General features: G+C 35.9%; 5 protein-coding genes and 1 pseudogene across 8 annotated transcripts; 3 read left to right on the forward strand and 3 right to left on the reverse strand.

Moving 5' to 3' along the window:
* The first annotated feature begins 12,236 nt into the window (after nt 1-12,236).
* Nucleotides 12,237-16,717, forward strand: LOC113720574 (replication protein A 70 kDa DNA-binding subunit B-like). The gene is made up of 10 exons (XM_072055542.1): nt 12,237-12,576; nt 14,336-14,503; nt 14,575-14,848; nt 14,946-15,042; nt 15,138-15,262; nt 15,377-15,455; nt 15,566-15,698; nt 15,815-15,975; nt 16,096-16,216; nt 16,317-16,717. Exons 1-10 carry the CDS (start codon nt 12,379-12,381, stop codon nt 16,473-16,475), a joined length of 1,515 nt encoding a protein of 504 aa, XP_071911643.1. The 5' UTR covers nt 12,237-12,378; the 3' UTR covers nt 16,476-16,717.
* Nucleotides 16,718-18,765: 2,048 nt separating this feature from the next.
* On the forward strand, nt 18,766-24,225 carry LOC113728751 (uncharacterized). The gene is made up of 5 exons (XM_027253115.2): nt 18,766-19,267; nt 19,384-19,500; nt 19,614-20,528; nt 20,781-23,406; nt 23,514-24,225. Exons 1-5 carry the CDS (start codon nt 18,766-18,768, stop codon nt 24,223-24,225), a joined length of 4,872 nt encoding a protein of 1,623 aa, XP_027108916.2.
* Nucleotides 24,226-24,585: 360 nt separating this feature from the next.
* LOC113720572 (replication protein A 70 kDa DNA-binding subunit B-like) lies at nt 24,586-27,020 on the forward strand. The gene is made up of 11 exons (XM_027245332.2): nt 24,586-24,729; nt 24,826-25,099; nt 25,196-25,292; nt 25,394-25,518; nt 25,606-25,684; nt 25,775-25,904; nt 26,065-26,126; nt 26,236-26,356; nt 26,486-26,675; nt 26,786-26,848; nt 26,926-27,020. Exons 1-11 carry the CDS (start codon nt 24,586-24,588, stop codon nt 27,018-27,020), a joined length of 1,380 nt encoding a protein of 459 aa, XP_027101133.2.
* A 7,632-nt stretch (nt 27,021-34,652) lies between these two features.
* Nucleotides 34,653-36,491, reverse strand: LOC113696521 (uncharacterized). The gene has a single exon (XM_027215923.2). It carries the CDS (start codon nt 36,294-36,296, stop codon nt 34,653-34,655), a length of 1,644 nt encoding a protein of 547 aa, XP_027071724.2. The 5' UTR covers nt 36,297-36,491.
* Nucleotides 36,492-38,312: 1,821 nt separating this feature from the next.
* Nucleotides 38,313-45,556, reverse strand: LOC113695940 (uncharacterized). 4 transcript variants are annotated; one of them, XM_027215171.2, is made up of 2 exons: nt 43,241-45,556; nt 38,313-39,985 (listed from the first exon to the last, which is right to left on the reverse strand). In XM_027215171.2, exon 1 carries the CDS (start codon nt 45,446-45,448, stop codon nt 43,526-43,528), a length of 1,923 nt encoding a protein of 640 aa, XP_027070972.1. In that variant the 5' UTR covers nt 45,449-45,556; the 3' UTR covers nt 38,313-39,985; nt 43,241-43,525. The 4 variants fall into 4 exon arrangements, with proteins under 4 accessions (XP_027070972.1, XP_071911645.1, XP_071911644.1 ...); XM_072055544.1 differs by having other exon boundaries at nt 38,313-38,784; nt 39,832-45,556; XM_072055543.1 differs by having other exon boundaries at nt 38,313-39,696; nt 39,832-45,556.
* Nucleotides 45,557-52,563: 7,007 nt separating this feature from the next.
* Nucleotides 52,564-55,503, reverse strand: LOC113696522 (uncharacterized; annotated as a pseudogene).
* Between the last annotated feature and the right edge of the window lie 16,586 nt (nt 55,504-72,089).

Raw genomic sequence — 72,089 nt, forward strand, 5'->3', positions numbered from 1 at the left:
CATGGACAAGCTATCATGTATAAAGTAAGCATACATAAGACTGACTCAAACAGACAATGTGAGCCATCAAGACAATTAGGAATAAAAATTTGAGAAACTAAGGAGAGAGGAATGATTAAAGTGTACAAACCATGAATAGCATTGAAAACAGCCAGGTAGCCACTCTTTTCATCTGATAGTGATAAAAAAGCTTCAACACATCGTCGCTTATCACCCTGCAAGTATTAAATCATCAAATCTCTAGAATATGCTCAAAGATTGGTCCTCCAAGGACTGTTGATAAACTTTTTGAAAACTAAAAGGACAGATAATGACAATATGATCAGCTGCGAATCTACATCATGTACCTTTGGATGATTACACATAGAAGCCAAAAAAGCAGCGGAATATGCAGAGGCCCCACATGGAGCCAATTATGGATAAGATGGCCCTTCTCCATCATTTAGACTTCTATTACCCATTTTTGGAGCAAACTTCTCAATTATCTTAAAAATAGAGGGATCGTTTTCACTATCTCTGTATGAATCCAGTAAAATGGAAAAAGTAGACAAATGCAGTGAGAATCCTCTCCTATCCATTTCATCAAAACATATCACTGCATCATTAAATTCACCAGCCCTCAGAAGTCCACCAACAATAATATTAAATGTAATTAGATCTGGTGTGCAACCATTTTCTTAATAAACACTTTGGCTTCCTGTAGTAATCCTTCTGAAAAGAGGCTATTTATCATCGTGTTATATGTGGTAACATTAGGATCCAATCCTTTAGAAGAGAGACTATAGAAAAGATGCCGGGCGCTGTCAAGCTTCCCACATTTGCACAATCCATCAAGGACGATGTTGTACATTGTTATCTGACAATCTACTCCATCAACTTCCTTTTTGTGCAAAAATTGAAGCGCTTCCTCAGCATGTGAATTCTTGCATAAACCATCCAACAATACAGTGTAAGTGTGAAAATTAGGTTTTAAGCCAGCAACTCGCATCTCGTCGAAAGCTTCGATTGCTGTAAGATACCTCCTGACACTAAATAAACCCTGCAGGACAATGGTATAGGTAACAACATTCGGTCTTAACCCTTTATGTCGGATCTCTTGGAAGAGATTCATGGCCGGTTCCACTTTCATTTTCTTCATATAGCCATTTATCAATATATTATGGCTTTGAACATCAGGACTAAGGCCGCTAGCAGCCATTTTATCAAAAATTCTCCTTACCTCACCCATTTGACCCTGTAAACAATACCCATCCATCAATGCATTACAAGTGACTGTAGTAGGATTCTGATTTTGCTGAATCATGGCAGTTAAAACCTGCTCTGCATCTGCTAACTGTCCTTCCTTACATAGTGCATCAATTAGAATATTAAAAGTAACAACATCAGGAACAATATTATAAGCCTTCATCTCAGTAAAGAGATTTTCAACGTCCTTCCATTTACTTAAATTGCACAGACCCTGGATCAAACAATTGTAAGTGATGACATCGGGGGCAATTCCTTTCTCAATCAGCTCGTGTAACAGGGAGAGAGCTTGATCCATCATTTTATCCTTGCACAACCCGTCGATAATAGTGTTGTAAGCAGCTGTATCAGGCCTGCACCTTCCTCCTTTTTCCATGAATCTAAGGACTTGAATGGCCATACTAGTGTTCCCAGCCTTAGAAAGCCCATCTATCACAGTCCCATACGTAATTTCATTAGGTATGCATAGCTTTTCATATATTATTTTCTTGAACAATCCTTGTGCCTCATGAATTTTGTGTTCCCGAAAGAGTCCTTTGAGCAGAGTGGTAAAGGTGGCCGTATTGGGCAAAATACCTCGCTTGAAGAAGCCACCAAATATAGAAAACCCAAAATCCATTCTACCCAAGAAGCAGTAACAATTAATCACAATACTTAGCGTGTAATCATCAAGCGGAATGCATCCCAACTCAGCCATATCCCTGGAAAGAGAAAGAACCACCAAATATTGCTTCATCTTAACAATACGACCCAGCAGTCTATTGAAATGAACAACACTAGGCACAGGTTTCATCCGTACCATCTGCTTGTAAAAGCCTAGAGCTTCATCGAGATTGCTGATACCGTCAATATCACTCCTCAATCTCCGAGACCCATAATGAACAATGTTGTTAGGCTTAGCCTGATGATGATTACTACTTTCAATACCAATAGTGAGGGCTGCAGAGTGAAAAGCTGATTGGATGGGGGTTGAATTTATTGGAGAAAGAAATGAAAGAGTAGTAAAAGCGGCAGTAGTAGCAGTACCTTTCGCCCCTGCTTTGTGACAAAGATAAGCAACAGAGAAGGCCCTTTTCTCATCTTCTTGATGGTTTTGCCTTCGGAGTTCAGCTACAAAATCAGAAAGTCGCTGCTGAGGAGACAGAGTGAGGAGCGAAAGACGATGGTCCTCTTTTGTCTTTTGCTGAAGCTTGTCTTCTCCTCTCCTCTCAGGTTTTGTGATTAATTCATTCTTTTCTGGTTTTTCATTTTGTATTTTTGGTCTCTTTTTAGCATTTTTGGTTTATTACTCTGAGTTTGATAATATTTTTGGTTTTTTTATGAAAATAAACTCAATAATTTAATAAAACTATATAGAGACACATGAACATAAACTTATGAGAGAGTGACAATAGCATTTCCCTTTTGCTCATTCCATTTTAGACCAAAATCAAACAAAACCCCTCCCACATCAAAAGGTTATCCTCTTATGTTATTTTTAATTCTACATTAATTACAAAATTCTTACAACATAAGCACTTTTCTTGAAGTAAATCATATGGAAGGCATGTACCCATACTATGCTCATTAGTGAAGCTTCAAGCATTCATCCTTCTGAGTTCAACTCCGATCTTTGCATTAGCAATACTTCCTCCCTTGGTGCCTGTAATTAAGAGACAAGTTTGAGCAACCATAAGCAGAATACAAAACTGGAAAAGGTATTCATAGAACCAAAGCAGAATAAAAGAAGGAAAAGAATCCTTATAACTAGTACTACTAACAATAGAAGCTTTGGCTTGGGCCTGTGATTAATAAACAGATTTTATTTGTCCTCTACTTGGAATAAATATCTCAGCTCAGTCATCCTACATAAATAAATGAATCGCTATGATGAGTGCAATCCAGAACTTTAAGCAGCTGGATACCTAAAAGACCTCTTAAACAAGACACAGAGAATGTCAAAGAGCAAAATAAAATATTATTTCTCTGCATGCTACTATCAAATTTGCTCATCAGCATCAAACTTAAGCAGTCACTAAAAGCAACAGTAGGCAAAGAGCAGATATTGGGTCAATACAGACAATGGTACTACAGCACGTTCTAACACTGCGGTAAACCTTGCATTTAGATCATCGTCAATATCTGATCAGTGAATGTTTCGTTGTCAAAATTGCCCAACAGCCAGTTCCAGTATGTTTGCTTCCATAATATCTCTATGTTCTGAAAACAACAACGAGTATTCGAAAGTAAAAGGACAACTGTCAACGAAAGGACACATGTCAAGTCATTAGCACAACATAGCAATTTTATGAAGCTTAGATAAGTTAAAATACAAGTACGCTTATGCTAAATACAAGTCCAGCTTATGTGTCACTTAATTTGATTACTTTCCAACTGCCAAGTGAACAATGTCTGTATATGAAGATAAATTAAGCTGCAATTCAACAACCCCACATGCCAATTACATGGACAAGCTATCATGTATCAAGTAAGCATCTATAAAGTGATTCAAATGGCCAAAGTAAACCTTCGAGAAAGTTGAAAATTAGGAATAAAATTTTGAGAAACTGAGGAGAGAGGAATGATCACAGAGTACAAACCATGAAATGCATTGAAAACGGGCAGGTAGCCACTCTTTTCATCTGATAGTGATGAGAAAGCTTCAACACATCGTCGCTTATCATATTAAACCTGCAAGTATTTAATCTTCAAATCTCTAGAATATGCTCAAAGATTGCTCCTCCAAGGACTGTTGATAAACTTTTTGAGACCAAAAGGACAGATACTGACAACAATATCAACTGCGAATCTACAGCATGTACCTTTGGATGACTAAATGCTAGGAGCCAAAAAAAGCAGCAGAATATCCAAAGGTCCCAAATGAAGCCAATTAAGAATAAGATTCCCCTTCTCCATTATTTAGACTTCCATTACCCATTTTTTGAGCAAACTTCTCAATTATCTTAAAAATAGAGGGATCATTTCCACTATCTCTGTATGAATCTAGTAAAAGTGAAAAAGTAGACAAATGCAGCGAGAATCCTCTCCTATCCATTTCATCAAAATAAACCACTGCATCATTAAATTCGCCAGCCTTAAGAAGTCCTTGAACAATAATATTAAATGTAATTAGATTTGGAGTGCAGCCATTTTCTTCCATTTTCTTAATAAACTCTTTGGCTTCCTGTAGGAAACCTTCTGAAAAGAGGCCATTTATCATCGTGTTATATGTTGAAACATTAGGATCCAATCCTTTAGAAGAGAGACTATAGAAAAGATGCCGGGCACTGTCAAGCTTCCCACATTTGCATAATCCATCAAGGACGATGTTGTACATTGTTATATGACAATCTACTCCATCAACTTCCATCTTGTGCAAAAATTGAAGTGCTTCCTCAACATGTGAATTCTTGCATAAACCATTCAACAAAACACAGTAAGTGTGAAAATTAGGTTTTAAGCCAGCAGCTCGCATCTCATCAAAAGCTTCGATTGTTGTAAGATACCTCCCGACACTAAATAAACCCTGCAGGAAAGTGGTATAGGTAACAACATTCGGTGTTAACCCTTTATGTCGGATCTCTTGGAAGAGACTCATGGCTGCTTCCACTTTCATTTTCTTCATATAACCATTGATCAATATACTATGGCTTTGAACATCAGGATTAAGGCCGCTAGCAGCCATTTTATCAAAAACTATCTTTGCTTCATCCATTCGGCCTTGTAAACAGTACCCATCCATCAATGCCCTATATGTAGCATTATCAGGCTTCTGATTTTGCTCAATCATGATTTTCAGTACCTCCTCTGCACCTTCTAACTGTCCTTCCTTACATAGTGCATCAATAAGAATATTAAAAGTAATAACATTTGGAACAATATTATAAGCCTTCATCTCAGTCAAGAGCTTTTCAACGTCCTTCCATTTACTTAAATTGCACAGACCCCGGACCAAACAACTGTAAGTGATGACATCAGGGGCAATTCCTTTCTCAATCATCTTGTGTAACAGGGAGAGAGCTTGATCCATCATTTTATCCTTGCACAACCCGTCGATAATAGTGCTTTAAGCAGCTGTATCAGGCCTGCACCTTCCTCCTTTTTCCATGAATCTAAGGACTTGAATGGCCATGCTAGTGTTTCCAGCCTTAGAAAGCCCATCTATCACAGTCCCATTCGTAATTTTATCGGGTACGCATAGCTTTTCATATATTATTTTCTTGAAAAATCCTTGTGCCTCATGAATTTTGTGTTCCCGAAAGAGTCCTTTGAGCAGAGTGGTAAAGGTGGCCGTATTGGGCAAAATACCTCGCTTGAAGAAGCCACCAAATATAGAAAACCCAAAATCCACTCTACCCAAGAAGCAGTAACAATTAATCACAATACTTAGCGTGTAATCATCAAGCGGAATGCATCCCAACTCAGCCATATCCCTGGAAAGAGAAAGAACCACCAAATATTGCTTCATCTTAACAATACGACCCAGCAGTCTATTGAAATGAACAACACTAGGCACAGGTTGCATCCGTACCATCTGCTTGTAAAAGCCTAGAGCTTCATCGAGATTGCTGATAACGTCAATATCACTCCTCAATCTCCGAGACCCATAATGAACAATGTTGTTAGGCTTAGCCTGATGATGATTACTACTTTCAATACCAATAGTGAGGGCTGCAGAGTGAAAAGCTGATTGGATGGGGGTTGAATTTATTGGAGAAAGAAATGAAAGAGTAGTAAAAGCGGCAGTAGTAGCAGTACCTTTCGCCCCTGCTTTGTGACAAAGATAAGCAACAGAGAAGGCCCTTTTTCTCATCTTCTTGATGGTTTTGCCTTCGGAGTTCAGCTACAAAATCAGAAAGTCGCTGCTGAGGAGACAGAGTGAGGAGCGAAAGACGATGGTCCTCTTTTGTCTTTTGCTGAAGCTTGTCTTCTCCCCTCCTCTCAGGTTTTGTGATTAATTCATTCTTTTCTGGTTTTTCATTTTGTATTTTTGGTCTCTTTTTAGCATTTTTGGTTTATTACTCTGAGTTTGATAATATTTTTGGTTTTTTTTTTATGAAAATAAACTCAATAATTTAATAAAACTATATAGAGACACATGAACATAAACTTATGAGAGAGTGACAATAGCATTTCCCTTTTGCTCATTCCATTTTAGACCAAAATCAAACAAAACCCCTCCCACATCAAAAGGTTATCCTCTTATGTTATTTTTAATTCTACATTAATTACAAAATTCTTACAACATAAGCACTTTTTTTGAAAAACACTTGTTAACATATACGGAGCAAAAGAAAAAAAAAAACTTGTTAACAGATACGATGAATGATCAATTAGAAAAAAAATCCAACTATCTATTAGTTATGATATTTAATAATTTAAATGATACCAAAATTAGTTTATAACATGCACACATGTAGAGCTGTTAAATGAAACGAGCAGTCCGAAAGTTCGATTGAGGTCGATTCGATAAAGCTTGAGCTCAACTCGTTAATTGTGGTAAACAAGTCGAGTTCGACCTTGACATATGCTCGTTTAATTAACAAGCCGAGTAAGCTTGATTCGTTTGTTATCCGAGTAGCTCAATTATATTCAATAAGGAAGTACATATATGTCATTTCACAATTCAAAAATATAAAAATTATAAATTATAAATTTTTATTGGGATTAATTTGCTCGAGCTCGTGCAAACTTGACTCATTTGTGATAAACGAGTCGACCTCGGGCAAGCTCACAAACGGGTAGAGCTCGATCTCGAGCCACATGTCCATTTGGCGAGTCAAATCCGAACACATTTCAAAACTCGTCCAGCTGTTGGAGCGAGCTCGAGCTCAGCTCGAGTTAAACTTGAGTCGAGTTCAGCAGTCAAATATTCGATTCGACTCGATTAACAGCTCTATACACATGTATCCTATTAATCAATTCACTAAATTTAATTAGCATGTTTGGACAAAAGATTATTTGAGATATTTATTTAAAATAATTACTGTAACATTTTTCGTGATTTGATGTATGTGAAATAAAAAAAATAGATTGAAATGATGCAAGCAAATTATTTTTTTTTTCAAATCATTCGCATCCAAATTGTTTAGGGTGTATTATTTGTGATGATACTTGATTTTATTATTCTCATCATTCAACTATTCGTGCTAGTTTGCTTTTTCCTTTAAATACCATAACATGATAACATATGATAAAAGTCACTTATAATACTCATTTATTTGCCAAGTGCTAGCACTTTCTTTAGAGTATCAGCCAAAAAATTTTTAAGAAGAAAAAGAAAGAAAGAGCTACATCTCCACGAGCAGACAGCCCAGGCAATCAATCAGCTTCACAACCATAGGGAAAACCACAGAAAAAGGCCCGAGCATATCAGAAAATGTTCTCGGGTCCAGTTGAAAACTAGTACCAGCACAACAAACTCCTTCCTGCCCTATAATTTGTCTATGCAAAATGAGATGCAAGATGACCAAACCAATTCAACAAGAAAACTTTTTGGATAAAGCAAATCTCAGCAGACAAACTTTGATATAGTAAGAAGAAAAAAATGACATCCAGCCACCAAATATGTAATTTTCATTTCATGGCCAGTCCAGATCTGTTGTGGTAGCTCACATTCTCCAGCATCAAAGTTAATCAATCATCCAACCCTCTCTAAAGTAAATCATATCGAAGGCATGTACCCATACTATGCTCATTAGTAAAGCTTCAAGCATTCATCCTTCTGAGTTCAACTCCGATCTCTGCATTAGCAATACTTCCTCCCTTGGTGCCTGTAATTAAGACAAGTTTGAGCATCCATAAGCAGAATACAAAACTGGAAAAGGTATTCATAGAACCAAAGCAGAATAAAAGAAGGAAAAGAATCCTTATAACTAGTACTACTAACAATAGAAGCTTTGGCTTGGGCCTGCGATTAATAAACAGATTTTATTTGTCCTCTACTTGCAGTTAAACGATCTTCCCTGTTAAATATCTCAGCTCAGTCATCCTACATAAATAAATGAATCGTCATGATGGGTGCAATCCAGAACTTTAAGCAGCTGGATACCTAAAAGGCCTCTTAAACAAGACACAGAGAATGTCAAAGAGCAAAATAAAATATTATTCTCTACATGCTACTATCAAATTTGCTGATCAGCATCAAACTTAAGCAGTCACTAAAAGCAACAGTAGGCAAAGAGCAGATATTGGGTCAATACAGACAATGGTACTACAGCACGTTCTAACACTGCGGTAAACTTTGCATTTAGATCATCGTCAATATCTGATCAGTGAATGTTTCGTTGTCAAAATTGCCCAACTGCCAGTTCCAGTATGTTTGCTTCCATAATATCTCTATGTTCTGAAAACAACAACGAGTATTCGAAAGTAAAAGGACAACTGTCAACGAAAGGACACATGTCAAGTCATTAGCACAACATAGCAATTTTATGAAGCTTAGATAAGTTAAAATACGAGTACGCTTATGCTAAATACAAGTCATTAGCCCTCAGGCAAAGAATACTCAAATAAGTGGCTCTCCAGTTTAGTGAAAGAAAGTGAATTCCACAGTATGATGACTCTCATCCGCAACTCCAGCTTATGTGTCACTTAATTTGATTACTTTCCAACTGCCAAGTGAACAATGTCTGTATATGAAGATAAATTAAGCTGCAATTCAACAACCCCACATGCCAATTACATGGACAAGCAATCATATATAAAGTAAGCATCTATAAAGTGATTCAAACGGCCAATGTAAACCTTCGAGAAAGTTGAAAATTAGGAATAAAAATTTGAGAAACTGAGGAGAGAGGAATGATTAAAGTGTACAAACCATGAATAGCATTGAAAACAGGCAGGTAGCCACTCTTTTCATCTGATAGTGATGAGAGAGCTTCAACACATCGTCGCTCATCACCCTGCAAGTATTTAATCTTCAAATCTCTGGAATATGCTCAAAGATTGCTCCTCCAAGGACTGTTGATAAACTTTTTGAGACCAAAAGGACAGATACTGACAACAATGTCAACTGCGAATCTACATCATGTACCTTTGGATGACTAAATGCTTGGAGCCAAAAAAAGCAGCAGAATATCCAGAGGTCCCAAATGAAGCCAATTAAGGATAAGATCCCCCTTCTCCATTATTTAGACTTCCATTACCCATTTTTGGAGCAAACTTCTCAATTATCTTAAAAATAGAGGGATCATTTCCACTATCTCTGTATGAATCTAGTAAAAACGAAAAAGTAGACAAATGCAGTGAGAATCCTCTCCTATCCATTTCATCAAAACATACCACTGCATCATTAAATTCGCCAGCCTTAAGAAGTCCATGAACAATAATATTAAATGTAATTAGATCTGGAGTGCAACCATTTTCTTCCATTTTCTTAATAAACTCTTTGGCTACCTCTAGTAAACCTTCTGAAAAGAGGCCATTTATCATCGTGTTATATGTTCTAACATCAGGGTCTAATCCTTTAGAAGAGAGACTATAGAAAAGATGCTGGGCGCTGTCAAGCTTCCCACATTTGCATAATCCATCAAGGACGATGTTGTACATTGATATCTGACAATCTACTCCATCAACTTCCATCTTGCGCAAAAATTGAAGTGCTTCCTCAGCATGTGAATTCTTGCATAAACCATTTAACAACACGCAGTAAGTGTGAAAATTAGGTTTTAAGCCAGCAGCTCGCATCTCGCCGAAAGCTTCGACTGCTGTAAGATACCTCCGCAAACTAAATAAGCCCTGCAGGACAGTGTTATAAGTTGCAACATCAGGTGTTAACCCTTTATGTTGGATCTCTTGGAAGAGATTCATGGCTGCTTCCACTTTCATTTTCTTCATATAGCCATGGATCAATATATTATGGCTTTGAACATCAGGACTACGGCCGTTAGCAGCCATTTTATCAAAAACTATCTTTGCTTCGTCCATTTGGCCTTGTAAACAGTACCCATCCATCAATGCGTTATATGTAGCATTATCAGGCTTCTCATTTTGCTCAATCATGATTTTCAGTACCTCCTCTGCATCTTCTAACTGTCCATCCTTACATAGTGCATCAATAAGAATACTAAAAGTAACGACACTTGGAACAATATTATAAGCCTTCATCTCAGTCAAAAGCTTTTCAACGTCCTTCCATTTACTTAAATTGCACAGACCCCGGACCAAACAATTGTAAGTGATGACATCAGGGGCAATTCCTTTCTCAATCATCTCGTGTAACAGGGAGAGAGCTTGATCCATCATTTTATCCTTGCACAACCCGTCGATAATAGTGTTGTAAGCAGCTGTATGAGGCCTGCACCTTCCTCCTTTTTCCATGAATCTAAGGACTTGAATGGCCATGCTAGTGTTCCCAGCCTTAGAAAGCCCATCTATCACAGTCCCATACGTAATTTCATTAGGTATGCATAGCTTTTCATATATTATTTTCTTGAACAATGCTTGTGCCTCATGAATTTTGTGTTCCCAAAAGAGTCCTTTAAGCAGAGTATTAAAGGTGGCCGTATCGGGCAAAATACCTCGCTTGAAGAAGCCACCAAATATAGAAAACCCAAAATTCACTTTACCCAAGAAGCAATAACAGTTAATCACAATATTAAGTGTGTATTCATTAAGCGGAATGCATCCTAACTCAGCCATATCTCTGTAAAGAGAAAGAACCACCAAATATTGCTTCATCTTAACAATACGACCCAGCAATTGAGTGAAATGAACAACACTAGGCACAGGTCTCATCCGAGCCATCTGCTTGTAAAAGCCCAGAGCTTCATCAAGATTGCTGATACTATCGATATTACTCCTCAATCCCCAAGACCCGGAACGAACACTACTGTCAGATTTAGGGTGATGATTACTAATTGTACTACCAGTACTATAGGCATGAGAAGCAGCAGAACTAGAAGCTGATTGTGTGTTTTGAATAAGGGTGGCGTTTCTTGGAGAAAGAAATGAAAGAGTAGCAGTACCTCCTGCCCCTGATTTGTGGCGGAGATGAGCATCACAGACGACTGAGAAAGGCCTTTTCTTCATCTTCTTGCTGGTCTTCCCGTCCGAGTTCAGCTACAAAGATTCAGCATATTGACAATATTACCTTTTTAAAAATCCAATAGCAATTAACAAAACTATATGACTTTTTTTTTAATCCTGTAGCAATAAAATGTAGGGAACTTTTGACCTTGCAATTACCGAGCAAATTAGGAGCACATCAAATGGGCATTAGAAGCAAATGTGGCTTATTTGGATTTTTTTTCGCTTTTGAAATCCTGATGATTGTTGCCTTCTTGCTGTAATCAATAATATAAGCAAATGATTTTTTTTCGCTATTCTTTATATTAAATGAGTTGGTGAATTATAAGAGTGCCTTTTAATATTAGAACTTGTTATGATTTGCTATAATATCTTTTATTAATTTCCTCTTTAAGTTGCTTCTTTTGCCGTTAAACTTGTGTTTCTTATTTTGTCTTAATAATTTTAGATATGGAGTATTAATCATTGCAAAATTGTTAAATTACATATCTGCTGCAACTTCTCTTTGTTGCACTTACATCTCTTCCAATTTGCCTTTTGTCTATTAGGTTTATTTTAGTCTTAATTGCTGCTCTGGTATTTATATAAAGAATAACGAAAGGGTACAAATCAAAGTAAATTATTATCCCTCCTCGTCTATTATTTTTTTTTAAAATGTGACAATATTACAAAAGATGTCAATCAAAGGGAGGTAAGAGAGATTTTTGAAATTATTAAGGCAAACCTCAAAATAGGTTTGTGAAATTACCCCAGTAATCAATAAGTGAAGCAAAAGAAGCATATGCATAGTGCCTCGTTATGGTTTTCAACATATATAGAATAACAGCCGAAGGCCTCTTTGGTCGGCTTCGTTTTGGTCGTCCTCTCACGTGCGTTGTGCGTGGTTTGTGGTAGATGCAACGACGTCGTAGAATTTGATATCTTTTTTGCCCACTTTGACCGGTACAGTTTAGTTTCGTCGTCTTGTTGCATGACACTCGCCGCTGCTGTGCATCAGAAAAAAATAGGCTGTCTCCCTTGGCCGCTTCTCCAGCTAGCCTTCGTGTACCTAACGGCCATAAATAATATCGGTTGTACTTTTACTTTTACTCTTCGGCCTTTTTCAGCCTTTCAGCTCGAGCATTAATGGGTTTGAGCCCTGCTTCTTGCCCTCCAAACATTATTCGCTTTGGTGCTACTTTTCCAGCTACTTTTTTCCCCCTCAGTTCAACATTAGCTCCGTTCGTAGTTAGTTCTGCTTACCTGTGTTGGATCTCAGAGATTCATCCCCCGGCACTGCATTTTTTCCGGCTATCTGCTCTGTTTTCCTCCATTTCTTCCCCGGTATTCTCTTTTCCCCCTAGAATGCTTGTTTATGATTTTTTTTTAAAATATCTTTTTCCACCGGGATTTAGTCAAGCAAATGTGTAGTCTTGTTTTTCTAATTACCTGAATACAGTTGGTTCTGCTTCTGAGAGATTCATCCCTTGGTGCTGAAGCTTTTCATCTTGCTGCTCTGTTTTTCTCCATTTTTTGCCTGTTCTTCTTTTTCTTCCCTCGGAGGCTTTGCTAGGCTCGGAACTAGCTTCTTCATTGACTCTGTGTTTTCTACATTTTGGGCCAGATGCTTTTTTCTTTTGCACTGCCTTTTACGCTTGTTTTGTGTTTTGCTTGGGTATTTTTCCCCTTGTTCTTGGTTCTGTCTTCGTTGTTCTTTTAAATTTTTTCCCCGGTGACTTGTTCTTTTGTTACATTTATCTTCTTCCGGGCTTGTTTTTTTGTTTGTTTCTATCAGATGTTCCTCCTATTTCATTTGTTATATACCTTTTTTGTTTGCTTTTAGCCCTATTGATTGATTAATAGAGTGCTTTTTCTTAATATCTTTTTCCACCGGGGTTTAGTCAAGCAAAGCTTTTCATCTAGCTGCTCTGTTTTTTTCCATTTTTTCCCTGTTCTTCTTTTTCTTCCCCCAGAGGTTTTGCTAGGCTCGGAACTAGCTTTTTCATTGACTCTGTGTTTTCTACATTTTGGGCCAGATCCTTTTTTCTTTTGCATTGCCTTTTACGCTTTTTTTGTGTTTTGCTGGGGTATTTTCCCCCTTGTTCTTGATTCTTAGATTTTCCCCTTTTCCCGTTCTTTTTCCCCTTTGCTATTTGTTGTAGTGCCTGGCTGTTGTGCTTTTTCCTTCTTTCCCTCCAGTTCTCTCTTCGTTGGTCTTTTAAATTTTTCCCCAGGTTAATTGTTCTTTTGTTGCATTTATCTTCTTCCGGGCTTGTGTTTTTGTTTGTTTCTATCAGATTTCCTTCCTGTTTCAGGTGTTATGTAACTTTTTGTTTGCTTTTAGCCCTATTGATTGAGTAATAGAGTGCTTTTCCTTATTCTTTGGTCTCTTTTTTTTTTTTAAAAAAAGTGTGAGTTAGAGTAAAAAAAAAAAAATCAATGGTCTTGCTACAAATAAACAAGCGAAAAAAATGACTGATTGAAAGGTTGGAGCTCTTGTTGCCTATTTGTGTTTTTTTCCCCATAAAGCTCCTCCTGATTGAGGTTGTCGAATCTTGGAAATTAATTAGCATTCAAAATCTGCCTGGATATGCCTGTTACTGTTAATATGTGTCAGTTATATAAACAGTTATACAAGGCCTGGATAAATGAATCATTAATGCACTGTATATATGTATGTATGTATCTGTGTGGTGGGAGAAAATTATCTAAAAATGTTGAGGTGAAAAGCAATTCAGTTCATCATCACCTAGGCTAGGCAAGGCCACCCTGTTATATTTCTTTGAACTGCAGGTTTTAACCTGCCATTATATTTGGTGACCTGCTCTTCTGTTTGTCTTTTAGTTCTATTTTTATTAGCTCGTATTTTGCTTGAATATCTGCATTCATGTAATCGTTAGTTCTACTTTTTTGTGGCTCCTTGTTTGGCTGATTTTTTGTATTTATGCTATCGTTTTGCTTTCCCCTTTTTTCTGTGTTTTTTTTTCATTGGGCCTGATTAACGTCTTTCTTTGCCTGATTTTTTGTATTTATGCTATCGTTTTGATTTCCTCTTTTTCCCGTGTTTTTTTTTCATTTGGGCCTGATTAGCGTTTTTCTTTAGACTATGTGGTCTGAACATGCTGATGGAATGTTGCGTTTGCCTGAGGTTAATGCTTGTCTGGTTCGTTGGACATCTCAAGTTCAGCTTATTGAGGCATCGCACGTGAAGACAACTTGTGGCAGTGAGCTAACAAAGAAGTTCCGATACTTTGTTTTTTCTGATTTCCAGGTGCAGTTTTGCGCTGTTTCTCGTTTAATTTTTTTTGGTTCTTTTGCTGATTGTGGATTTGTTTATTTTAGGGTGTTAAGGTGACTGCACTTACGATTGATGAGAATATTGATCGTGTTAGTGATGTACTTGTGCCATTTAAGAAGTATCGCGTTTCAAAAGCCCGTGTTTATGAGATACCTGACTCTTCTTTGAGTGTTGGTTCTTATCGCTTTTATTGGGTTTTAACTAATGACACTGTAATTGATGAATTAATCGAAATTGACCCTCCAAAACTCCCATGCTATTTTCGCCTACGCTCTATTGCTTCGTGTGACGCTGTTGCCGACACAGAAAACTTCATAGGTAGCTCTATATTTTGTTGGTTGTTTTTCCCCTTGTTCTTGAATTCCTTGTGCCTATACATTTGTTTTTCTCTAATTTTTTTTTTGTGGCTTCACAGATATCATGGGAATTGTTTTGTGTGCCTTTCCTGCTAGAGAGGTATATTTTGAAGGAGGCCCATCTGTCGCACGTGACTATGTTATTGTTAACTATGAGTAGGTGTTTGCTTTTCTTCCCCCTCTGTTTATTGAGTTTATCTTTTGTATTTGGGTTGCTAATGAGTATTTTTTATATGTTCCTCTGTGTTAAGGCTTAGGCCTGTTATTTTAACTCTTTGGAATGAGTTCGAAGCCATAGAAGGGGCTGACATAATGGCTAATATTGCACAGAATCCGGTTTTGATATGTATCCGTCTTAGGGTGACTACCGATAACTGTAAGCTTCTATATGTTATAAATATCTTTTCATCTTTTATCCATACTATTTTTAAAATTTACCATTTGGTTTTGCCTGAGCATTGTTCTCTGGGTCACTCAATCCTTTTTCCAGATTTATCGTTATCTACTCAGTCTTCGTCTGTGATATTGGTTTCCCCAATTGTGCAAGAAGCTGGGAACCTCCGGGCATGGTCTGCTGTTTTGTTCCTTCTTTTTTTTTTGCCAGTTCGTTGTTCTCTGTTTATTTTTTTATTTTTTTTTGCTATTACTTTGCTTTATCAAATTACTGTAATCTGTTTAGGTTTCAAGCTAATAAATCAGACCTCACGCAAATGGTCCACGAGAGGAGTTATGCTAATTCATGTGTATTGGTCCCACCAGTTGCTTCTAGCCGTATAAGTCAGATCTCATTCATTGCACAGGCGACGAAGTTTGTGAGTTTGCTATTACATTCTTGCTGGAATCATAGTCTTTCTCTATAAATGTTTTCATATCCACCTTGAGTATCCCATAACTTTTCCTCCCTTGCTTTGTATGTTACCCACCACAGGACATAGGAACTGCATGGATAAGAGGCACGGTTTCTCTTGAGTATAGAAAGGGTAGACTATGGTATCTAGCCTGTCCACATTGCTATCTTCCTAATGATTTTTCTTTGAACTGGGGTATCATGTGCCGCTATTGCAGCCGAGACATTTATACTTTCCCTAGGTATGGTGTTCTTATGGTAGTCTCTTTTATATTTTTTTATTTGTTCCTGTTTTTTATTTTATTTTGCTGTTTTTGAGTCCTCTTTTGTTAGATGAATTGCTTATTCGTTTGTGCTATAAGGGCTTGTGTGACTCTTGCTATCAAGGATGGCACTGGTTCACTGAATGTAATAGCCATGGGAGATGAGGCCGAGAAGTTAATAGGTATCAATTCTCACCGTTTATATCAGGCTGATAAGGAGGTACTGCTATTTCCCTGTTGTGCATATGCTTCTAAAGTGTAATGTTGTTTGCTGATTTTTTGGCTATGAGAATAAGTCATTGCTTTCACTTTGTCGCCAGGATGTGCATCTTACTGATCGTGTGGCGAGTGCACTTAACGGAAGAGTAATGTTGTTTTATCTTAAGCATTCGGACCATGCTTTTAGGGTTACAAAGGGTGCTCGCTATACAATCGTCGCTTCCTATGACGTGAATGATGCTGAAGCACAAGCTGCCTAATTCTTTTTAGCTTTTAGTGTAAACTTCTCTTGTTTGTTTTTTTTGGATGTATAGCTTATATCTTATGCTATATCGAGCTCTCTTTGGCTGTTACAGTTAGGCCAAGTCATGGTGGATTTGTTGTGTCGTTGGTTGTTTGTTTTGTTGGTGGTTAGGCATTCTGCACATTTGGATCTTAGCCCATGCTATTTTCTCATGGCCTGGCTGTTGTTTAGACTATGTTTTTTGTTTGATTTCTGTTTTGTTATTGAACAATTTGGATCTATTTAAATAAAAAAAATATGTGTTATCAGGCACCATGCAGTATTTTCCTTTTGTATCTTGCTGTCCTTTGTGAATTTCGATCCCCGAGCAATTTATTTGTTCCAAGAAAAAACTGTCGAAGCAAATAAGATTCTGAGCTATACACTACTTAATGTTTCCCTGGTGAGGCAATTCGGAAGCGCAAACTACTAAGCTATGATATATTAGCTTGTTAACAGTCTTCACGAAGCTAAACTGATTGCTTTACTTTTGTTGATTAAAAAAAAAAATCAAAGAGGTCAAGCACAGTCCTTTTTCCATAAACTGCCTCCTGAAAAGAAACTATTGTACTGCACAAGATGAACTAGCTAAAAAAGCTTTGCGGAAATAATCTGCTCATCTTAATTTCATAAAAAAACCATTTTAAAAAGGTCAAAAAACCTTTGACCATGTAAAAGTTTGTTTGCCTTGCAAGAAATGTCCGACTATGTATCAAGCAAAAAAAACAAAAGGAACCAAAGCTTATTGCCCATCTTATGTACGTTCTGTATCCTGAATCTTTGGCAGTTAGGCAGCTTTTTCAGTAAAGCATTCTGCTCTTTACTGAATGCTGCATCTATGTCCCCTTCTTTCAAAGTAACTAAGTCATTTAATAGCCTAGAACATGGACTTCAGTTAGTACTTGCCTGCTGATGCTGTTGTTTTATTGTTTGCCTCTGATGTGGTCCGGAAGACAATGTTAGACTATCAACAGCTCTTTTAAACTTTCTTTTTCTTATCTAGCTCATACGTTGGAGTTAGGTGTGAAAGCTAGAATCCTCCAGATTCATCTCTTTTCTTTTGCCTCAGGAATATACTTATCTTCTCTATAATACTGGTATGTCCCTATTCATTTTCTATTGCATATGAATGAAAATATCTCTGCTGCTACTGGTAGTTACCTGCTGATGCTAACTAGAGTCTTGCACATTCATCTCTTTTCTTTTGCCTCAGGGATATATTTATCCTCCCTAGGATACTGGTATGCCTCTCTTCATTCTCTATTGAAAATATGCATGAACATATCTCTGGTATATGCATGAACATATTGGAGCTGTTGCACGTACTCTGTTTCCTGTTTTACCTGTTCCGTGTGTTTCCATATTTTCCTTAGGTTGCTCTATGGCCTGCTACTCTAACAATGAGCCCCTAATCTTTGTTCTTTCATTGTGTTGCATACCTACCTCTACATGCGTTGTTCTTTTTTGAGTTTTTTTACACACCATAGCTGAGGTTTTTTTTCCCCCCCTAAGCCATTGTATTGTTAAGCAATCTATTTGTTGGTTATGAGAGCTGGCATAAAAAGCCTTTTTCTTAGGTCATTATGAATGAAAATATTTCTGCTATTACTGTTTTTGTTTTTTTACCGTTTTTGTTAAGACTTTTTCTTTTTTTTTTTACTAAGCCATTGAATAGTTAATTAGTCTATTTCCTTGTTTTACTTGGCCATAATAATGTTCCTAATGTGTGTGTATATTTCTAGGCATGAAGTTACTCACTTTCCAGCTTCTGTTTTTCTGTTCTCACTAGCCTTCTCTTCTCTTTTTCCCCCGTCAGAGAGCTCCTGATAGCTCAAGTATTCTTGAGGCTCTACTGTGACTTGCCTTTTATCATTCTCTGGCTCTTTTTCGATCCCTTGAAGGCCTTCAGGTATTGTTCAGTAGAAATGTGCTTACTTACCTTATTCTGCATATGCTTTTTTCTGACTAGGTTCATTAGTTCATTCCTCTCTTTCCATGCCTTAGGCTCAACTGATGGTGTGTTATTCTGAGTGTTACCTGTCCAGTTGCCTTTTTACTTGTTCTGTTTAGGTGGAGATGTTTCTGTTTGTGCATTTATATGCTTATGTTTATGCATTTACTTGCTAGATGTTCGGCTCAAAATAGCTAGCTGTTTATCTTTTATCTTAATATATGCAATGTTGCAGCGTGTTTCTCTCATAAACTCAAAAAATAGCTACCCTCTGATCTTTTGCCTCGCTGTATGAAATACTATAGTAAGTTTCTACATGGACCGCAATACCGTTAGACGTATACATTATGCTAATATGCCAAAAGAGAAAAAGGATGAGTTATTGCAGCGAAGACGGGAGCGGTATGCTAGGAAAAAGGCAGGTAACATGCATACTGCTGAGCAATCTAGCTATTCAGCTATGCCAGAAGAGCAAAAAAATAAAATTCGCCAGCACAGGAGGGAGTTATATGCTGCGAAAAAAACAGAGCACGTTGCTCCACCCACGGCTTCTACTCCTGTGTGCAATGTCCCCAGAGTTAAACATTGTCAGAAAAACTATAGGGCCTTTGCCAAGAAGCCTCCCCCAGAGCAAATTCTGAATGCTTCTGCACCTGAGACGTGCAGCTCTGCACCAAACCCTATTCCTGACAATAATGAATTAGCTGATTTGTTTGATAGCATATCCACAAAACTCCAGTCATCATCATCTGCTTTGCCTTCATCTGCTTTGCCCTCTTCTTTAGCTACTACTCCTGGGCAGTCTTGTGTGCCTGAAGGTGCGATACTCAGTTTAAACTCTGTTTCTTAACAAACGTTTGCTTATTTATCTGAATGGCTCTTTTATAAATGTTTTCAGTTCTTATGAGTTTTTCTTATGAACTTGCTGTGCCAGCGTATACTGACTCCCTGGTTGGAGAAGGAACTTGTATCATCAATGTTGAACCATCTGATTCCTCTAAACAAAACGGCATCCAACAGATTCTTGTTAGCACACAACTCCAAAATAGCGGTTAGTTTTAGTATATATTTTACTCTAACTGTGCCTTCAAGTGCTACAGGTCACATTATTTTTCCTTCCCCCCCCCTTGAATTTGATTAGTATATGGTTTTGTGTGTTGTTAGGTAAGCGACAAAGGACCAAAAAAGGCAGTTTTTCTCGCTTGAAACAGATTCCAACTGAAACATTGGTCCTCCCTGATGCGCCAATGTGTCAACACTGCAGTGCTAAGCGATTCCATTTGGAACCTCCGAATTTTTGCTGTTCAGGTGGTGAGGTTTCGGTTGTTCATCCTGTGATGCCTTACGACCTCTTCCGGCTCTATTCTGGTACAGATGAGGACTGCGTTCATTTCCGGAAGAATGTCCGCACATACAATAATAATCTTGCCTTTAGCACTTTTGCTGCAAAATATGATAAGGATCTGACCAAGAATACTAAGGGAGTTTACACTTTTCGTGTACAAGGCCAAATTTATCACCTTCTGAATAGTCTGAAGCCAAATGGCCATCCTCCTACTGGTATCCAGCTATACTTCTATGATCAAGAGGAGGAACTGTCGAAGAGACTTGATGCTTCTCCAAGATTACGTGACAGCACTCTTAAACTCCTAATGGGTATTCTTGAACAGAATCCTTATACCAAGGTTTTCAAGTCGCTAAGAGAACTTCCTAATCTGGATGACCATAGTATATTTCTTAATTCCAATCCAGGGCTTGATCAGCGTTTATATAACATGCCAACGTCTTCAGAAGTTGCTGCAATATGGACAGAGACTGACAATGAAGCCTTAGACAAGGGCGCCCACATACAAGTTTATACTCATGCAAATACAAGCCATAGAATTCAGCACTATTTTGCGTGCTACGATTCTCTGCAATATCCGCTATTGTTTCCTCGAGGTGAAGCTGGCTGGCACTATGGTATTCCAAGAAACACCACTACTGATAAAAGAAAGAGGAAGGAAACTGATGATGGTGGTCTTGTTGATGCCGCTCAAATAGGAACAGCTATTGGTCTTATTCAAAGGGAAAATGAAGGTATCTTTATTTCTGAAGATCATTCTTCGTTTGCTGTCCTACATTCAGTTTTCCCCTCAAGGGAAGAATTTTACTTAATTCTGCTTATTTTTTTTATTGCCATTTTTGCTGCCTGTTATTTACTCTTTTATGTTTGTCCTCATGTCTTGTTTAAAAGTCTTTTAAACTTGTCCTACCAATATATAATTTCTTCAATGGTTAATTGGTTTTTAAAAATATTAAATTTCTTATCTTTTGTTTTTCATTTTTTAGCTGCTGAGGAGGGAAAAAAGAAACGTGACACTGTTTCTGCTCGAGAATATTATTGCTACAAATTGCAGATTAGAGACAATGATAGGTCAATGCTCTTGCACACAGGGAGACTCTTGCAGCAGTTCGCCGTTGATATTTATGTTAAGATAGAGACCTCTAGGCTTGAATTCCATAGGAAAAAACAAAAAGAAATTAGAACTGAAATTCTTAAAGGTGTAACAGATAGCATCTCTTCTGGTCAGACCGAAGGTAGTAAGGTTGGCCGAAGAGTTTACCTTCCATCTTCCTTTATTGGTGGTCCAAGGGACATGAGACGGAGGTATATAGATGCTATGTCTTTGGTCCAGAGGTACGGTAAACCTGACATATTCATTACCATGACTTGTAATAGGATGTGGAAGGAAATACAGGACAACCTCAAATACGGAGAAGAAGCTCAGGATAGACCTGATTTAGTTTCAAGAGTGTTTAGAGCAAAGTTGGAATTATTAAAGGCTGAAATCACAAAAAAGAAAATATTTGGTGAAGTTGCTGCTTGTGTGTATGTGATTGAGTTTCAAAAGAGAGGACTTCCTCATGCTCATATGTTGATCATTTTGAAACCAGAATATAAGCCCCTCAATCCTGAAGCTTATGACATGATAGTTTCGGCTGAAATACCTGATCCTGCGAAGCAACCTCATTTGCACTTTCTGGTTATGAAACACATGTTGCATGGTCCATGTGGTTCGTTAAAAAAAGATAATGTTTGTATGAAAGATGGAGTGTGCAAGAACCATTATCCAAAGAGCTTCACTGACTACACAACTTATACAGAGGATGGTTATCCTCATTATAGGAGAAGGATGGATGGTCGCTGTGTAAGAGTAAGGGATCATTTGTTAGATAACAGATGGGTTGTTCCATATAATCCATACCTTCTAGCATTGTTTGACTGCCACTTGAATGTGGAAATCTGTTCCACTGTTAAGTTAGTTAAGTATCTGTACAAATATGTTTATAAAGGACATGATCGTGTGAGCTTTTATATCCACTCTGACAAAACCTTTGAAGATGTTGATGAGATTTCCGACTTCCAGTCTGGGCGATGGGTCGCTGCTGCAGAAGCTTTTTGGCGCATATTTCGGTTTGGTTTAAATGAAATGACCCCGAGCGTCTACGCATTACAGGTCCATCTGCCTGGAGAGCAAATGGTTTCTTTTCACAGAAAAACTAATCTTGCTGATTTGGTTGCTGATGTTGACTTCTCAAAGACAATGCTGACTGAGTTCTTTTATATGAATCAAACAAATAAGTATGCTCAGGAGCTCAAGCTGCTTTACAAACAATTTCCTGAGTTTTTTGTATGGAAGCCAGCCAAGAAGCGTTGGTCTCAAAGAAAACGGCGAAAAGTTGTTGGCCGATTGGTGACTGTTAGCCCAGCAGAAGGAGAAAGATATTTCTTGAGGTTGCTTTTGTCTTGTGTCTGTGCACCTGCTTCATTTGACCACTTGTTGACTGTAAATGGCATACGTATGAATTCCTACAGAGAAGCTGCTTTCCAAATGGGATTGTTACAATCAGATACGTATATCGAAGACACCCTTGATGAGGCTGCTACTTTCCAGATGCCTTCTTCGCTCAGAAGCTTATTTGCTGTGATGCTAGCTTTCTGCTCCCCATCAAACCCCAAACACCTGTGGGAAAAGTATGAAACTGAACTATCAAGGGATTATCAAAAACATAGTTCACTCACTGGATATTCTTCTGAATACATCAGAATGTTGGTTCTTCAGGAGCTCAGCAAATTTTTGGAACAAATGGGTAAAAGTGTAAATGATTTTCACTTGGTTTCTGATTATCTTGGTGTTACATTGGATCAGCGGATTACAAAGGAAATTGAAGCTGAGAGAAGTGTTCAGTTCGCAGAGGAGGATTTGCTAATGTCTTCAAAATTTAATGCAGGTCAGAAATGTGCCTATGACTCTATCATGGCACAAGTTTTCTCGACCAAAGCCCAAAGTTTTTTCATCGACGGCCCTGGTGGAACGGGGAAAACTTTTCTTTATCGATCACTCCTTGCTACACTGCGTTCTCAAGGCTATATAGCCATTGCTGTAGCATCGTCCGGTGTTGCTGCCTCCATTCTTCCTGGTGGGAGGACTGCGCATTCGCGCTTTAAGATCCCTCTTGACATATCTAAAACTAAGGCTTGCCAAGTTAGTAAGCAAAGCTCTATTGCTAAGTTGCTTATAGAGGCCAAACTTATATTGTGGGATGAAGCTTCAATGGCTAAGAAGGAAACAATCGAAGCATTTGATATGCTTCTTAGAGATATAATGGAAAGCGATGATCCTTTTGGTGGCAAGGTAGTGGTTTTCGGAGGTGATTTCCGGCAGACCCTACCTGTGATTCGAGATGCAACTAGAGATGTTTTGGTTCAGTCAAGTTTTGTTAACTCCCCTCTCTGGAGTGCTTTGCAGAAAATTACTTTAACTGAAAATATGAGGGCTGTTATGGATCGTGCTTTCTCTGAATTCTTGCTACGGATAGGCGAGGGCCGTGAACCAGAAGACAAAGACGGCAAAATATCTTTATGTAAGGATATGATCATCCCTTATGATGGAAAGGAAGCTTCTCTTAACAGGTGACTATATTTCTTCTGTATAGTGTTACTATATCATTTATTTATGTGATAGGTTACTTTTAGTTGACCCTCGGTATTTTGTTCTGACTTTGTGTTTTAATCACCAGGTTAATAGAATCTGTTTTTGGTGATCTAAACATCTATGCTTCAGATCCATATCAGATGATTAATCGGTGTATTCTATCACCAACAAACAATGCTGTTGATGATGTTAACCAGATCATTATTGATAGGTTTCCTAAAGATCCGCATGTTTATATAAGTTCTGATAGAACTTTAAATGAGAAAGATCAAGGCGACTATGAAGACTTTCTCAATTCTTTAAGTCCAAAGGGGTTACCCCCTCATAAGCTGATCTTAAAGGAGAACTGTCCAGTTATTCTTCTCAGAAACTTAAACCCAATGGAAGGCCTTTGTAATGGCACCAGGCTTATATGCCGAGAGCTCCGGCACAACACTATTTGTGCAGAGATTGCAGTGGGTCAGTACTGCGGTAAAAAAGTCTTCTTGCCAAAGATTCCTCTCCAAACTTCCGACGGCGAAAAGAATGGCATACCCTTTAAAAGAACTCAGTTTCCTATCAAATTGTGTTTTGCCATGACGATAAACAAGTCTCAAGGACAGACTTTGGATGATGTAGGGATTTACTTGCGTGAACCTGTTTTTTCTCATGGCCAGCTATACGTTGCCCTTTCCCGTGCAAAAAGTTCATCTGCAGTTAAAGTCCTAATAGTGCCAGCAACATATCGTGACACAGTCACTGAATGCAAAACTAGAAATGTGGTCTTTGATGAAGTTCTTACGTTAGCTAAGCAGTAGCTTTTATTTCTGGTTTGTTTTTCCCATTTGTCAATTTACTCCCTTAAATGCTCTATTTTTGGATTGTACTTTCCTCATCATTTAAATAGTTAAGTTTTGTATGCAACTGTTCTTTGACCTTGAAGTAAATCTTAATTTGCAATGTGGGATTTTATTAATCAGCAGTATAGTGGATTGTCCTGCTTTGTTTTAAGCATAAAAAAGTTGTATCTTTAAGCATTTGATTGTAATGTTTTCTTAGCTAATAGGAGGAGTTGTTGCTGTAGTTAAGAATGCCAGTTCAAAGGAAACCCGAGGCAATTGTCCCAATACTACAGGTTCATCAGTTATACTTACTTAAAACTTTTCTTTTTTAGTAGAATGGTGAATCTGCTCTGCATTGCTGATATCAGACCAAGAATGAGAGGATGGTCAGCCCACGTTACTGTTCAGGAAAAGATGCACGTTGCTTCTTCACAAAAGTCTCCCACAAGATACCAGAAATTTGTTTTTGCTGATGAACAGGTATGAACCACACTTTGTGATGAATTGATTGGTCTATATTTTTGCTTAACTAAAATAGTATACAGAGTTAACATATTCTTTTGAATGTAATACCAGGGATCCAGAGTTGAGGGAATTATGTTTAATGCTGCTATTGAAAAGATGGGAACAAAACTCCATGTTTTTAAGAAGTATCTGATATCAAATGCTGATGTCAGAGAAATTGAGGAGCGGTATCAAACTAATGGCCTTACGATGCAGTGGGTGATAAGCACACAAACTGTTGTTGAGGAGCTTAATGAACAGGGGAGCATTGTTTTGCCGTCCGAGTTCGCTCCTATAAGCTTTAAAGACTTAGCCAGTTATGCTGATTCAAAGTCTCAAACTGTTGGTCAGTATGCGTTCTGCTTCTGATCAGTTCTTTTGTAGTCAATCCCAGAACTTTGATTGAAAACCTAACTAATTACTTCTTTACATCGTTTATCAGATATTATGGCCGTAGTTGTTGACGCAATGCCTGTTGTTCCAATTAAAAATGATTCGCAGGAGTCATTTGTCCAGAGATTTCTTATTGTGAATGAAGAGTATATCATTTTGTCTTTGCTTCAGAATCTTTCAGTCTCAATACAAAATTGTTTATGAGTCTTATCTAAAAAAATATTCTTCCTGTTGCTTTACATGTTAGGATGGTCCCTACTGTGCTATCTTTGTGGAATGCATTTGTCGAGAATGAAGGGAAGCTACTTACAGACCACCGCAACAGGCATCCAGTTGTTATATGCCGTAGACTTAAAGTTGTCACGTACAATGGTATATAGAATCTTTGATCCGTTTTGTTCATGCTCAGATAGTATTGTTTTACTAATTAAACTCACCTTGTTGTAATTGTTCTAACAGGAATAGCACTGTCAACAAGAAATGACTCAGTAATTGTTGTTGATCCACCTGTTGGAGATGCTAGAAGCCTAAAAAATTGGTAATCATTAGCGTAAAAAAAAAGTACATTTACGTTTTCGATTCCACTGATTATTTATCTGCTCTGCTCTCTGTTATTATATATGCATAGGGCATCAAGGAATGACAAGGAATTACTTGCTCTCCGCCGTGATAAGCCGTATAGTAACCAATCTCCTAAAATGTTCTACGGCCCTCAACAAAAACTAACTGCTATACGAGATGTTTTGCCAACTGAAAAGGTGAGCTGCAGTTGTCTTTTATTGAGTAACTTTCCATTTCATTCTACCGCCTGCTATAAATCAGATAACACTATTCTTATCCTCAAAGGTTTCGTGGGTCAAGTGCATGTTCTCTTTTGAACACATACTGCAAAAGTATTGGTATATGGCATGTGTAAAGTGCCGTCGCATAACTTCAGCTGACTATGGATGCACTTATACTTGCAACCATTGCAATGAAAAGCAATCTGCTCAGCCAAGGAAAGATATTTACAGCAGTTTCTGAATTTCTCCAACCCTGCTGAATGTCTTGCATAAATATTTATCTTTTTTTCACATGTAACTATTGCAGATGCCGCTTTGATATTGACCTTACTGATGAAACTGACACGCTTACAGCATCAGTTTTTGGTGAACAAGCCGAGGCATTGCTTGGATTTACTGCTTTACAAGCAATAGATTCCTTCAACAAGGTTTAAATGAGCAGTTTTTTTCCCTTGTTTAATTTCAGGCCTTATATACGTAAAAAATAGACAATATATGTATATCAGACCATGCCATATCTTTGCTCTAATTCCTGCAGTTTGTTTCCTCCTTAATAGAATGAAGACCTGCCTTTAGCTAGGACCCATGAAGCCTTGAAGAATAAAATGTTCATAGTACAACTTAAACCAGGAAGCACAAGAAATGATGGATCATATCAGAACTACACTGTTGTATATTATTTTGAAGAAAATGCTGAGACTGCCTCTGCTGAGAATCAGATGCATGTTGGTTCGAAATCTGGGACTGGTGCGCTTCTTGAAGCTCTAAGTTTTTTGATGTAGATGTGATGCTTTTGCTATAGCTGTTTCCATGTATGTAATAACTAATTTCACTGGCCTTATATTTTCCTTTTGCAGACAAGGAGAGCTACCTTCAGAATAGTAATGATCAGGCTACTTCTTCTGTTGCTTTACCTCCAGGTATGTAGTTTGAACTCTTGTTCATACTAGCTTTCTTAAAATATTATTTTGACTGTCAAATTATTATTTTTTTTCAGAGAAAGAAGAATTGCCATCTAAAACACGCCGCTGTCTTCGAAGTAGTTTTGATGAATCTGAGGAAGCCACTTCAAAGAAGCAGCGCAACAAATAGTTGTCAGATGGCAACAGTTGCTAAGCAAGTCACTGTTTGCTCATGAAGCTACTTATGTTATTAATCTCATCGTCCTAAGCACTTTTAACAATCTTTTACAAGCTGCTAGCTTTTGTTGCCAAGCTATAGAAGTTTCGTTACCTTTTCTTTTCTCAATACATTCTGGATGGCCGTAAACTATTTATTGTTTCCAAGATTTTGTGCAACCAGGGTAAAACTACAGTTGCCTTTTACTCCATTGCAGTGTAGCAGCGCAGATGTCCATTAATTTCATCAGGAACGTGCTTGGTTCTTTCCTACCTTGATAGATATAACCATTTGCGCAATTAATGTTTCTCTACTCTTGGAGTTTCCAGCTTTGTTCTGTTTGGTTTTGGCAGATTTTCGCTTCAATAACTATACCCGAGCCATTTCCAGTTAGGTTAAAGGTCTAACACCATAAAGATGGACACAAATGCTACCATTTTAGCCACGGCCATTCATTACATCTCTGAAAATTTATTCCTAAGTGCTTTCATCTACCTACCGTATTTACTCCCTTTTAACTATTCTATAATTAAATCCAGAAAGCTCCCCTAGCATATAAGGACATACAAATGCCTGGCCAGCTGCACTTTACAAACTCAGACTTCTCTAACATTGCTGCAGCTTTTATTGTATATCGCCCCTTAGCATTTTCCCTACTCACTTTCTTCTTATTGTGCTTCCCAACGTGCCAATGACCACACAAAAAAATCCTTTCAGGAAATGGGTTGCCATTCCCCACGACAGCAAAACCAGGTTCTTTCTCTGTACTTTCAGCAAAGCAACAATCCATGCTGCAACAATGGTTGAAAATCCTGGGGAACAGAACATGTGTTATATAAAAAAAAAATTCCTTGCGGCTTATCCGCAGGTGCTAAGCTATACAGGAGAACCATCTTTATATTCGTTTAACTCGATTACTCAGTGGCTGCAGAACATAATCAATCTTCCACCTGAAGCTTTTACAGCCACTGGTATACTCATATCTTGCATCTTTTATATTTATTGCTTGAAGTGTCTTTCGTTTCTCATACTATAACCTTGTCTATAGATACAACCATCGCTTCCCTTGAAAGCATACCAGTCGGACGACCATGGTGTTTTGTTTTTTTCTGCTCAAATAGGACCAAACAGGTTGGTAAATAAGAATAAACCTGTTTTCCAACTATTCGTTTCTCACATAATAGATTTAACTCTGTTTGTTTCCCCTTCTATAGAAAATCTCTGCTGATCTTTTTGATTCAATTGGATTCCAAGATGACATAACAATTAAAGTGTATCATGGCATACGCTGCTGGAATATTAAAATTAAGGATGGATACTTTGAAGAAGGTTGGGAACTGTACTGTTCAAAGAATTTACTCCACAAGAATGACATGGTCTTCTTTAGAATCAAGGGAAAATTATCCTATGATTCCATGGCTTTCTGCACTTCCCAGTCACATATTCTCATGCCATGGACACTTCCTCTGCCTATGCTTTCAAACATTACATCTAATGTTGAAGCATCTGGTTCCTTGTTGAGACACCAGCCCGATTCATGTACTATCACCTCCTCCATAAATCAGTTTCTGCAGCACGATTGGACATCCTTTGTTTCTTTCTACCAGTTTTATACAAACCGTTCTAAGCACAGCTTGGTAAATACTTTCCTTTATACTATTTATTTACACCTGCATTCTTAGCTGATCTAACAAATGTTTTTTTCCCCTAAAATAGGCCCTTCCACAATTTGCTGACCTTCGGCTACATGAAAACACAACACCAACAGTAATTCTTACAAGCGGCTATAAAACGTATTGCATTGGCATGAAGCAGAGATCCCTCGACAAAAATTGGGCCACTTTCGCAGTCGATCATGCTCTTTGCCCTGGAGACATATTGCTTTTTATTCCACAGTCGGCCACCTCTTTTGCTGTTATCATATTCAACAAAAAAGGCATTGAAAAACTATATCCGTGGCATTTTAATTTCACTGTTCATCTAACTTAGTCCGTGTTGGGTTACTAAGTGCTGCGATAGTCTTTGAGAATAAATTGTAGTTCTGTGTCTTGCTCTATTTTATAGAGCTTTCTTTCTACGGAAATTGTTTCCATTATAAATCTTGTTCTATTCGGCTCCAATCTTCCTAAAGCTCCAGTTTATTACTGCTTATTTTTTTGCTCTTATTTAACCCATATACCAAAAAAAAAACAAAAAACCATTAAAGAAACCCCATATACCAAAAAAAATAACAAAAACCATTAAAAAAAAACCCCCATTAACCTAAGCTAATATATCCTCATCCATTACTTTCCTTCCACATCATATACTTGCCTGGGCATCTTCTCTTTCTATACCACCGCGCACCGCGCGGTTTATGCCTCCTAGTAGTAAGAGAAAATCGTTCGATGTTTCTCACATATTTGTAAAATAACTTTTTTATCCCTTACTTTTAAAAGTGTACTTTTCCATCCCTTACAAATTTATATTGATCAAATTTGATCCCTACTTATGTTTTTGACTAGTTGTTTGTGGGAATCCATCACGTGCCTTGCAAGTGATCATTTTTTGAAGGCAAAATTGTCAAATCAAATTTTATATAATTCGATTTATTGTCCTTTATATTTCACAAAATAAATTTTTTTCATCCCTGACATTTTACAAAAATGAATTGTTTTGTCTCTCACATTTCATAAAATGAATTTTTCATCCTTCATTGATCATGTGCAATAGTTTTTTTTTAAACCCATGTATATATCTATTTGATTTCACCTGAACAGTAAGAATAATATGTAATATATCTTTATTTAATTTCACGTAAATTGCCTAATCTTAATTGTACACATTCTATTCAATAGATATATATATATATATATATATATAGGGGTTTAAAACTAATAATTTTGTTTTAAACCCATGTATATATCTATGTGATTTCACCATATGAACTTATTTAATATTTGTGGTCTTTTTCTTTTGGTAATAATTTATTTATTGAGTTGTATAATAAGGTCATCTAATTAATCGGTCATAACTCGAATTCTATAGTCATACTAATAAATTACAATTTAAATCTGAAGTTTTCACTCATCAATTTTAAGACCAACAATTAAATTACTTGTTATGATTGTCTTAAAATTTTAAAATACCTATTACTTACTTTTTTTTGTCATATTTTTCCTTTGTTTAATTTTTCTGTACAAATTTAATTCAATATAAATGCTCAATAATATTTAAAATTAAATGTCTTCTTTGTTTTCAATTTTCAAGTAAAATGAAATGAATATGAGTGAAAAACTAACAATTTTTAAAAATTTATATATATTTATATATATTTGATTTCACCTAAGCAGTACAAAGTAGCATGTAATATGTCTCTAATTTCGTTAGGTGAAATCAAATAGAGACATATTACATGCTATTCGTACTATTCAAGTGAAATCAAATAGATATGTACATGGGTTTTAAAAAGAAACTATTCGCACACATGATCAATGAGGAATAAGAAAACTCTATTTTGAAAAATGTGAATGATGAAAAGAATTCATTTAGTAAAATATAAGGGACTAAAAAATTCATTTTATGAAGTGTGAGAGACAATAAATTGAATTATCAAATGTTTAGAAAAGTTGCTCTACCCAAACTACTAGTACAATGACATTGTTGTGCCTAATTATTGTCAAAAATACTTATTTGGATTGCTATTTTTAGGAATTTTTAATGAAAAACATACTATAGTAATTTGATGTATGTGAGGTAAAAAAGTGATTGGAAAATATCTTCACGAAAAACGTAAACATTTTTCTGCAAAAACTCACAATCCAAACAAGTGTAAATTGCTATTTAGCATTATAAAAGGAGTCAATCACTCTAGTTCTAATGTACTTTAATAAAAGTTATACTTAAACATAGAAAAAAGGCTATTTTTTAAAATGTAACCAATCATCTCGATGAATAACAAAAAATAATAATAATTTCAGTTTGGACTGAATTTGCTAATTTTTGAAGGCAATTTTTATTAGTCAAATGAAAATAACATTCCAAGTAAAACCTCAGCACTCTAATTTTCTTTTCTATTACTAAAATTGACAAATATGCCCATCACTTAGTGTCAGTTACAAAATAATATGCTTTTCTTTCTATTCCTAACTTCTCACCAGTTCTACTCCTTTCATATCCACCAACCACTTCAATCACTTCCGCTAGTGCAAATGTATACCCAATTTCCTAATCCAAGCAGCCAAAACAACCCCACCCCTTCGGAAACTCAAAAAAAACTCCCACAAAACAATATTCACTTTTATCCTTGGTTGATACATTTGCCACTACTATTAAAATTTAGAAACTCCCTAGTGAAGGTGGTGTTTTTTTCTCTGTATTTGCTGCAGAGTCAATGTGTGTACTTTATGTAGTACTAGGTGCATTACATTCTATTGCAAAAGTTTAGTGCTTAATTAATTTGTTCAATTTTACTTTTGTTTAATTTCTTATATAATTGCAGTGCTGTCTTTAGGAGAGATTAATATAATTGTGCAACTTGGATTTGGTTCTTTTTAGAAGTTTATGGTGGATTATTTAAAGAGAGATTAATAAAATTGTTGTACCTGAATTTGTGTAAAATTGTGGTACCTGAATTTGTGTTCTTTTTGGGATGGTTTACCTGTGTAAAATAGTTGCCATTATTGAATTCATGGAATCCTCAATTTCATCGCACTATATCATGAATTTCAGTCTTATATGAGGATCAATGTGCTGTCAAGCTAGTGCATGATATTGAATGGGAACAAGACTTCCCAAGATGGCTGATGGACTTAGTGCAGAAAGAAATGAGGGTAGTAGCCCCTTTTTGTAATTAAATCTTGTACTATCAAGTGTCCATATATATATATATGAATCTGTTAACGTTTGTTGGGAAAAAAAATTACAAAGAGAAGGGAAAGAAAAAAGCTACTACATCACAGATTCAGTGGTGTTTCATAAATATCAAGTGTGTTCAACTAGATTTACGTGCCTGTTCTGATATTTCTGTTTATCCCATTCTTGAATTAATGTATCCCTGCAATGAAATAGCATTCATCAGGTTCCATCTTCTTTTTCCATAGGCAACAAAGTCATTCCATTTCCTACCAAATGTAAAGCTCTTCATTCCTTTTCCTACCAAATGTAAACAGAACTCAACAGGCATCAGGCTGTCAAACTTTCACTCAGAACACATGAACAAACCTAAAAGAAACAGACACCAAGAAATGAGTGGTAGCAGAGAGACACAGGCACAGAAGAATGCTCCGAAAGTTTAGATGCGCAGACCACACTTCTGCATTTTTTTTTTGGGGTCAAATTTCATGGCCAATCCAGATCTGTGATGATAGCATACTTCAGCGCCAACTTTAATTAATTAATTCACCACTCACTAAGGTTACAAAAATTGCACTCTTCCATCTGCATTAATGCGTAGCAATACTGTCATCATTAGTGATAGAATCAAATATTTATCGTTTGAGTTCAATCTTAGCATACCGAAACTTGCTTCTACAGTGCATGTGATTAAGAGACGAACTTAAAGAACTGAAGCAGAACATAAGCGTTGAAAGAGTTATTTTAAAGAACCAACAGCAAAATGGGAAAAAACAGAGACTGTTAAAACAAGTCAAACTGATAATAGTAGAAATTTCTTCTTCGGCCTGTGATTAAGAGACATTTACACTGCCCTCCTATTGAGTATCTGAATCTCTATCAAGTAAAAACTCAACAACTTTGCATGGCTGGATACCTAAGATGTCCTTAAAAAGGCCAGAGAAGAGCATCTAAAGAGCAAAATCAAATAAAAAGAAGGAGCAAAAAAAGAGTGAAATATCCAGAGACCCTAAATGGAGCCAGTTAAGTATAAGATCCCCCTCCTCCAACACTTAGACTGTTATTGCACATTTTTGGAGCAAACTTCTCAACTATCTTAAAAAGGGATGGATCATTTCCACTATCTCTGAACAAAGCTAGTAAAAAGGCAAAAGTAGATACTTGCAGTGAGAATCCTCTCTTATCCATTTCTTCAAAATAAACCACTGCATCATCAAATTCGCTAGCCTTAATAAGTCCTTGGACAATAATATTTAAGATAAACAATGCAATTACTATATGGTATAGGCGATAAACTCAACATCTTCATGCTGCTCCATTGAGCAGGTCCAGTATATTAGAGAAGCGTTTTTGGTAGAATAAAAGAATAGAAGATGATGTAGGCCAGAACGTTGAGCGACAAAAGCAGCCTCTTTGCATCCAATGGCTTTTGATTATGCTAACAACTAAGTAAGCTTCTTCTATATTCTCTCACAAAATTCAGAAAGGGAAAGAGAAGCATTTTTCGTCTATAATAGAATAGAAGATGCCGTAGGTAACAACTAAGTCAAACTTACTTCTATCTTCTCCACTCACAGATAACTACAGATGATAATTTCTAAATATTCCAGCATGCTTATCACCTCATTCTAGAGAAAGGGAGGGAGCAGAAAGCTCAGAAGTGTGCCTGCAATGTGTATCAGTAGCTCAGAAAAATTCCCGTGGGGAGAAACCCTCAAGTAAAGAAGATACAAGGGAATTGAAGTTTAATAGTTTAACCATAGCTGCTCTTCAACCAGAACAAGCGGATTGAGAGCTGCTATGCCACGGCTGTCCTTCAGTCTTTGGCTGGAGGGCATCCTTTGCCTTCCAAAAGGTGCATCAATAGTTCACGACTTGAAAATGGTGTGACAAAAACTCAGAAGTTAATGGTCCTAATACAAAACTGTTTAGACCTTAATTGTGCTCGTGCTTGCAAACTTAAGGCACCAAAACCCACCAAAAAACACTTTGTAACCTCTAAAATTTACAGAATGCAATTTCCAATTATCACAGGAGGTAAAAACTTCTGGGTGTTACTGCTAGTTACACTTTCTCTGATCTTTAATCCGTAAATTCAGGGACTTGTGAGCTAATTTCATGTCTAAGGGGAGGGCAGGGATGTATATGGGAAGAATTAGAACACACACTCAAACAAAGAAGACTCGAAAAAATGGCAGTCAAGTTTATTTGGAGAAAGTGAATTCTACAGTACAATGACTTTCATCCACAACTCCTGTTTTTTTTTGGTCACTTAATTGATTATTTTGCAACTGCCATGCGAACAATGTCTGTATAAGAACAATTAAGCTGCAATTTAGTAACCCGACATGACAATTACATGGACAAGCTATCATGTATCAAGTAAGCATACATAAGAGTGACTCAAACAGACAATGTGAACCATCGAGACAATTAGGCATAAAATTTTGAGAAAGTGATGAGAGAGGCGTGGTCACAGAGTACAAACCATGAAATGCATTGAAAACGGGCAAGCAGACACTTTTTCGTCTGATAGTCATGAGAGAGCTTCTAACACATTGTCGCTTGCCACCATGCAAGCATTTAATCTTCAAATCTCTAGAATATGCTCAAAGATTGCTCCTCCAAGGACTGTTGATAAACTTTTTGAGACCAAAAGGACAGATACTGACAACAATATCAACTGCGAATCTACATCATGTACCTTTGGATGACTAAATGCTAGGAGCCAAAAAAAGCAGCAGAATATCCAAAGGTCCCAAATGAAGCCAATTAAGAATAAGATCCACCTTCACCATTATTTAGACTTCCATTACCCATTTTTTGAGCAAACTTCTCAATTATCTTAAAAATAGAGGGATCATTTCCACTATCTCTGTATGAATCTAGTAAAAGTGAAAAAGTAGACAAATGCAGCGAGAATCCTCTCCTATCCATTTCATCAAAATAAACCACTGCATCATTAAATTCGCCAGCCTTAAGAAGTCCTTGAACTATAATATTAAATGTAATTAGATTTGGAGTGCAGCCATTTTCTTCCATTTTCTTAATAAACTCTTTGGCTTCCTCTAGGAAACCTTCTGAAAAGAGGCCATTTATCATCGTGTTATATGTTGAAACATTAGGATCCAATCCTTTAGAAGAGAGACTATAGAAAAGATGCCGGGCGCTGTCAAGCTTCCCACATTTGCATAATCCATCAAGGATGATGTTGTACATTGTTATATGACAATCTACTCCATCAACTTCCATCTTGTGCAAAAATTGAAGTGCTTCCTCAACATGTGAATTCTTGCATAAACCATTTAACAACACAGAGTAAGTGTAAAAATCAGGCTTTATGCCAGCAGCTCGCATCTCATTGAAAACTTCGATTGCTGTAAGATACCTCCGCACACTAAATAAACCCTGCAGGACAGTGTTATAAGTTGCAACATTCGGTGTTAACCCTTTATGTCGGATCTCTCGGAAGAGACTCATGGCTGCTTCCACTTTCATTTTCTTCATATAGCCGTGGATCAATATATTATGGCTTTGAACATCAGGACTAAGGCCGTTAACAGCCATTTTATCAAAAACTATCTTTGCTTCGTCCATTCGGCCTTGTAAACAGTACTCATCCATCAATGCTCTATACGTAGCATTATCAGGCTTCTGATTTTGCTCAATCATGATTTTCAGTACCTCCTCTGCACCTTCTAACTGTCCTTCCTTACATAGTGCATCAATCAGAATATTGAAAGTAATAACACTTGGAACAATATTATAAGCCTTCATCTCAGTCAAGAGCTTTTCAACGTCCTTCCATTTACTTAAATTGCACAGATCCCGGACCAAACAATTGTAAGTGATGACATCGGGGGCAATTCCTTTCTCAATCATCTCAGGTAGAAGGGAGAGAGCTTGATCCATCATTTTATCCTTGCACAACCCGTCGATAATAGTGTTGTAAGCAGCTGTATGAGGCCTGCACCTTCCTCCTTTTTCCATGAATCTAAGGACTTGAATGGCCATGCTAGTGTTCCCAGCCTTAGAAAGCCCATCTATGACGGTCCCATACGTAATTTCACTCGGTATGCATAGCTTTTCATATATTATTTTCTTGAACAATCCTTGTGCCTCATGAATTTTGTGTTCCCAAAAGAGTCCTTTGAGCAGAGTATTAAAGGTGGCCGTATCGGGCAAAACACCTCGCTTGAAGAAGCTACCAAATATAGAAAACCCAAAATTCACTTTACCCAAGAAGCAGTAACAGTTAATCACAATATTAAGCGTGTATTCATCAAGTGGTATGCATCCTAACTCAGCCATATCTCTGTAAAGAGAAAGAACCACCAAATATTGCTTCATCTTAACAATACGACCCAGCAGTCTATTGAAATGAACAACACTAGGCACAGGTCTCATCCGGACCATCTGCTTGTAAAAGCCTAGAGCTTCATCAAGATTGCTGATTCTGTCAATATCACTCCTTAATCCCGGAGACCCATAATGAACAATGTTGTTAGGCTTAGCCTGATGATGATTACTACTTTTAATACTGAGGGTGCTCACCTCGGCGACCCTCGCTCGGTCGAGGTGATCTGTGAATCCACTTCATTCCTCACACGAGTGAAGTCTTGTCCTGAGTATGATCCCTGATCTCGGACAGGCCTCTGGTCTACTGCCCAGATGACCTCTATATTTCATACCTCCGCCTCGGCTGCATGCTGATGATGTCAGCCCATCTGACATCATCCAGGACCAGTGCTTTATCTGAAAAGCACTGTCGCACTTAATGGCTACTGCATAAGACTCCTCATCACCCTGTCTAGGCGGCTACAGTGTCAGAGTCAGATCGCCTGACAGAGAGCAGAGCCGTAATGGCAGGACATGGGTCCCACCAGCATAAGACCTCCGTCCTACCATCCACTCCCACTCTATAAATACCCCTCATATACCCCTAACAAGTAAGCATACTGTTCATTTGACAATACCATCGCTTTTCTCTCATTCTCATATTAACTTGATCGTCGGATAGATCTCAGGGGAGAAGCCCCGCCATTCACGGACAAGAAGATTCACCTCACTTCACCTTAGAAGAGACTGATTCCGGTCGGTTCGAATACCCACCAAAAATCACCTCTTCAAAAACCAATAGTGAGGGCTGCAGAGTGAAAAGCAGATTGGATGGGAGAAAGAAATGAAAGAGTAGTAAAAGCGGCAGTAGTAGCAGTACCTGAGAAGGCCCTTTTTCTCATCTTCTTGATGGTATTGCCTTCGGAGCTGAGGAGCCAAAGACGATGGTCCTCTTTTGTCTTTTGCTGAAGGTTGTCGTCTCGTCTCCTCTCAGGTTTTGTGATTAACTTTTTCTCATATTCTTTTCTGGTTTTTCATTTTGTAGTTTTGGTTTCTTTTTAGCATTTTTGGTTTATTACTCTGAGATTGATATTTTTGGCTTTTTTTATGAAAATAAACTCAATAATTTAAGAAAACTATATAGAGACACATGAGCATAAACTTATCACAGATTGAATTAGTATTAAAACATGAAATATTTTATAATAATAAGGCCAAGTTATTGGGGACACGTGTAATGTCTTTTTTTTTTATCGAAATCTGTGAATGGATCCGTGGCACTGAAAATAAAAAATCCTTATTTTGATCACCAATTTGCTCGAAAAATGTTATTTATACTCCCATTTTCTTATTGATACTTTCACTATTATTTTAATCATATAATTTTTATTTATTAAATTATATAATAAAATAAATGGTGAAAATGCAAAGAACAAAAAATAGAGTGTAAATTCCATTTTAGACCAAAATCAAATAAAATCCCTCCCACATCAAAAGGTTATCCTCTTTTGTCATTTTTAATTCTACATTAATTACAAAATTATTACGACATAAGCACTTTTCTTGAAAAACACTTGTTAGCATATACGGAGCAAAAAAACACATGTTGACAGATACGATGAATGGTCAATTAGAAAAAAAAAATCCAAATATCTATTAGTTATGACATTTAATAATTTATATGATATCAACATTAGTTTATAACATGCACACATGTATCCTATTAATCAATTCACTAAATTCAATGAGTGTGTTTGGATGGAAAATTATTTGAGATATTTATTTAAAATAATTATTGTAATACTATTTGTGATGTGATACATGTGAGATAAAAAAAATGATTGAAAAAATAAAAAAAAATGTTTAACTGATGCAAGCAAATTATTTATTTTCGAATCATTCGCATCCAATTGTTTAGAATGTATCCTTTGTGATGATACTTGATTTTATTATTATTATTATCATTTCCTTTAAATACCATAACATGATAACATCTGATAAAAGTCACTTATAATACTCATTTATTTGCCAAGCGCTAGCACTTTCATTAGAGTATCAGCCAAAAAATTTTTAAAAAGAAAAGAAAGAAAGAGCTACATCTCCACGAGCAGGCAGCCCAGGCAATCAATCAGCTTCACAACCACAGAAAAAGGCCCGAGCATATCAGAAAATGTTCTCGGGTCCAGTTGAAAACTAGTACTAGCTCAACAAACTCCTTCCTGTCCTATAATTTGTCTATGCAAAATGAGATGCAAGATGGCCAACAAACCAATTGAACAAGAAAACTTTTAGGATAATATACAAGCAAATCTCAGCAGACAAACTTTGATATAGTAAGAAGAAAAAAATGACATCCAGCCACCAAATATCTAATTTCCATTTCATGGCCAGTCCAGATCTGTTGTGGTAGCTCACATTCTCCAGCATCAAAGTTAACCAATTATCCAACCCTCTCTAAAGTAAATCATGTCGAAATCATGCCATGCTCATTAGTAAAAGCTTCAAGCATTCATCCTTCTGAGTTCAACTCCGATCTCTGCATTGGCAATACTTCCTCCCTTGGTGCCTGTAATTAAGAGAAGTTTGAGCAACCATAAGCAGAATACAAAACTGGAAAAGGTATTCAAAGAACCAAAGCAGAATAAAAGAAGGAAAAGAATCCTTATAACTAGTACTACTAACAATAGAAGCTTTGGCTTGGGCCTGCGATTAATAAACAGATTTTATTTGTCCTCTACTTGCAGTTAAACGATCAACCCTATTAAATATCTCAGCTCAGTCATCCAACATACATAAATAAATGAATCGCTATGATGGGTGCAATCCAGAACTTTAAGCAGCTGGATACCTAAAAGGCCTCTTAACAAGACACACAGAGTGTCAAAGAGCAAAATAAAATATTATTCCCTACATGCTACTATCAATTTGCTGATCAGCATCAAACTTAAGCAGTCGCTAAAGCAACAGTAGGCAAAGAGCAGATATTGGGTCAATACAGACAATGGTACTACAGAACGTTCTAACACTGCAGTAAACTTTGCATTTGGATCATCGTCCATATCTAATCAGTGAATGTTTCGTTGTCCAAATTGCCCAACTGCCAGTTCCAGTATGTTTGCTTCCATAATATCAGTATGTTCTGAAAACAACAATGAGTATTCGAAAGTAAAAGGACAACTGCCAACGAAAGGACACATGTCAAGTCATTAGCACAACATAGCAATTTTATGAAGCTTAGATAAGTTAAAATGCGAGCACGCTTATGCTAAATACAAGTCATTAGCACTCAGGCAAAGAATACTCAAAAAAGTGGCTCTCCAGTTTAGTGAAAGAAAGTGAATTCCACAGTATGATGACTTTCATCTGCAACTCCAGCTTACGTGTCACTTAATTTGATTATTTTCCAACTGCCATGTGAACAATGTCTGTATATGAAGATAAATTAAGCTGCAATTCAACAACCCCACATGCCAATTACCTGGACAAGCAATCATATATAAAGTAAGCATATATAAAGTGATTCAAACGGCCAATGTAAACCTTCGAGAAAGTTGAAAATTAGGAATAAAACTTTGAGAAACTGAGGAGAGAGGAATGATTAAAGTGTACAAACCATGAAATGCATTGAAAATGGGCAGGCAGACACTCTTTCATCTGATAGTCAAGAGAGAGCTTCTAACACATTGTCGCTTACCACCATGCAAGTATTTAATCTTCAAATCTCTAGAATATGCTCAAAGATTGGTCCTCCAAGGACTGTTGATAAACTTTTGGAAACCAAAAGGACAGATACGGACAACAATGTCAGCCGCGAATCTACATAATGTACCTTTGGATGATTAAATGCAAGGAGCCAAAAAAAGCAGCAGAATATCCAAAGGTCCCAAATGAAGCCAATTAAGGATAAGATCCCCCTTCTCCATTATTTAGACTTCCATTACACATCTTTGGAGCAAACTTCTCAATTATCTTAAAAATAGAGGGATCATTTCCACTATCTCTGTATGAATCTAGTAAAAATGAAAAAGTAGACAAATGCAATATCTTCTAAAACTTTTTTTTAAAAAAGTGCTAATATCTTCTACCTTGTTCTTATTCTTATCAAGTACATTACTCAATAAAAAACATATAGTATCATGGTACACTGCAAGTATTTTAAGCGTGAAAAAGCATATCCACATCTTTTTAATACAGCTAATAAATATAATCATCAAATTTTGGTGATATTTCATTTGTTATCTTGTTTTGAAATAGCACTTAAACAAAAAGGAAAAACAATAACTTTGAAAAAAAATTGCCCAACCAAAATAAAAGGGTTTTGCATACCAAATTGATTAATCCACTTAAAGACTCATTTGCTTTTTATTCTTTGGGACCAAAGCTATTAGTATTGATACTTATAATTCTAACAAGGTATTAAGACAAAACAAGGATTTCACGGTGTGATTAACCCTAAAAGCAATTTCTAACACCCAAGTCATTAAAACTATTAAACTCCTCACCTGTAACTATAATTGTATTGGGAGATAACCTTTACTTTCCAACTCTCCAAGACTTAGATTGCATGGTGATGCACATGCACTGATAGTGTCTGATGACACTATTCTTTTCAATGACAGAAAGTGGAAAAAGGGAAATTCAAGTCAGAATTAAGGGCTACTACTATTGTATAAAGAAAGATAACAGATAATTAATGTCATCAAAGTATACCTACTACTATTGTATAGTGCTAGAACGAGTACAAGCATTACAAAGAGAAGGGAAAGAAAAAAGCTACTACATCACAGATTCAGTGGTGTTTCAAAAATATCAAGCATGTTCAACTAGATTTTGCTTTACTCGAATCCTATGTGCTTTCATTCTTTGACGTGCCTGTTCTGATATTTCTGTTTGTCCCATTCTGGAATTAATGTATCCCTGTAATGAAATAGCATTCATCAGGTTCCATCTTCTTTTTCCATAGGCAACAAAGTCATTCCATTTCTTACCGAATGTAAGGCTCTTCATTCCCTTTCCTACCAAATGTAAACAGAACTCAACAGGCATCAGGCTGTCAAACTTTCACTCAGAACACATGAACAAACCTAAAAGAAACAGATACCAAGAAAAGAGTGGTAGCAGAAAGACACAGGCACAGAAGAATGCTCTGAAAGTTTGGATGCGCAGACCACACTTCTGCATTTTTTTTGGGGACAAATTTCATGGCCAATCCAGATCTGTGATGATAGCATATTTCAGCGCCAACTTTAATTAATTAATTCACCACTCACTAAGGTTACAAAAATTACACTCTGTTAGAACAAGCCTAACTGATAATAGTACAAATTTCTGCTTAGGCCTGTGATTAAGAGACATTTACACTGCCCTCTTATTGAAGTTAGAATGTTCACCATGTTTAAATATTACCAGTCAAATATACTACATTGAGTATCTGAATCTCTATCAAGTAAAAACTCTTAAAAAGGACAGAGAAGAGCATCTAAAGAGCAAAATCCAATAAAAAAAGGAGCAAAAAAAAGAGTGAAATATCCAGAGATCCTAAATGGAGCCAATTAAGTATAAGATCCCCCTCCTCCAACATTTAGACTGTTATTGCACATTTTTGAAGCAAACTTCTCAACTATCTTAAAAAGGGATGGATCATTTCCACTATCTCTGAACAAAGCTAGTAAAAAGGCAAAAGTAGATACTTGCAGTGAGAATCCTCTCTTATCCATTTCTTCAAAATAAACCACTGCATCATCAAATTCGCTAGCCTTAATAAGTCCTTGGACAATAATATTTAAGATAAACAATGCAATTACTATATGGTATAGGCGATAAACTCAACATCTTCATGCTGCTCCATTGAGCAGGTCCAATATATTAGAGAAGCGTTTTTGGTATAATAAAAGAATAGAAGATGATGTAGGCCAGAACGTTGAGCGACAAAAGCAGCCTCTTTGCATCCAATGGCTTTTGATTATGCTAACAACTAAGTAAGCTTCTTCTATATTCTCTCACAAAATTCGGAAAGGGAAAGAGAAGCATTTTTCGTCTATAATAGAATAGAAGATGCCGTAGGTAACAACTAAGTCAAACTTACTTCTATCTTCTCCACTCACAGATAACTACAGATGATAATTTCTAAATATTCCAGCATGCTTATCACCTCATTCTAGAGAAAGGGAGAAGAAAGCTAAGAAGTGTGCCTGCAATGCGTATCAGTAGCTCAGAAAAATTCCCGTGGGGAGAAACCCTCAGGTAAAGAAGATACAAGGGAATTGAAGTTTAATAGTTTAACCATAGCTGCTCTTCAACCAGAACAAGCGGATTGAGAACTGCTATGCCACGGCTGCCCTTCAGTCTTTGGCTGGAGGGCGTCCTTTGCCTTCCAAAAGGTGCATCAATAGTTCACGACTTGAAAATGGTTAATAAATGTGTGACAAAAACTCAGAAGTTAATGGCCCTAATACAAAACCGTTTGGACCTTAATTGTGCTCGTGCTTGCAAACTTAAGGCACCAAAATCAACCAAAAAACACTTTGTAACCTCTAAAATTTACAGAATGCAATTTCCAATTATCACAGGAGGTAAAAACTTCTGGGTGTTACTGCTAGTTACACTTTCTCTGATCTTTAATCCGTAAATTCAGGGACTTGTGAGCTAATTTCATGTCTAAGGGGAGGGCAGGGATGTATATGGGAAGAATTAGAACATGCACTCAAACAAAGAAGACATGAAAAAATGGCAGTCAAGTTTAATTGGAGAATGTGAATTCTACAGTACAATGACTTTCATCCACAACTCCTGTTTTTTTCTGGTCACTTAATTGATTATTTTGCAACTGCCATGCGAACAATGTCTGTATAAGAACAATTAAGCTGCAATTTAGTAACCCGACATGACAATTACATGGACAAGCTATCATGTATCAAGTAAGCATACATAGAGTGACTAAAACAGACAATGTGAACCATCGAGACAATTAGGCATAAAATTTTGAGAAAGTGATGAGAGAGGAATGATTAAAGTGTACAAACCATGAAATGCATTGAAAACGGGCAAGCAGACACTCTTTTCATCTGATAGTCATGAGAGAGCTTCTAACACATTGTCGCTTACCACCATGCAAGCATTAAATCTTCAAATCTCTAGAATACGCTCAAAGATTGCTCCACCAAGGACTGTTGATAAACTTTTTGAAACCAAAAGGACAGATACTGACAACAATGTCAGCTGCGAATCTACATCATGTACCTTTGGATGATTAAATGCAAGGAGCCAAAAAAAGCAGCAGACTATTCAAAGGTCCCAAATGAAGCCAATTAAGGATAAGATCCCCCTTCACCATTATTTAGACTTCCATTACCCATTTTTTGAGCAAACTTCTCAATTATCTTAAAAATAGAGGGATCATTTCCACTATCTCTGTATGAATCTAGTAAAAGTGAAAAAGTAGACAAATGCAGCGAGAATCCTCTCCTATCCATTTCATCAAAATAAACCACTGCATCATTAAATTCGCCAGCCTTAAGAAGTCCTTGAACTATAATATTAAATGTAATTAGATTTGGAGTGCAGCCATTTTCTTCCATTTTCTTAATAAACTCTTTGGCTTCCTCTAGGAAACCTTCTGAAAAGAGGCCATTTATCATCGTGTTATATGTTGAAACATTAGGATCCAATCCTTTAGAAGAGAGACTATAGAAAAGATGCCGGGCGCTGTCAAGCTTCCCACATTTGCATAATCCATCAAGGATGATGTTGTACATTGTTATATGACAATCTACTCCATCAACTTCCATCTTGTGCAAAAATTGAAGTGCTTCCTCAACATGTGAATTCTTGCATAAACCATTTAACAACACAGAGTAAGTGTAAAAATCAGGCTTTATGCCAGCAGCTCGCATCTCATTGAAAACTTCAATTGCTGTAAGATACCTCCGCACACTAAATAAACCCTGCAGGACAGTGGTATAGGTAACAACATTCGGTGTTAACCCTTTATGTCGGATCTCTTGGAAGAGACTCATGGCTGCTTCCACTTTCATTTTCTTCATATAACCATTGATCAATATACTATGGCTTTGAACATCAGGATTAAGGCCGCTAGCAGCCATTTTATCAAAAACTATCTTTGCTTCATCCATTCGGCCTTGTAAACAGTACCCATCCATCAATGCGCTATATGTAGCATTATCAGGCTTCTGATTTTGCTCAATCATGATTTTCAGTACCTCCTCTGCACCTTCTAACTGTCCTTCCTTACATAGTGCATCAATAAGAATACTAAAAGTGATAACATTTGGAACAATATTATAAGCCTTCATCTCAGTCAAGAGCTTTTCAACGTCCTTCCATTTAGTTAAATTGCACAGGCCCCGGACCAAACAATTGTAAGTGATGACATCGGGGGCAATTCCTTTCTCAATCATCTCGTGTAACAGGGAGAGAGCTTGATCCATCATTTTATCCTTGCACAACCCGTCGATAATAGTGTTGTAAGCAGCTGTATCAGGCCTGCACCTTCCTCCTTTTTTCATGAATCTAAGGACTTGAATGGCCATGCTAGTGTTCCCAGCCTTAGACAGCCCATCTATGACGGTCCCATACGTAATTTCATTAGGCATGCATAGCTTTTCATATATTATTTTCTTGAACAATCCTTGTGCCTCATGAATTTTGTGTTCCCAAAAGAGTCCTTTGAGCAGAGTATTAAAGATGGCCGTATCGGGCACAATACCTCGCTTGAAGAAGCCAGCCAGTATAGAAAACCCAAAATTCACTTTACCCAAGAAGCAATAACAGTTAATCACAATATTAAGCGTGTATTCATCAAGCGGAATGCATCCTAACTCAGCCATATCTCTGTAAAGAGAAAGAACCACCAAATATTGCTTCATCTTAACAATACGACCCAGCAGTCTATTGAAATGAGCAACACTAGGCAGAGGTCTCATCCGAGCCATGTGCTTGTAAAAGCCCAGAGCTTCATCAAGATTGCTGATACTATCGATATTTCTCCTCAATCCCCAAGACCCGGAAAGAACACTACTGTCAGATTTAGGGTGATGATTACTAATTGTACTACCAGTACTATAGGCATGAGAAACAGCAGAACTAGAAGCCGATTGTGGGTTTTGAATAAGGGTGGAGTTTCTTGGAGAAAGAAATGAAAGAGTACCTCCTGCCCCTGATTTGTGGCGGAGATGAGCATCACAGATGACTGAGAAAGGCCTTTTCTTCATCTTCTTGCTGGTCTTCCCGTACGAGTTCAGCTACAAAGATTCTATCGTTTGTGACGAGACTTACTATCATAGGTAGCATATTGACAATATTACCTTTCTAAAAATCCAATAGCAATTAACAAAACTATATGACTTTTTTTTTAATCCTGTAGCAATAGAATGTAGGGAACTTTTGACGTTGCAATTACCCAGCAAATTAGGAGCACATCAAATGGGCATTAGAAGCAAATGTGGCTTATTTGGATTTTTTTTCGCTTTTGAAATCCTGATGATTGTTGCCTTCTTGCTGTAATCAATAATATTAATTCTTTATATTAAATGAGTTGGTGAATTATAAGAGTGCCTTTTAATATTAGAACTTGTTATAATTTGCTACAATATCTTTTATTAATTTCCACTTTAAGTTGCTCATTTTACCATTGAACTTGTGTTTCTTATTTTGTCTTGATAATTTTAGATATGAAGTATTAATCATCGCAAAATTGTAAAATTACTTATCTGCTGCAACTTCTCTTTGTTGCACTTACTTCTCTTCCAATTTGCCTTTTGCCTGTTAGGTTTATTTTAGTCTCAATTGCTGCTCTACTATTTATATAAAGAATAACGAAAGGGTACAAATCAAAGTAAATTATTATCCCTCCTCGTCTATGAATTTTTTATTAAGAGGTGAGAATGTTATAAAAAATGTCAATCAAAGGGAGGTAAGAGAGATTTTTGAAATTATAAGGATATTAAATGATATTAAAGCAATCCTTAGAAGAGATTTGTGAAATTACCCCAATAATCAATAAGTGAAGCAAAAGAAGCATATGCATAGTGCCTCGTTATGTTTAGTAAGAGAAAATCATTCGAAACGTTTCTCATATATTTGTAAAATAACTTTTTTATCTCTCACTTTTAAAAATATACTTTTACGTCCCTTACAAATTTACGTTAATCAAATTTGATCCCAACCTAGGGGCCTGTTTGGAACCTGAGTTTTTTGGGAGTTTGTCTAAAACTTTACTGTAGTGCACTGTAGAAGTTTTTGAAAAAATTTTGTAAAAGTTTTTGTAAGGTGAAAAACTTTTTTGTAGAAGTTTTTCAAATGTTACTGTAGACATTTTTTGGATTATTTTTAGAGGTATTTTTAAAACATATTTTTGAGTAGTTTATAATTTATAATTTTTATATTTTTATATTTTTAAACATTTATGCATTTATAATACATTTATAAATATTTAGAAATAAATATATTTATATATTTATATAAAAATATATAAATGTATTATATTATATATAATACGTAATATACATATATTTATAAATGTATAAATGTATAATTAGTATAAATGTATAAATTATAAATGAATATTATATAAATGTATAAATTATAATTTATAAATGTATATGATGATTATGTATAAATGTATTAATATAATTAATAGAAATGTATAAATGAATTAATATTATGTATAAATGTATAATTAATATTGTTTATAATTTATAATTTTTATTGTTTAAATATTTATATGCATTTATAATACATTTATAAATAAATATATTTATATATTTATATAAAAATATATAAATGTATTATATTATATATAATACATAATATACATATATTTATAAATGTATAATTAATTTAAATGTATATATTATAAATGAATATTATATAAATGTATAATTTATAATTTATAAATATATATGATGATTATGTATAACTGTATTAATATAATTAATATAAATGTATAAATATATTAATATTATGTATAAATGTATAATTAATATTGTTCAAATATTTATATATATTTATGCATTTATAATACATTTATAAATAAATATATTTATATAGGTATATATAAATATATAAATGTATTATATTATATATAATACATAATATAAATATATTTACAATTGTAATAATTGTATATTATTATAAATGAATATTATATAAATATATAAATTAATATATTATAAATTTATAAATATATAATATTATGTATAAATGTATTAATATAATTAATATAAATATATAAATGTATTAGTATTATGTATAAATGTATAATTAATATTGTGTGTTAATATTATGTATAAATGTATTATATTATACATAATACATAATATAATTGTATATAAATATACATAAATATATATACATAAATGTGTAATATATATAATATGTATTATATATATTAAATATATAATATATAATATATAATATTTATATAAATGTATAATTACATATTTATATTAATATTAATTTATATGGTATATAATATTTATATAAATATATAAAAATATATTTTAAATAAAATAAAATATTTATAATATGTTTAAATAAATATATAAATATATAATATTATAAATATATAATATATATAATAAATTTTTGAGGGTGAGGGACTCAAAAATTCAAAATTTTTTTTTGAGATTACCGGCGGCGCCGGGAGAGGTGGTGGAGGCGGTGTCTGGTGTGGTGGGTTGAGTGAGGGAGGAAGAAAAGTTTTTGAGAAATTTTTTGTGTATAGATTTTTGAAGTGTGTAGGTAAAAAACTTTGAAAAGTTTTTTGGGGTTCCTGTAGCAAAAGTTGTTAAAAAACTAGTAGCTAAAAAACTTGGTAAAAAACTAGGGTGCCAAACAGGGCCTAGGTTTTCGACTAATTTTTTGTCGGAATCCACCATATGCCTTACAAGTGATCATTTTTTAAGGGCAAAATTGTCAAATCAAATTTTAAATAATTCGATTTATTATCCTTCATATTACATAAAATGAATTTTTTCATCCCTGACATTTTACAAAAATGAACTGTTTTGTTTCTCATGTTTCATAAAATAAATTTTTTCATCCCCCACATTTCTCATTGATCATGTGTACAATAGTTTTTTTTTAAATCCATGTATATATCTATTTGATTTCACCTAAACAGTAAGAATAATATGTAATATATCTTTATTTAATTTCACATAAACTGTCTAATCTTAGTTGTACACATTCTATTCAATAGATATATATATATATATATATAGGGGTTTAAAACTAATAATTTTGTTTTAAACCCATGTATATATCTATGTGATCTCACCACGTGAACTTATTTAATATTTGTGGTCTTTTTCTTTTGATAATAATTTATTTATTGAGTTGTATAATAAGGCTATCTAATTAATCGGTCATAACTCAAATTCTATAGTCGTGTTAATAAATTACAATTTAAATCTGAAGTTTTCACTCGTCACTTTTAAGATCAACAATTAAATTACTTGTTATGATTCTCTTCAAATTTTAAAATACCTATTGCTTACTTTTTTTTGTCATACTTTTCCTTTGTTTAATTTTTCTGTCCAAATTTAATTCAATATAAACACTCAATAATATTTAAAATTAAATGTCTTCTTTGTTTTCAATTTTTAAGTAAAAAGAAATGAATATGAGTGAAAAACTAACAATTTTTTAAAATTTATATATATTTATATCTATTTGATTTCACCTAAGCAGTACAAAGTAGCATGTAATTTGTCTCTAATTTCGTTAGGTGAAATCAAATAGAGACATCTTAAATGCTATTCGTACTATTCAAGTGAAATCAAATAAATATATACATGGGTTTTAAAAAGAAACTATTCGCACACATGATCAATGAGGGATAACAAAAATCTATTTTGAAAAATGTGAATGATGAAAATAATTCATTTAGTAAAATATAAGGGACTAAAAAATTCATTTTATGAAATGTGAGAGACCATAAATCGAATTATGTAAAATTAGATTTGATAATTTCGCCTTTAAAAAATTATCACGGACAAGGCATGTGGCAGATTTCGATCAAAAACTAGTTTGAGAGAACCAAATTTGACTAATGTAAATTTGTAAGGGACGTAAAATTACACTTTTAAAAGTGAGGGACGAAAAAAATTATTTTACAAAATGTTAGAAAAGTTTTAAACAATTTTCCCTTTTAGTAATTTGCCTTTGATCGATACAACTAGCAATAAAAGTTTGTTACCGAAAACAGTAATAATAATAAAAGTTAGTGTTCAAATAGCAGTTTAGCCCTGAAATTTTGGAGAAATAACACTTTATTACCATGAATCTTGAAGATATGCAGTACCGCCCAAGAAGGCTGATCAAATGTTTAGAAAAGTTGTTGTACCCAAACTACTAGTACAATGACATTGTTGTGCTTAATTATTGTCAAAAATACTTATTTGGATTGCTATTTTTAGGAATTTTTAATGAAAAATATACATATGAGATAAAAATGTGATTGGAAAATATCTTCACGAAAAATGTAAAAATTTTTCTGCAAAAACTCACAATCCAAACAAATGTAAATTGCTATTTAGCATTATAAAAGGAGTCAATCACTCTAGTTCTAATGTACTTTAATAAACGTTATACTTAAACATAGAAAAAAAAAGGCTTTTTTTTAAATATAACCAATCATCTCGATGAATGACAAAAAATAATAATAATTTTAGTTTGGGCTAAATTTGCTAATTTTTGAAGGCAATTTTTATTAGTCAAATGAAAATAACATTCCAAGTAAAACCCTAGCACTCTAATTTTCTTTTATATTGCTAAAATTAACAAATACGCCCCTCATTTAGTGTCAATTACAAAACAATATGTCATTCTTGCTATCTCTAACTTCTCACCAGTTCTACTCCTTTCATATCCACCGATCACTTCAATCACTTCCGTTAGTGCAAATCTATACCCAATTTCCTAATCTTAGCAGCCAAAACTACCCCCTCCCCCCGAAACCCAAAAAAAAACTCCACAAAACAATATTCACTTTCGTCCTTGATTGATACGTTTGCCACTACTATTAAAATTTAGAAACTCCCTAGTGAAGGTGGTGCTTTTTTCTCTATATTTGCTGCAGAGTCAATGTGTGTACTTTTTCAAAAAAAAAAAAAAAATGTATGTAGGACTAAGTGCATTACATTCTATTGCAAAAGTTTAGTGCTTAATTAATTTGTCCAATTTTACTTTTGTTTAATTTCTTATATAATTGCAGTTCTGTCTTTAGGAGAGATTAATATAATTGTGGAACTTGGATGTGGTTCTTTTTAGGAGTTTATGGTGGATTATTTAAAGACAGATTAATAAACTTGTGGTACCTGAATTTGGTTCTTTTTAGGATGGTTTACCTGTAAAATAGTTGTCTTTGTTGAATTCATGGAATCCTCAATTTCATAACGCTATATCATGAATTTCGTCTTATATGAGGATCAAAGAATGTTTGAGCATTTTTAGGTGATAGTAAGGATTGTCCCAAACCTGGCTAGTTGCGAGGTTGATTAAGGGTGTAGTTGTCTAAACCATAAAGTGTGCAAGAAAGGAGAAAGAAATTGCTTGAAGGATAGTCTTATAAGCTTGAGGGCAAAATTTTCAATTCAAATAATATAAAAAGAAAGAGGGAGAGTCTAAAACTTTTTTTTTTTAAAAAAAAAAGTGCTAATATCATCTACCTTGTTCTTATTCTTATCGAGTACATTACTCAATAAAAAACATATCGTATCTTGGTACATTGCAAGTATTTTAAGCGTGATAAAGTATACCAACGTCTTTTTAATATAGCAAATAAATATAATCATCAATTTTTGGTGATATTTCATCTGTTATCTTGTTTTGAATAGACAATTCAATAAAAGTGCACTTAAAAAAAAGGAAAAATAATAAAACTTTGAAAAAAATTGCCCAACCAAAAAAAAGGGGGTTTTGCATACCAAATTGATTAATCCATTTAGAGACTCATTTGCTTTTTATTCTTTGGGACCAAAGATATTAGTATTGATACTTATAATTTTAACAAGGTATTAAGACAAAGCAAGAATTTCACAGTGTGATTAACCCTAAAAGTAATTTCAAACGCCCAAATTGTTAAAACTATTAAACTCCTTGCCTGTCACTGTAATTGTATTGGGAGATAACCTTTACTTTCCAACTCTCCAAGACTTAGATTGCATGGTGATGCACATGCACTGATGCTGTCAGATGACACTATTCTTTTCAATGACAGAAAGTGGAAAAAGGAAAATTCAACATGTTCCCTAAAATAAAGAAAGATACAGATAATTAATGTCATCAAAGTATACAGACTACGATTGTATAGTGCTAGCACGAGTACAAGCATTAGAAAGAGAAGGGAAAGTGAAAAGCTACTACATCACAGATTCATGGTGTTTCAAAAATATCAAGTGTGTTCAACTAGATTTTGCTTTGCTCTAATCCAGTGCTTTCATTCTTTGACGTGCCTGTTCTGATATTTCTGTTTATCCCATTCTTGAATTAATGTATCCCTGTAATGAAATAGCATTCATCAGGTTCCATCTTCTTTTTCCATAGGCAACAAAGTCATTCCATTTCTTACCAAATGTAAAGCTCTTCATTCCATTTCCTACCAAACGTAGACAGAACTCAACAGGCATCAGGCTGTCAAACTTTCACTCAGAACACATGAACAAACCTAAAAGAAACAGGCACCGAGAAAAGAGTGGTAGCAGAAAGACACGGGCACAGAAGAATGCTCTGAAAGTTTGGATGCGCAGACCACACTTCTGCATTTTTTTTTGGGGTCAAATTTCATGGCCAATCCAGATCTGTGATGATAGCATATTTCAGCGCCAACTTTAATTAATTAATTCACCACTCACTAAGGTTACAAAAATTGCACTCTTCCATCTGCATTCATACGTAGCAATACTGTCATCATTAGTGATAGAATCAAATATTTATCGTTTGAGTTCAATTTTAGCATACCTAAACTTGCTTCTGCAGTGCATGTGATTAAGAGACAAACTTCAATAGGAAAATAGGAAAAAGCAGAGACTGTTAAAACAAGTCGAACTGATAATAGTAGAAATTTCTGCTTGGGCCTGTGATTAAGAGACATTTACACTGCCCTCTTATTGAAGTTAGAATGTTCAACATGTCTAAATATTTCAAGTTGAATATACTACATTGACTATCTGAATCTATATCAAGTAAAAACTCAACAACTTTGTATGGCTGCATACCTAAGATGTCTTTAAAAAGGACGGAGAAGAGCATCTAAAGAGCAAAATCAAATAAAAAAGGAGCAAAAAAAAAGAGTGAAATATCCAGAGATCCTAAATGGACCCAATTAAGTATAAGATCCCCTTTCTCGAACATTTAGACTGTTATTGCCCATTTTTGGAGCAAACTTCTCAACTATCTTAAGAAGGGATGGATCGTTTCCACAATCTCTGAACGAATCTAGTAAAAAGGCAAAAGTAGACACTTGCAGTGAGAATCCTCGCTAAATCCATTTCTTCAAAATAAACCACTGCATCATCAAATTCACTAGCCTTGATAAGTCCTTGGACAATAATGTTTAACATAAACAATGCAATTACCATATGGTATGGGCGATAAACTCAACATCTTGATGCTGCTCCACTGAGCATGTCCAGTATATTAGAGAAGCGATTTTGGCATAATGAAAGAATAGAAGATGATGTAGGCCAGAACTTTGAGCGACAAAAGCAGCCCCCTCTGCATCCACTGGCTTCTGATTATGCTAACAACTAAGTAAGCTCTTCTATCTTCTCTCACAAAATTCAGAAAGGAAAAGAGAAGAATTTTTCGTCCATAATAGAATAGAAGATGCAGTAGGTAACAACTAAGTCAAACTTACTTCTATCTTCTCCACTCACAGATAACTACACATGACAAAATCTAAATATTCCAGCGTGCTTATCATCTCATTCTAGAGAAAGGGAGCAGAAAGCTCAGAAGTGTGCCTGCAATGTGCATGTAGCTCAGAAAAATTCCCGTGGGGAAAAGCCCTCAGGTAAAGAAGATACAAGGGAATTGAAGTTTAATAGTTTAACCATAGCTGCTCTTCAACCAGAACAAGCGGATTGAGAACTGCTATGCCACGGCTGCCCTTCAGTCTTTGGCTGGAGGGCATCCTTTGCCTTCCAAAGGCGTATCAGTAGTTCATGACTTGTAAATGGTTAATAAATGTGTGACAAAAACTCAGAGTTAATGGCCCTAATACAAAACTGATGTTATTTAGGACCTTAATTGTGCTCGTCACTTGCAAACTTTAGGCACCAAAAAACTTCTGGGTGTTAATGCTAGCTACACTTTCTCTGATCTTTAATCCGTAAATTCAGGGACTTGTGAGCTAATTTTGTGAGCTAATTTCATGTCTAAGGGGAGGGCAGGGATGTATATGGGAAGAATTAGAACACGCACTCAAACAAAGAAGACTCGAAAAAATTGGCAGTCAAGTTTAGTTGGAGAAAGTGAATTCTACAGTCCAATGACTTTCATTCACAACTCCTGCTTTTTTTGTCCCTTAATTTGATTATTTTGCAGCTGCCATGCGAACAATGTCTGTATAAGAAGATAAATTAAGCTGCAATTTAGTAACCCGACATGACAATTACATGGACAAGCTATCATGTATAAAGTAAGCATACATAAGACTGACTCAAACAGACAATGTGAGCCATCGAGACAATTAGGAATAAAAATTTGAGAAACTGAGGAGAGAGGAATGATTAAAGTGTACAAACCATGAATAGCATTGAAAACAGCCAGGTAGCCACTCTTTTCATCTGATAGTGATAAAAAAGCTTCAACACATCGTCGCTTATCACCCTGCAAGCATTAAATCATCAAATCTCTAGAATATGCTCAAAGATTGGTCCTCCAAGGACTGTTGATAAACTTTTTGAAAACTAAAGGACAGATAATGACAATATGATCAGCTGCGAATCTACATCATGTACCTTTGGATGATTACACATAGAAGCCAAAAAAGCAGCGGAATATGCAGAGGCCCCACATGGAGCCAATTATGGATAAGATGGCCCTTCTCCATCATTTAGACTTCTATTACCCATTTTTGGAGCAAACTTCTCAATTATCTTAAAAATAGAGGGATCGTTTTCACTATCTCTGTATGAATCCAGTAAAATGGAAAAAGTAGACAAATGCAGTGAGAATCCTCTCCTATCCATTTCATCAAAACATATCACTGCATCATTAAATTCACCAGCCCTCAGAAGTCCACCAACAATAATATTAAATGTAATTAGATCTGGTGTGCAACCATTTTCTTAATAAACACTTTGGCTTCCTGTAGTAATCCTTCTGAAAAGAGGCTATTTATCATCGTGTTATATGTGGTAACATTAGGATCCAATCCTTTAGAAGAGAGACTATAGAAAAGATGCCGGGCGCTGTCAAGCTTCCCACATTTGCACAATCCATCAAGGACGATGTTGTACATTGTTATCTGACAATCTACTCCATCAACTTCCTTTTTGTGCAAAAATTGAAGCGCTTCCTCAGCATGTGAATTCTTGCATAAACCATCCAACAATACAGTGTAAGTGTGAAAATTAGGTTTTAAGCCAGCAACTCGCATCTCGTCGAAAGCTTCGATTGCTGTAAGATACCTCCTGACACTAAATAAACCCTGCAGGACAGTGGTATAGGTAACAACATTCGGTGTTAACCCTTTATGTCGGATCCCTTGGAAGAGATTCATGGCCGGTTCCACTTTCATTTTCTTCATATAGCCATTTATCAATATATTATGGCTTTGAACATCAGGACTAAGGCCGCTAGAAGCCATTTTATCAAAAATTCTCCTTACCTCACCCATTTGACCCTGTAAACAATACCCATCCATCAATGCATTACAAGTGACTGTAGTAGGATTCTGATTTTGCTGAATCATGGCAGTTAAAACCTGCTATGCATCTGCTAACTGTCCTTCCTTACATAGTGCATCAATTAGAATATTAAAAGTAACAACATCAGGAACAATATTATAAGCCTTCATCTCAGTCAAGAGCTTTTCAACGTCCTTCCATTTACTTAAATTGCACAGACCCCGGACCAAACAACTGTAAGTGATGACATCAGGGGCAATTCCTTTCTCAATCATCTCGTGTAACAGGGAGAGAGCTTGATCCATCATTTTATCCTTGCACAACCCGTCGATAATAGTGCTGTAAGCAGCTGTATCAGGCCTGCACCTTCCTCCTTTTTCCATGAATCTAAGGACTTGAATGGCCATGCTAGTGTTTCCAGCCTTAGAAAGTCCATCTATCACAGTCCCATACGTAATTTTATCGGGTACGCATAGCTTTTCATATATTATTTTCTTGAAAAATCCTTGTGCCTCATGAATTTTGTGTTCCCGAAAGAGTCCTTTGAGCAGAGTGGTAAAGGTGGCCGTATTGGGCAAAATACCTCGCTTGAAGAAGCCACCAAATATAGAAAACCCAAAATCCACTCTACCCAAGAAGCAGTAACAATTAATCACAATACTTAGCGTGTAATCATCAAGCGGAATGCATCCTGTTACAGATTGTAGGTTGATTTGTAGGGATTAGATAGCTGATTTGTAGGGATTAGATAAGTTACAGATGTAGGCTGATTTGTAGGGATTAGATAGCTGATTTGTAGGGATTAGATAAGTTACAGATTGTAGGCTGATCTGTAGGCTAAATAATAGGAACTAGATATGTCTATACTTGTATATATACCGTTATGATTGATGAATAAAAGGTAAGGAAAATTCATTCCCTTTTTCTGAGTTTAACATGGTATCAGCGCAGTTCTGTGTAGAGCAATTCTGTTCATAAGTTTTTTTAAGAAAAAAAAAAAATTTTCTGGGCTGTTGGGCGTGAGGGAGGCTGCTGCCATATTCAAGGTGCAGGCGTTAAAGGTTCCTCTAAAGACACCGCCAACTCAGGGAGGTACGTTTTTGGGTCAACATCGATCTAGGTGTGGGACCTGGCTACGACAGGTTCTCTTGTGGGTAATCTGTTATCTTGTTGAATTTTCTTAGCAATTATGTCTGACAAAAAGACTGGAGTTTCTGATATAGTTCCGTTGGTTTCAAAAATCACGGAACACAAATTAAATGGAATTAATTTTCTTGATTGGAACCATACTATTGAATTATATCTACTCAGTATTTCTATGGATGGTCATCTGACCGATGATCCACCTACGGATGACTCTAGACTGTCTTGGGTGAGAGAAGATGCTCGCTTGTATATACAAATTCGTAATTCTATTGATAGTGAGGTGGTGGGCCTGGTTACCCATTGTAAGACAGTGAAACAGTTAATGAACTATTTGCAGTTCTTATATTCGGGAAAAGGAAACTTCTCTCGTATCTATGATGTTTGCAAGGATTTTTACAGGGCAGATAAAGGAGATAAGTCTCTCACCAGTTATTTTATGGACTTCAAGAAAACATATGAAGAGCTCAATATGCTGCTTCCCTTCAGTATCAATGTGGAGGAACAACGGAATCAGCGAGAGAAGATGGCTGTTATGAGTTTTCTCGCCGGTCTTCCGTCTGAATTTGAGACTGCCAAATCTCAAATTCTTTCCGGATCAGAAATTTCCTGTCTAGAAGATGCTTTTCGAAGGATTCTTCGTACAGAGAATACGTTACCTGTTCTATCCACTCAGCCTAACAGTGTTCTTATTAGCCGTACTACCACATTTGATTCAGGAAGACAACACTACAAGAGTAGTGGCAACAGTAAGAGCATGGGGTCGGGGTCCAACAACTCTGATAAAATTACTGAAAATCGTGGAAAGGAGCAAGGAGAAATTGTATGTCACTACTGTCATAAACCAGGACATATCAAGCGGGACTGTCGAAAGCTACAGTATAAGAAAGCTCAATTTGCACATGTTGCATCTAGTTCTGAGACCTCTGAAAAGTCTGTTACAATCTCTGCAGATGAGTATGCCAGATTGACTCAGTTTCACGAAACAGTGAAACAGCCATCCGGTCGTGTTACTGCACTTGTTGAGACAGGTAAACCCAATACATGCCTTGTTTCCTCTTCTCCAAAATGGGTCATTGATTCTGGTGCTACAGATCACATGACAGGTAATCCCAATTTACTTTCTAACTTTCAGCCACATAAATCTATCACTCCTGTTACTTTAGCCGATGGTTCAACATCCAGTGTTATTGGGTCTGGAACCACTAAACCTACATCATCTCTCCATTTGTCATCTGTTCTGAGTCTACCACGACTATCGTTTAATCTGATTTCTGTCAGCAAACTTACTCGTGCCCTTAATTGTTGTGTCTCATTTTTTCCTGGTTCTTGTGTATTTCAGGATCTCATGACGAAGAAGATTATTGGTAAGGGACATGAGTCTGACGGTCTCTACATTCTTGATACACAGAAACCAGGGTCTATAGCCTGTGCTGGAACAGTCTCTCCTCTTGAAGAACACTGTCGATTGGGTCATCCTTCGCTTTCTATGTTAAAGCAACTTTGTCCTCAGCTTTCGAACATTACTTCATTAGATTGTGAGTCGTGTCAGTTTGCTAAACACCATCGTCTTAGTTCTAGTCCTAGAATCAATAAACGAGCTACTGCTCCCTTTGAGTTAGTCCATTCCGATGTTTGGGGTCCTTGTCCGGTGACTTCTAAAATTGGTTTCAGATATTTTGTTACCTTTGTTGATGATTATTCTAGAATGACATGGCTTTATTTGATGAAAAATCGCTCAGAATTATTCTTTCACTTTTCTTCCTTTTGTGCTGAAATACGAACCCAATTTGGTAAACCAGTACAAATTTTAAGAAGTGATAATGCAAAAGAATATGTTTCAGGAAATTTTCAGAAATACATGCTTGAGCAGGGTATTCTCCATCAAACTTCTTGCGTTGACACCCCTTCTCAAAATGGGGTTGCTGAGAGAAAGAATAGACATCTTCTTGAAACTTCTCGAGCCTTGTTATTTCAAATGAAGGTTTCTAAATGCTTCTGGGCTGATGCTGTATCTACTGCTTGTTTTCTAATCAATCGTATGCCTTCCTCTGTTTTATCTGGTAATACTCCTTTACACACTCTATTCCTGAATAGACAATTGTTTCCTATAGAACCAAAGATATTCGGGTGTACTTGTTTTGTTCGGGATGTTCGTCCTCAAGTTACAAAACTTGATCCTAAGTCCTTAAAGTGTATATTCCTGGGTTATTCCCGTGTACAAAAAGGGTATCGTTGTTATTGTCCTAGTCTTGGTAAGTATCTTGTGTCTGCCGATGTCACTTTTTTGGAACAAACACCTTTCTCCTCATCTTCAGGTTCTGTGAGTCCGGGGGAGGATGATGATTTGTTAATCTATAGTGTCATACCAAATTTGGATTCGCCTCCCTCTACACCAGTTAAGCCTCCCATCAAATACACCTACTCGCGTCGCCCACATCTGCCCAGTTCTGACTTGGTCCTGGAGTCTCCAACATCATGTCCTGATGAACCAGTATCTTCGTCATCAGATCCGACTACCAATGATGATCTTGATCTCCCTATTGCTCAAAGAAAAGGTAAACGTGCATGTACTTATCCAATCTCTTCAGTTGTTTCCTACAATCATTTGTCTTCCTCTTCTCGTGCTTTTCTTACATCCCTAGACACTATTTCTGTACCCAAAACTGTTCAAGAGGCATTAGCTCATTCCGGATGGCGGAATGCTATGATTGAGGAAATGAATGCTCTAGATGTCAATGGTACGTGGACTTTAGTTACCCTACCTGCAGGTAAACGAGCTATTGGATGTAAATGGGTGTTTACGGTCAAAATGAATCCTGATGGTTCCATTTCTCGATTGAAAGCTAGACTTGTTGCTAAAGGATATGCTCAGACTTATGGCGTGGACTATCATGATACTTTTTCTCCTGTAGCTAAACTTGCTTCTATCAGGTTATTTATCTCCCTTGCAGCAGCTTATGACTGGCCTCTGCATCAATTAGACATCAAGAATGCCTTTCTTCATGGTGATCTTCAGGAGGAGGTCTATATGGAGCAACCACCAGGTTTTCAACCACCAGGTTTTGTTGCTCCAGGGGAGTATGGGAAAGTCTGTCGTCTGAACAAATCTCTATATGGTTTGAAACAGAGTCCTCGGGCTTGGTTTGGAAAATTTAGCCAAGCTCTTGAAAAGTTTGGGATGCAAAAGAGCAAGTCCGATCATTCTGTTTTCTATAAACAATCTCATGGGGGTATTATTCTGTTAGTTGTATATGTGGATGATATTGTCATCACAGGTAGTGACCCTAGAGGAATTTCGTCTCTGAAGTCCTTTCTTACTACTCAGTTCCATACCCAAGACTTGGGGATGTTAAAGTATTTCTTGGGAGTTGAAGTTAGCAGGAGTAAGAAAGGAATCTTCCTATCTCAGAGGAAGTATGTGCTTGATTTACTGATGGAGTCGGGAAAATTGGGTGCTAAACCATGTAGTACCCCAATGGTTCCTAATTTACAGTTAACCAAAGAAGGTGAGTTGTTTGCAGATCCTGAGAGGTATAGAAGACTTATTGGAAAGTTGAATTATCTTACTGTGACACGTCCTGATATTGCTTATTCAGTGAGTGTGCTGAGCCAGTACATGTCATCAGCAACTATTGACCATTGGAAAGCAGCAGAACAAGTTTTACACTATTTAAAAGGTGCTCCTGGACGTGGTATCCTATATGGCAATTATGGTCATACTAGGATCGAATGTTTCTCAGATTCTGATTGGGCAGGGTGTAAGGAAGATAGGAGATCTACTTCAGGATATTGTGTTTTTGTTGGGGGAAATTTGGTTTCATGGAAGAGTAAGAAACAGAATGTAGTCTCACGATCAAGTGCAGAAGCTGAATACAGAGCTATGGCAAAGTCTGTGTGTGAAATCATATGGGTATATCAGCTCCTGAGTGAAGTAGGAATTAAGGTCTCGGTACCTGCAAAGCTACGATGTGATAATCAAGCTGCACTTCACATTGCTTCTAATCCAGTCTTTCATGAACGAACGAAACATATTGAGATTGATTGTCACTTCATTCGTGAAAAGATCCAACAGGGTTTGATCACTACAGGTTATGTGAAGACTGGGGAACAATTGGGTGATATATTCACAAAATCTCTTAACAGGGTCCGTACTGATTATCTATGTAACAAGTTGGGCATGATTGATATCTATGCTCCAACTTGAGGGGGAGTGTTACAGATTGTAGGTTGATTTGTAGGGATTAGATAGCTGATTTGTAGGGATTAGATAAGTTACAGATGTAGGCTGATTTGTAGGGATTAGATAGCTGATTTGTAGGGATTAGATAAGTTACAGATTGTAGGCTGATCTGTAGGCTAAATAATAGGAACTAGATATGTCTATACTTGTATATATACCGTTATGATTGATGAATAAAAGGTAAGGAAAATTCATTCCCTTTTTCTGAGTTTAACACATCCCAACTCAGCCATATCCCTGGAAAGAGAAAGAACCACCAAATATTGCTTCATCTTAACAATACGACCCAGCAGTCTATTGAAATGAACAACACTAGGCAGAGGTTTCATCCGTACCATCTGCTTGTAAAAGCCTAGAGCTTCATCGAGATTGCTGATACCGTCAATATCACTCCTCAATCTCCGAGACCCATAATGAACAATGTTGTTAGGCTTAGCCTGATGATGATTACTACTTTCAATACCAATAGTGAGGGCTGCAGAGTGAAAAGCTGATTGGATGGGGGTTGAATTTATTGGAGAAAGAAATGAAAGAGTAGTAAAAGCGGCAGTAGTAGCAGTACCTTTCGCCCCTGCTTTGTGACAAAGATAAGCAACAGAGAAGGCCCTTTTTCTCATCTTCTTGATGGTTTTGCCTTCGGAGTTCAGCTACAAAATCAGAAAGTCGCTGCTGAGGAGACAGAGTGAGGAGCGAAAGACGATGGTCCTCTTTTGTCTTTTGCTGAAGCTTGTCTTCTCCTCTCCTCTCAGGTTTTGTGATTAATTCATTCTTTTCTGGTTTTTCATTTTGTATTTTTGGTCTCTTTTTAGCATTTTTGGTTTATTACTCTGAGTTTGATAATATTTTTGGTTTTTTTATGAAAATAAACTCAATAATTTAATAAAACTATATAGAGACACATGAACATAAACTTATGAGAGACTGACAATAGCATTTCCCTTTTGCTCATTCCATTTTAGACCAAAATCAAACAAAACCCCTCCCACATCAAAAGGTTATCCTCTTATGTTATTTTTAATTCTACATTAATTACAAAATTCTTACAACATAAGCACTTTTCTTGAAGTAAATCATATGGAAGGCATGTACCCATACTATGCTCATTAGTGAAGCTTCAAGCATTCATCCTTCTGAGTTCAACTCCGATCTTTGCATTAGCAATACTTCCTCCCTTGGTGCCTGTAATTAAGAGACAAGTTTGAGCAACCATAAGCAGAATACAAAACTGGAAAAGGTATTCATAGAACCAAAGCAGAATAAAAGAAGGAAAAGAATCCTTACAACTAGTACTACTAACAATAGAAGCTTTGGCTTGGGCCTGTGATTAATAAACAGATTTTATTTGTCCTCTACTTGGAATAAATATCTCAGCTCAGTCATCCTACATAAATAAATGAATCGCTATGATGAGTGCAATCCAAAACTTTAAGCAGCTGGATACCTAAAAGACCTCTTAAACAAGACACAGAGAATGTCAAAGAGCAAAATAAAATATTATTCTCTGCATGCTACTATCAAATTTGCTCATCAGCATCAAACTTAAGCAGTCACTAAAAGCAACAGTAGGCAAAGAGCAGATATTGGGTCAATACAGACAATGGTACTACAGCACGTTCTAACACTGCGGTAAACCTTGCATTTAGATCATCGTCAATATCTGATCAGTGAATGTTTCGTTGTCAAAATTGCCCAACAGCCAGTTCCAGTATGCTTGCTTCCATAATATCTCTATGTTCTGAAAACAACAACGAGTATTCGAAAGTAAAAGGACAACTGTCAACGAAAGGACACATGTCAAGTCATTAGCACAACATAGCAATTTTATGAAGCTTAGATAAGTTAAAATACGAGTACGCTTATGCTAAATACAAGTCCAGCTTATGTGTCACTTAATTTGATTACTTTCCAACTGCCAAGTGAACAATGTCTGTATATGAAGATAAATTAAGCTGCAATTCAACAACCCCACATGCCAATTACATGGACAAGCTATCATGTATCAAGTAAGCATCTATAAAGTGATTCAAATGGCCAAAGTAAACCTTCGAGAAAGTTGAAAATTAGGAATAAAATTTTGAGAAACTGAGGAGAGAGGAATGATCACAGAGTACAAACCATGAAATGCATTGAAAACGGGCAGGTAGCCACTCTTTTCATCTGATAGTGATGAGAAAGCTTCAACACATCGTCGCTTATCATATTAAACCTGCAAGTATTTAATCTTCAAATCTCTAGAATATGCTCAAAGATTGCTCCTCCAAGGACTGTTGATAAACTTTTTGAGACCAAAAGGACAGATACTGACAACAATATCAACTGCGAATCTACATCATGTACCTTTGGATGACTAAATGCTAGGAGCCAAAAAAAGCAGCAGAATATCCAAAGGTCCCAAATGAAGCCAATTAAGAATAAGATCCCCCTTCTCCATTATTTAGACTTCCATTACCCATTTTTTGAGCAAACTTCTCAATTATCTTAAAAATAGAGGGATCATTTCCACTATCTCTGTATGAATCTAGTAAAAGTGAAAAAGTAGACAAATGCAGCGAGAATCCTCTCCTATCCATTTCATCAAAATAAACCACTGCATCATTTAATTCGCCAGCCTTAAGAAGTCCTTGAACAATAATATTAAATGTAATTAGATTTGGAGTGCAGCCATTTTCTTCCATTTTCTTAATAAACTCTTTGGCTTCCTCTAGGAAACCTTCTGAAAAGAGGCCATTTATCATCGTGTTATATGTTGGAACATTAGGATCCAATCCTTTAGAAGAGAGACTATAGAAAAGATGCCGGGCGCTGTCAAGCTTCCCACATTTGCATAATCCATCAAGGACGATGTTGTACATTGTTATATGACAATCTACTCCATCAACTTCCATCTTGTGCAAAAATTGAAGTGCTTCCTCAACATGTGAATTCTTGCATAAACCATTCAACAAAACACAGTAAGTGTGAAAATTAGGTTTTAAGCCAGCAGCTCGCATCTCATCGAAAGCTTCGATTGCTGTAAGATACCTCCCGACACTAAATAAACCCTGCAGGAAAGTGGTATAGGTAACAACATTCGGTGTTAACCCTTTATGTCAGATCTCTTGGAAGAGACTCATGGCTGCTTCCACTTTCATTTTCTTCATATAACCATTGATCAATATACTATGGCTTTGAACATCAGGATTAAGGCCGCTAGCAGCCATTTTATCAAAAACTATCTTTGCTTCATCCATTCGGCCTTGTAAACAGTACCCATCCATCAATGCGCTATATGTAGCATTATCAGGCTTCTCATTTTGCTCAATCATGATTTCAGTACCTCCTCTGCACCTTCTAACTGTCCTTCCTTACATAGTGCATCAATAAGAATATTAAAAGTAATAACATTTGGAACAATATTATAAGCCTTCATCTCAGTCAAGAGCTTTTCAACGTCCTTCCATTTACTTAAATTGCACAGACCCCGGACCAAACAACTGTAAGTGATGACATCAGGGGCAATTCCTTTCTCAATCATCTCGTGTAACAGGAAGAGAGCTTGATCCATCATTTTATCCTTGCACAACCCGTCGATAATAGTGCTGTAAGCAGCTGTATCAGGCCTGCACCTTCCTCCTTTTTCCATGAATCTAAGGACTTGAATGGCCATGCTAGTGTTTCCAGCCTTAGAAAGTCCATCTATCACAGTCCCATACGTAATTTTATCGGGTACGCATAGCTTTTCATATATTATTTTCTTGAAAAATCCTTGTGCCTCATGAATTTTGTGTTCCCGAAAGAGTCCTTTGAGCAGAGTGGTAAAGGTGGCCGTATTGGGCAAAATACCTCGCTTGAAGAAGCCACCAAATATAGAAAACCCAAAATCCACTCTACCCAAGAAGCAGTAACAATTAATCACAATACTTAGCGTGTAATCATCAAGCGGAATGCATCCCAACTCAGCCATATCCCTGGAAAGAGAAAGAACCACCAAATATTGCTTCATCTTAACAATACGACCCAGCAGTCTATTGAAATGAACAACACTAGGCAGAGGTTTCATCCGTACCATCTGCTTGTAAAAGCCTAGAGCTTCATCGAGATTGCTGATACCGTCAATATCACTCCTCAATCTCCGAGACCCATAATGAACAATGTTGTTAGGCTTAGCCTGATGATGATTACTACTTTCAATACCAATAGTGAGGGCTGCAGAGTGAAAAGCTGATTGGATGGGGGTTGAATTTATTGGAGAAAGAAATGAAAGAGTAGTAAAAGCGGCAGTAGTAGCAGTACCTTTCGCCCCTGCTTTGTGACAAAGATAAGCAACAGAGAAGGCCCTTTTTCTCATCTTCTTGATGGTTTTGCCTTCGGAGTTCAGCTACAAAATCAGAAAGTCGCTGCTGAGGAGACAGAGTGAGGAGCGAAAGACGATGGTCCTCTTTTGTCTTTTGCTGAAGCTTGTCTTCTCCTCTCCTCTCAGGTTTTGTGATTAATTCATTCTTTTCTGGTTTTTCATTTTGTATTTTTGGTCTCTTTTTAGCATTTTTGGTTTATTACTCTGAGTTTGATAATATTTTTGGTTTTTTTTTTATGAAAATAAACTCAATAATTTAATAAAAACTATATAGAGACACATGAACATAAACTTATGAGAGAGTGACAATAGCATTTCCCTTTTACTCATTCCATTTTAGACCAAAATCAAACAAAACCCCTCCCACATCAAAAGGTTATCCTCTTATGTTATTTTTAATTCTACATTAATTACAAAATTCTTACGACATAAGCACTTTTCTTGAAAAACACTTGTTAACATATACGGAGCAAAAGAAAAAAAAAACTTGTTAACAGATACGATGAATGATCAATTAGAAAAAAATCCAACTATCTATTAGTTATGATAAATAATAATTTAAATGATATCAAAATTAGTTTATAACATGCACACATGTAGAGCTGTTAAATGAAACGAGCAGTTCGAAAGTCCGATTGAGGTCGATTCGATAAAGCTTGAGCTCAGCTCGTTAATTGTGGTAAACAAGTCGAGTTCGACCTTGAGATATGCTCGTTTAATTAACAAACCGAGTACGCTTGATTCGTTTGTTATCCGAGTAGCTCAATTATGCTCAATAAGGAAGTACATATATGTCATTTCATAATTCAAAAATATAAAAATTAAAAATTATAGATTTTTATTGGAATTAATTTGCTCGAGCTCGTGCAAGCTCGACTCATTTGTGATAAACGAGTCGACCTCGGGCAAGCTCACAAACGGGTCGAGCTCGATCTCGAGCCACATGTCCATTTGGCGAGTCGAATCCAAACACATTTCAAAACTCGTCCACCTGTTGGAGCGAGCTCGAGCTCAGCTCGAGTTAAACTTGAGTCAAGTTCGGCAGTCAAATATTCGATTCGACTCGACTCGATTAACAGCTCTATACACATGTATCCTATTAATCAATTCACTAAATTTAATTAGCATGTTTGGACAAAAGATTATTTGAGATATTTATTTAAAATAATTACTGTAACATTTTTCGTGATGTGATGTATGTGAAATAAAAAAAAATAGATTGAAATGATGCAAGCAAATTATTTTTTTTTCAAATCATTCGCATCCAAATTGTTTAGGGTGTATTATTTGTGATGATACTTGATTTTATTATTCTCATCATTCAACTATTCGTGCTAGTTTGCTTTTTCCTTTAAATACCATAACATGATAACATATGATAAAAGTCACTTATAATACTCATTTATTTGCCAAGTGCTAGCACTTTCTTTAGAGTATCAGCCAAAAAATTTTTAAGAAGAAAAAGAAAGAAAGAGCTACATCTCCACGAGCAGACAGCCCAGGCAATCAATCAGCTTCACAACCATAGGGAAAACCACAGAAAAAGGCCCGAGCATATCAGAAAATGTTCTCGGGTCCAGTTGAAAACTAGTACCAGCACAACAAACTCCTTCCTGCCCTATAATTTGTCTATGCAAAATGAGATGCAAGATGACCAAACCAATTCAACAAGAAAACTTTTTGGATAAAGCAAATCTCAGCAGACAAACTTTGATATAGTAAGAAGAAAAAAATGACATCCAGCCACCAAATATGTAATTTTCATTTCATGGCCAGTCCAGATCTGTTGTGGTAGCTCACATTCTCCAGCATCAAAGTTAATCAATCATCCAACCCTCTCTAAAGTAAATCATATCGAAGGCATGTACCCATACTATGCTCATTAGTAAAGCTTCAAGCATTCATCCTTCTGAGTTCAACTCCGATCTCTGCATTAGCAATACTTCCTCCCTTGGTGCCTGTAATTAAGACAAGTTTGAGCATCCATAAGCAGAATACAAAACTGGAAAAGGTATTCATAGAACCAAAGCAGAATAAAAGAAGGAAAAGAATCCTTATAACTAGTACTACTAACAATAGAAGCTTTGGCTTGGGCCTGCGATTAATAAACAGATTTTATTTGTCCTCTACTTGCAGTTAAACGATCTTCCCTATTAAATATCTCAGCTCAGTCATCCTACATAAATAAATGAATCGTCATGATGGGTGCAATCCAGAACTTTAAGCAGCTGGATACCTAAAAGGCCTCTTAAACAAGACACAGAGAATGTCAAAGAGTAAAATAAAATATTATTCTCTACATGCTACTATCAAATTTGCTGATCAGCATCAAACTTAAGCAGTCACTAAAAGCAACAGTAGGCAAAGAGCAGATATTGGGTCAATACAGACAATGGTACTACAGCACGTTCTAACACTGCGGTAAACTTTGCATTTAGATCATCGTCAATATCTGATCAGTGAATGTTTCGTTGTCAAAATTGCCCAACTGCCAGTTCCAGTATGTTTGCTTCCATAATATCTCTATGTTCTGAAAACAACGACGAGTATTCGAAAGTAAAAGGACAACTGTCAACGAAAGGACACATGTCAAGTCATTAGCACAACATAGCAATTTTATGAAGCTTAGATAAGTTAAAATACGAGTACGCTTATGCTAAATACAAGTCATTAGCCCTCAGGCAAAGAATACTCAAATAAGTGGCTCTCCAGTTTAGTGAAAGAAAGTGAATTCCACAGTATGATGACTCTCATCCGCAACTCCAGCTTATGTGTCACTTAATTTGATTACTTTCCAACTGCCAAGTGAACAATGTCTGTATATGAAGATAAATTAAGCTGCAATTCAACAACCCCACATGCCAATTACATGGACAAGCAATCATATATAAAGTAAGCATCTATAAAGTGATTCAAACGGCCAATGTAAACCTTCGAGAAAGTTGAAAATTAGGAATAAAAATTTGAGAAACTGAGGAGAGAGGAATGATTAAAGTGTACAAACCATGAATAGCATTGAAAACAGGCAGGTAGCCACTCTTTTCATCTGATAGTGATGAGAAAGCTTCAACACATCGTCGCTCATCACCCTGCAAGTATTTAATCTTCAAATCTCTGGAATATGCTCAAAGATTGCTCCTCCAAGGACTGTTGATAAACTTTTTGAGACCAAAAGGACAGATACTGACAACAATGTCAACTGCGAATCTACATCATGTACCTTTGGATGACTAAATGCTTGGAGCCAAAAAAAGCAGCAGAATATCCAGAGGTCCCAAATGAAGCCAATTAAGGATAAGATCCCCCTTCTCCATTATTTAGACTTCCATTACCCATTTTTGGAGCAAACTTCTCAATTATCTTAAAAATAGAGGGATCATTTCCACTATCTCTGTATGAATCTAGTAAAAACGAAAAAGTAGACAAATGCAGTGAGAATCCTCTCCTATCCATTTCATCAAAACATACCACTGCATCATTAAATTCGCCAGCTTTAAGAAGTCCATGAACAATAATATTAAATGTAATTAGATCTGGAGTGCAACCATTTTCTTCCATTTTCTTAATAAACTCTTTGGCTACCTCTAGTAAACCTTCTGAAAAGAGGCCATTTATCATCGTGTTATATGTTCTAACATCAGGGTCTAATCCTTTAGAAGAGAGACTATAGAAAAGATGTTGGGCGCTGTCAAGCTTCCCACATTTGCATAATCCATCAAGGACGATGTTGTACATTGATATCTGACAATCTACTCCATCAACTTCCATCTTGCGCAAAAATTGAAGTGCTTCCTCAGCATGTGAATTCTTGCATAAACCATTTAACAACACGCAGTAAGTGTGAAAATTAGGTTTTAAGCCAGCAGCTCGCATCTCGCCGAAAGCTTCGACTGCTGTAAGATACCTCCGCAAACTAAATAAACCCTGCAGGACAGTGTTATAAGTTGCAACATCAGGTGTTAACCCTTTATGTTGGATCTCTTGGAAGAGATTCATGGCTGCTTCCACTTTCATTTTCTTCATATAGCCATGGATCAATATATTATGGCTTTGAACATCAGGACTAAGGCCGTTAGCAGCCATTTTATCAAAAACTATCTTTGCTTCGTCCATTTGGCCTTGTAAACAGTACCCATCCATCAATGCGTTATATGTAGCATTATCAGGCTTCTCATTTTGCTCAATCATGATTTTCAGTACCTCCTCTGCATCTTCTAACTGTCCATCCTTACATAGTGCATCAATAAGAATACTAAAAGTAACGACACTTGGAACAATATTATAAGCCTTCATCTCAGTCAAAAGCTTTTCAACGTCCTTCCATTTACTTAAATTGCACAGACCCCGGACCAAACAATTGTAAGTGATGACATCAGGGGCAATTCCTTTCTCAATCATCTCGTGTAACAGGGAGAGAGCTTGATCCATCATTTTATCCTTGCACAACCCGTCGATAATAGTGTTGTAAGCAGCTGTATGAGGCCTGCACCTTCCTCCTTTTTCCATGAATCTAAGGACTTGAATGGCCATGCTAGTGTTCCCAGCCTTAGAAAGCCCATCTATCACAGTCCCATACGTAATTTCATTAGGTATGCATAGCTTTTCATATATTATTTTCTTGAACAATGCTTGTGCCTCATGAATTTTGTGTTCCCAAAAGAGTCCTTTAAGCAGAGTATTAAAGGTGGCCGTATCGGGCAAAATACCTCGCTTGAAGAAGCCCCCAAATATAGAAAACCCAAAATTCACTTTACTCAAGAAGCAATAACAGTTAATCACAATATTAAGTGTGTATTCATTAAGCGGAATGCATCCTAACTCAGCCATATCTCTGTAAAGAGAAAGAACCACCAAATATTGCTTCATCTTAACAATACGACCCAGCAATTGAGTGAAATGAACAACACTAGGCACAGGTCTCATCCGAGCCATCTGCTTGTAAAATCCCAGAGCTTCATCAAGATTGCTGATACTATCGATATTACTCCTCAATCCCCAAGACCCGGAACGAACACTACTGTCAGATTTAGGGTGATGATTACTAATTGTACTACCAGTACTATAGGCATGAGAAGCAGCAGAACTAGAAGCTGATTGTGTGTTTTGAATAAGGGTGGCGTTTCTTGGAGAAAGAAATGAAAGAGTAGCAGTACCTCCTGCCCCTGATTTGTGGCGGAGATGAGCATCACAGACGACTGAGAAAGGCCTTTTCTTCATCTTCTTGCTGGTCTTCCCGTCCGAGTTCAGCTACAAAGATTCAGCATATTGACAATATTACCTTTTTAAAAATCCAATAGCAATTAACAAAACTATATGACTTTTTTTTTAATCCTGTAGCAATAAAATGTAGGGAACTTTTGACCTTGCAATTACCCAGCAAATTAGGAGCACATCAAATGGGCATTAGAAGCAAATGTGGCTTATTTGGATTTTTTTTCGCTTTTGAAATCCTGATGATTGTTGCCTTCTTGCTGTAATCAATAATATAAGCAAATGATTTTTTTTCGCTATTCTTTATATTAAATGAGTTGGTGAATTATAAGAGTGCCTTTTAATATTAGAACTTGTTATGATTTGCTATAATATCTTTTATTAATTTCCTCTTTAAGTTGCTTCTTTTGCCGTTAAACTTGTGTTTCTTATTTTGTCTTAATAATTTTAGATATGGAGTATTAATCATTGCAAAATTGTTAAATTACATATCTGCTGCAACTTCTCTTTGTTGCACTTACATCTCTTCCAATTTGCCTTTTGTCTATTAGGTTTATTTTAGTCTTAATTGCTGCTCTGGTATTTATATAAAGAATAACGAAAGGGTACAAATCAAAGTAAATTATTATCCCTCCTCGTCTATTATTTTTTATTAAAATGTGACAATATTACAAAAGATGTCAATCAAAGGGAGGTAAGAGAGATTTTTGAAATTATAAGGATATTAAATGATATTAAGGCAAACCTCAAAATAGGTTTGTGAAATTACCCCAGTAATCAATAAGTGAAGCAAAAGAAGCATATGCATAGTGCCTCGTTATGGTTTTAGTAAGAGAAAATCGTTCGATGTTTCTCACATATTTGTAAAATAACTTTTTTATCCCTTACTTTTAAAAGTGTACTTTTCCATCCCTTACAAATTTATATTGATCAAATTTGATCCCTACTTATGTTTTTGACTAGTTGTTTGTGGGAATCCATCACGTGCCTTGCAAGTGATCATTTTTTGAAGGCAAAATTGTCAAATCAAATTTTATATAATTCGATTTATTGTCCTTTATATTTCACAAAATAATTTTTTTTCATCCCTGACATTTTACAAAAATGAATTGTTTTGTCTCTCACATTTCATAAAATGAATTTTTCATCCTTCATTGATCATGTGCAATAGTTTTTTTTTAAACCCATGTATATATCTATTTGATTTCACCTGAACAGTAAGAATAATATGTAATATATCTTTATTTAATTTCACGTAAATTGCCTAATCTTAATTGTACACATTCTATTCAATAGATATATATATATATATATATATATAGGGGTTTAAAACTAATAATTTTGTTTTAAACCCATGTATATATCTATGTGATTTCACCATATGAACTTATTTAATATTTGTGGTCTTTTTCTTTTGGTAATAATTTATTTATTGAGTTGTATAATAAGGTCATCTAATTAATCGGTCATAACTCGAATTCTATAGTCATACTAATAAATTACAATTTAAATCTGAAGTTTTCACTCATCAATTTTAAGACCAACAATTAAATTACTTGTTATGATTGTCTTAAAATTTTAAAATACCTATTACTTACTTTTTTTTGTCATATTTTTCCTTTGTTTAATTTTTCTGTACAAATTTAATTCAATATAAATGCTCAATAATATTTAAAATTAAATGTCTTCTTTGTTTTCAATTTTCAAGTAAAATGAAATGAATATGAGTGAAAAACTAACAATTTTTAAAAATTTATATATATTTATATATATTTGATTTCACCTAAGCAGTACAAAGTAGCATGTAATATGTCTCTAATTTCGTTAGGTGAAATCAAATAGAGACATATTACATGCTATTCGTACTATTCAAGTGAAATCAAATAGATATGTACATGGGTTTTAAAAAGAAACTATTCGCACACATGATCAATGAGGAATAAGAAAACTCTATTTTGAAAAATGTGAATGATGAAAAGAATTCATTTAGTAAAATATAAGGGACTAAAAAATTCATTTTATGAAGTGTGAGAGACAATAAATTGAATTATGTAAAATTAGATTTG

The sequence above is a fragment of the Coffea arabica genome, chromosome 6e (assembly GCF_036785885.1).
Source record: "Coffea arabica cultivar ET-39 chromosome 6e, Coffea Arabica ET-39 HiFi, whole genome shotgun sequence".
In the NCBI taxonomy this organism is placed as follows: domain Eukaryota; kingdom Viridiplantae; phylum Streptophyta; class Magnoliopsida; order Gentianales; family Rubiaceae; genus Coffea; species Coffea arabica.

Bases quoted from the DNA above. Each gene is read 5' to 3' on its own strand.
- LOC113720574 (XM_072055542.1), top strand. From the start codon at position 12,379: ATGGGTTTGAGCCCTGCTTCTTGCCCTCCAAACATTATTCGCTTTGGT. The intron at 15,456-15,565 runs GTCTGCTGTTTT...TAATCTGTTTAG, and splicing joins GCTGGGAACCTCCGGGCATG to GTTTCAAGCTAATAAATCAG. The intron at 15,699-15,814 runs GTGAGTTTGCTA...TACCCACCACAG, and splicing joins TTGCACAGGCGACGAAGTTT to GACATAGGAACTGCATGGAT.
- LOC113728751 (XM_027253115.2), top strand. From the start codon at position 18,766: ATGGACCGCAATACCGTTAGACGTATACATTATGCTAATATGCCAAAA. The intron at 19,268-19,383 runs GTGCGATACTCA...TTGCTGTGCCAG, and splicing joins GCAGTCTTGTGTGCCTGAAG to CGTATACTGACTCCCTGGTT. The intron at 23,407-23,513 runs GTGACTATATTT...TTTAATCACCAG, and splicing joins AAGGAAGCTTCTCTTAACAG to GTTAATAGAATCTGTTTTTG.
- LOC113720572 (XM_027245332.2), top strand. From the start codon at position 24,586: ATGGTGAATCTGCTCTGCATTGCTGATATCAGACCAAGAATGAGAGGA. The intron at 25,519-25,605 runs GTATATAGAATC...TTGTTCTAACAG, and splicing joins TAAAGTTGTCACGTACAATG to GAATAGCACTGTCAACAAGA. The intron at 25,905-26,064 runs GTGAGCTGCAGT...GCATGTGTAAAG, and splicing joins ATGTTTTGCCAACTGAAAAG to TGCCGTCGCATAACTTCAGC.
- LOC113696521 (XM_027215923.2), bottom strand. From the start codon at position 36,296: ATGGTCCGGATGAGACCTGTGCCTAGTGTTGTTCATTTCAATAGACTG.
- LOC113695940 (XM_027215171.2), bottom strand. From the start codon at position 45,448: ATGAAGAAAAGGCCTTTCTCAGTCATCTGTGATGCTCATCTCCGCCAC.